At 48.9% G+C, this 71,855-nt stretch overlaps 1 protein-coding gene across 9 annotated transcripts; it reads left to right on the top strand.

Moving 5' to 3' along the window:
• The first annotated feature begins 35,284 nt into the window (after nucleotides 1–35,284).
• Nucleotides 35,285–61,949, top strand: PNPLA4 (patatin like phospholipase domain containing 4). 9 transcript variants are annotated; one of them, XM_045089273.1, is made up of 9 exons: nucleotides 36,545–37,635; nucleotides 38,003–38,513; nucleotides 38,752–38,932; nucleotides 39,746–39,917; nucleotides 40,283–40,377; nucleotides 40,545–40,680; nucleotides 51,524–51,589; nucleotides 60,808–60,960; nucleotides 61,678–61,949. In XM_045089273.1, the coding sequence occupies exons 2-9, from the start codon at nucleotides 38,510–38,512 to the stop codon at nucleotides 61,807–61,809; spliced, it is 939 nt and encodes a 312-aa protein (XP_044945208.1). In that variant the 5' UTR covers nucleotides 36,545–37,635; nucleotides 38,003–38,509; the 3' UTR covers nucleotides 61,810–61,949. The 9 variants fall into 9 exon arrangements, with proteins under 9 accessions (XP_004768337.1, XP_004768339.1, XP_044945208.1 ...); XM_004768278.3 differs by having other exon boundaries at nucleotides 36,545–37,646; XM_004768277.3 differs by having other exon boundaries at nucleotides 36,549–36,687; nucleotides 37,479–38,513.
• The last annotated feature ends 9,906 nt before the right edge of the window (nucleotides 61,950–71,855 follow it).

Below are 71,855 nucleotides of genomic sequence, written 5' to 3'. Positions count from 1 at the left end.
AGGGAGCAGAGGCGCAGCCCAGAGACAGGAAGGGACGTGAGGAAGGAGAGATCGAGAGATCCAGAGATCGGTGACTGAGGGGCGGGAGGGAGACCTTCGGGGCTGAGCAGGACGCGGGGGAGCAGAGATGGGAGCGCAGGGGACAGGAAACACGGGGAGCAAAAGCCTCGAAACGGGGGTGCCCAGGCAGGTACTCTCCGAGCCCGCTGTGAGGAGACGGCAGGACATGGAAGTGCGGGAGACACAGGGACCCGCTAAAGGTAAATGATCCCAGTCAGGCAGGCTCTGGAGCAGCCGAACCCGCGCTGCCAAGAATCAAAGTCGTTTCTGTCGACGTGTGGCTAACGGCCCTCGGGCTGGCGGACCAGCCGCCCCCGTGCTCCAGCCTCATTTCCGACAGGCGCCACGCGAGGGGCAGCAACCACAGAGCAAAGCCACCTTAATTACACTCTGTCTCGTGAAAGCAAAGCAGCAAGTAAGAAGGGGAATGACCACAGACTCAGGAAAGGAGAAATCTGGGCATCTTACACCGTGTCTTGTTCTTTCACTTTCCCCACAGTTTATGTGTCACGGTCCCCCCCACCGGGTGCTGTGTGACGCGTCGTGTCTGTAACGGTCTGGTTTGTCTTGGTAAACCTCCACGAGAACTCAGTCTGAAATGTGCATTGCCTAATCAGAAATGTCACCAGAATTAATAACTCCTTAAAGTAGCCACCACCGTCATGTGACCAAATAAGACAGGAAACCTTCGTGAGTCGAGTTTACCTTAATGGATACAACTCTTGAGCCACAATAACGCATTAACGGATACAATGTGCCTCCGCAGAATTCCCTGATAGAAACGCAAAATCCTGGGGCACCTGGTGGCTCAGCCAGTTAAGCGGCCGACTCTTGACTTTGGCTCAGGCCGTGATCTCAGGGTCCTGGCCTGGAGCCTCGTGGTAAGCTCTGTGCTTGGCAGGGATCTCTCTCCCCAGCTCTCCCGCTGCCCCTCCCTAAGCTCTAATAAATAAATAAATCTAAAAACCAACCAACCAAACAACAGACAATGCACACTCCTGGGAAACATTCAGAGTGTCATAACAGAAAAAGAGGATTTAAAGAAATATTTTTTCTTATTAAATATTTAACTAGAAGATTTGATTTTTTTTTTTTTTTTAAGTTTTTGTTTGGGGTCCCTGGGTGGCTCATTTGGTTAAGCAACTGCCTTCAGCTCAGATCACAGTCCCAGGGTCTTGGGATCAAGTCCCGCATTGGGCTCCTAGCTCCATGGGAAGTCTGTTTCTCCCTCTGACTTTCTCTCTCTCTCTCTCTCTCAAATTAAATAAATAAAATCTTTTAAAAAAAGAGAGAGATTTTATTTGTTTGTCAGAGAAAGAGAACCCGCATGCAGAGTGAGCAGAAGCAGGGGATGCAGCAGACAGAGGGAGAGGGAGAAGCAGGCTCCTCGACCAGCGGAGAGCCTGATTGTGGCTCCATCCCAGGACCCTGGGATCATGACCTGAGCTGAAGGCAGACGCTCACAGAGCCACCCCGGTTCCAGGCAAATACCCAAGATCTGATATTTCTAACCAAACACGGATTACAATCCGAATAAGTCACAGAAAGTAAGTAGTGTCTGGCAGAGGAACGGGTATCGCACTGGGTCAAGGGAACGGCATTGTATGGAGGGGAAGAACGGGGAGTCTAGGCCTGTTCCTGACCTGACCAGATGGAAACCTGACCTGCTTAGGTTTCGCCGGATGGGGGTCAGGACGTGCACCTCCATTGACTGAACATTTCCAGCAGCAGGAATTCCAGAAGTACAGACAGGCTTCTCTGAGCGTCCCCTGCTCTCCTGGGAGAGGTGCCCTCCCCATCCTCAGAGAAAGGAGGGTCCCCACCTCTGAACAGAAGGCGGCACAAGAGCATCTGAACACCCCGGGTCTTGCAGAAGATCCCCCGGGAGACCTCAATGGTCCACAGCCTCGCACTCTGCATCAACTCTAGCACAGACGCGCTCACGCACAATCTGTCTTCTGGTCTCCTCACCACGGCCTCCACGCCACGCCAACTTCTACTCGACTTGCGTACTTTCCCCCGCTAATGTGTCTTCTGTTACCTGGTCCTAGTCCTCAACTTAAAAGGGCAGAGGAACAAGAGACGTTTCCTCCCCTCCGTGGTACATTGTGGAGTAAGGAGTGTGAACAGGACGACACCTCAAATCTTCGCCTTTCAGAGCCGGTGACCTGATTCCAGAGGATTCTTTTTTTTTTTTTTTAATGTCTGGAGCTCCCAGTGTGGAGCTCGAACTCACCACCCTGAGATCAAGACCTGAGGTGAGATCAAGAGTTAGACGCTTCACTGACTGGGCCAGCGAGGCGCCCCGGCCTCTGATTCTTAAATACCTAATCCAACTTCTTGAGTGGTGACCGCGGGTGAAGCACGCTTGCGAGGTCAGCTGGCTGCCGGGAGGTCACGGTAGGAGGATCGGAAAGGGCCGTCCCAGCCCGGCAGAGCCTGCGTACTTGTCACCGGGCAACAGTCCCTGGGATGGCAAAATGCTGACACTTCTCTAAGCAACGTCCTGCGCTCCTGGTCTCACGGAAGTGAACTGTGCCCTCTAAAGGCTTCCTTCAGCTTTCCTCTCCGTGAGTCCGTCCTGGCTAACTCACCACATCCCCAGGAACTTGTGTTTTAAGGAAGAGAGTCACACAAAGCCATGCAGAAAGCACCGCGGAGACATTTATGTCTCCTATTTTTCTGCCCATGAACCGTCTCTGCTTAAGCAACCACGAGATCCGCCCCCGGTGATGTCCATCGAAACCGACGGGCAGCCACGCGCCCCGCCTACGGGTGTCCGTCCCGCCACCTGTGTCACAAAGCTCTGGAATCAGACTCGGCGGGAGGCTTCCCAGGGCCGTCGTGACATTGTTTTACTAATTTGCACACGATTTCATTCTACTCCATCGGACCTGGCATCTTTCTTGGTGATCACCAGGCAAAATCTCCAAATCACATGTTGCCAGGACTAGCCTGACAAGTAATTCCGGTCACGGGCAGATAACCCACTTTGCTCCGAGGAAGCCTTGTATACAGATCTAGCCATGTGTTCCGTCCGGCCAGCGCGTTAAGGATGATGGCATCATTCAATTTATACTTTCTGCCCTTTTCGGAAATGAAGAGCAGCCCGTTGAACTCTGCCTCGCTTCTTTTAGCTTGTATCATGCACCCAGTAATGACAGTTCTAATTTGCTGTGAATTCCAAAATCAAAGGATTATATGGATCCAGAAATAGCACAGGGCAGAGGAAGCACAGAAGACGCAGCTTCTGAACCCGAGTGTGTCCTTCTTAAAGACCTCTTCGTGCCATTTACGAATTACCAAGTAGAAACGGCTCAAGTAAATACACGTAGGGTTGAGATCCCGTAAGCACTTCTCTCTCATCACCGTGCCCTCACGGCATGCGCTGGGCGTCGCTCCATTACTTACTCCCCTGTTTCTGCCCCCAAACTAACAACAGGTGCCACCTGTAGGCTGCGAGCAAGACCAGGAGACGACGTGCAGTGAGAGGGAGCGTAAAGCAGCTCGAGAGCTGGCGGAGGTCAGGGCTAGGCCTGCCGATGGCTGGCCGTGGAGACATGGAAATGTTCAGTGCGTCTCCCCAGCTGCCATGTGAGCCCGACACGTATCAGTGTGTCTCCCCAGCTGCCGCGTGAGCCCGACACGTACCAGAGCTGTTCCTAAGGCAGTTGATGCTTGCCTTCTTTTAATTTTTAAAACTTTATTTTCTGTTTATTTTTATAGTAAGCTCTACACCAACATGGGGCTGAAATTCTTGACCTGGGGATCTAGAGTTGCACGTTCTACCCATGAAGCCAGCCAGGCACCCCCATAATGGTATTTCTGAAACTGTCTGGGGCACACGTTGGCCACCAGATCGCCACGCAGCGAGCTACCCTTCACCTAACGAAGCACGTGCGGTTCTTAGAGTGGACGACCGTCCTCTGCGGCTTCAGTCCGGCTGCTAGGAGGCAAGCCACCGCGTGTTCTAAGCTTACTGCCCTCTTGTATCTTCACACACACACATGCATGCACGCACACACACACGTGCACCGTTTTGCACTCGTCCCCTTGGCCAAAGCTTGGACCGGTGACCTCTACCATGTGACTCTCTTCCTGGCGAAGGACAGGGAGAGGCGCCCACGAGTAGGGAGAAGGACCCCGTATGACACGTCTGCTGTCCGCCTGACCCCATAAGGCATTTGATTCATGTTCTCTCTCGTCAGTTCAACCCTCAGGAGAAACAAAAACAAAACACATAAATTCTGCATAATTAGATGGGATTCCTGAGTGACCCCGTCTTTCTCTTCTGAAACTGGCAGGTCAACCTTCTTCCAGCAAATGGACTACAGCTGTGATGTGCAGGAGGCACAGTTTCTGGCCGATGGACACGCCTGGCTACCAGCCATGTAACAGATGTGAACACAAACCAAGAACGGGTGTTTGCCAGTGACTTCCTGGAGGGCAAACGTGACGGCCCTGAGTTTAATCCCGGCACCCGAGGCTTCAGGAAAGTTGTGCCAAAACCCGACTCAAGCGGGGAATCGCGGAGTCGGACAGAAACTCGAAGGAGTCCCTCCCAGGAAGAGCCAGTTCAGAGGTGGCGCGGGATGTCCCGCAAGGCTTCGGACAGCGCCGGAGACAAAGTCTGCGTTTGCAGCGTGAGGCTACAGTAGACCCAGCCTTCCCTCGGGGCTTCAGATTCTCCCACCACGACCCTGAGCATCCCATGGCCACGCCACGCGCTCTTCTTATCCATGCTTTCCTGAAAACCCTTTGAGAATCCCGACTGGTTCAGGAACAACATTCTCATCCAGACGGTCCTGCTAATTCATTCTTCCTTTAAGTGTTTTGGTCAAAGATGCCACGTCGGTTTACGGTTGCCCAGCAACCTGGCGCTTCGCACGGCAGCTAACGTCCGCGGACGTATTTGTCAGTACAAACCATCATCAAGTGACTGACACTTTTTATGCAAGAACGGGGACGTGCCGCAGAATGGCGGAGCCGGGCTGCCAAGGACACAAGCAGTCACGGCAGGACTCCTGTCTCCTCCCCAGAGCCTCTCGTAAAATACAGACGGCGGTGGTCAGACGAGGAGCAACACACGTTCATACTCTCTTGGGTCTTCCAAGAACCCACAAAGAAAAAAAATAAAAAAGACACATCACTCAGGACAATTTCATGGAGAAGTCAAAAGCCTTAACTGGGGGTGCCTGGGTGGCTCAGTGGGTTAAGCCGCTGCCTTCGGCTCAGGTCATGATCTCAGGGTCCTGGGATCGAGTCCCGCATCGGGCTCTCTGCTCAGCAGGGAGTCTGCTTCCTCCTCTCTCTCTGCCTGCCTCTCTGCCTACTTGTGATCTCTCTCTGTCAAATAAATAAATAAAATCTTTAAAAAAAAAAAAAAAGCCTTAACTGCAAAGGGCTTTTATGCGGAGGGAAATTATTACCTGGCATGGCAGGCAATGCATCCTCAGAGACACCCCCTGTGCTGTGGGGCAGAAGAAAACCTACTGCGTTCCGCCCATCACCTGCAGACTGACTTGCTCATCTCCAGAAGAGGGGCTCCCCGGCTCGCCCTACAAACAGCTGTTTTATCTTGTACAGAATGTTAACTCCAAAAGCCATCCCGTGTCCACCAGGGTGGTGGGCTCAGCTGCAACACGTCTGCATATCCGACATTCCTGCCAGGTTGTTGAACGTTTCCTCCCTCCACTAGGAGAATGACATCGGGGGCTCCATCATCCCCCCCAGGACTGGGTCTAAAAGGTCTCAGTCCTTGCCTTGCAGACAACCCCACCGCGCCCCCTCCTGCGGGGCCGTCCACCAGAAATGCATCTCCTTGTTGCAACTGTCCGCGGTCTGAGACTCTCTGTCCTGTCCGTGCTATCCCCAGGCAGGTGTCCAAATCAATCAGCCCGTACGAGAGAAATCACGGTGGGTGAAGAGCGCAACGGTCTATTTTAGCAAGCGTCACCAGAAACCAGGTTGTCATTCTGAGCCCCACCAAAACCCCTATTACATATTTTCTACATATCTGCACAGCGTTAAGTACCCCTGCGATGCTGCGTAGCTTTTATCTTTCCAAAATGGAACGCTTCCCTAAATATCTTTTTCTGAATTTTAAAAGAGGTGGCAAATAGGCAAGGATTTTTGAGGAAATCGCTCACAAAGTTGGGATAGAACAAGCCAACTGAATACTAATTTGACTACAATGCCTTTTTATTCAAGGACAAATTCGATCATTAAAAAAAAAAAAAAAGTTCTAATCTCCGTTATCCATTAAACCTATGAAAGCCTTAAACATTATTGTCTTGCTATCAAATGGCATATATAGCAGGAAAAAGAAATTGTCGTTCGTTTTACTACTCGAGGAGTTAGAATTACTATTCCAGGAGTACTTAATTCCTTATGAATAAAGTTCTAAAAGAAAAAACGTATATATATTGCTACTTAAAGCAAGGACTATATACTTTAATGACATCTCTAAATTTGCGCTGAACTCGGACGCTCACGACATTCCTCCCCACACATTAGCTGTCTGCGAGGCTCTTGGAGACACCAATGGAGAACCTGCTCTTGGCACGAATGCTTCACAGACGGTCGACTGGGCGGAAGGTCCTGGCGGGGGGACCGTGCAGACAACGGAGTTAACTGGTCCACTCAGAACCCAAAGTCTTCTAAGAACAATCGTGGGCCCTTTCATACAGCATTTGCTTAAAAAAAATTTTTTTTTATTTATTTATTTGACCGAGAGAGAGAGGAAGCATAACCCAGGGGGAGAAGCAGCAGCAGACTACTGGCCGAGCAGGGAGCCCGATGCGGGACTCAATCCTGGGACCCCAGGATCATGACCTGAGCCAAAGGCAGAGGCTTAACGACTGAGCCCTGCCCCAGGACACCCCATTCAGCACTTTCAATGATAGAATTTCTCTTGTGGAAAATACACGAGACCCAATTATCTCTGTCGTTGTAAAAACGGTCTCGTAATTTTCAGGCTCATAAAAGGTTTATCTGAATTCACTATGACACAGGATGGCTGGTTCACTATATTCTAAGGCGGGAAGTACAAAGTTTTGATGTACCGATTTTGTACCTGATTATTTCTGTCATCCGTCTCCCGTTTTCCTATCCTTGTGATCTACTGGGTCTTCAGAAACCTGGGCTGGTTTCATGTTCGGCTAAAATAAAAAGACACACGGTGCAAGAGGGAGAAAGTTGGGGGGCTGTCAGGAGACCGTTGTGTGCTGCATGAAGAGGTTACCTTGGAGCCCTGTGTCAATTCTACGGCCTGGGTCTACACACAAAGGATTCAATTGGAGGCGCTTCTTTTCAGTTCCATTCTAGTGCTGTGCTTGGTGCCGGGAGACTCTACGTGTCCTAATGGAAGGGAACCTGCTGCCCCTGGTCAGATGCCCCTGCACACCCGTGCCGAACAGGACCCAGGGACTTCCCTTGTACTACCCCTCCTGCCAGCCGCCTGTTACTTGCCAGTGTGCGTTCTGGAGCGTCAGGCGGAACGCACCTGCATTAATCTACACACACGGGTCTGCTCCTCTGGTCATCCTCTGGCTCGCTCCCATAAAAGCTTCCGGCGGGGACACCCGGGTGGCACCGCTGCTCAACTGTCTCCCTTCAGCTTAGGTAACGAGTCTGGGGTCAGGTCCCTGCTCAGAGGGGAGTCGGCTTCTCCCTCTTCCACGGCTTGCCCCCACCCCCCGCCTGTGGTCTTTCTAGCTTTCTCTCCCTCTCTCTCAAATAAAATCGATCAATCAATCACTGCAAGCTTTCCAGGAGCCTGACTTTCCTGGACTGGAGCAGAACAGCAACCTCCACTGGAGAACTGCAGTCCCCATGACAGACTTCTGAACCCTGCACTAAGAACCTCAAACCCAAGAAAGATGACCCAAGATTCACAAAAACAGAGATTTCACGCATGCATCAGGTCATTACCTTGACAGGTGTCCTGCCCTTCTTCGACCACAGAGAAGATGCAGAAACGCCCAGGGGTCCCCATAGGAACAGAAGTGGAGCCACTGCATCCAAATGAGCTCGGTTCCCCAGCCTGGCCCGGTAGGTTCCCATGTCTCCCCCTTCCACCTGGACTCCAAACCCCGAGATCCATAACCGCCTCTCGCCAAATCCACGAAAATCACGTCAGGTTCTAGGAGTTTTGGTCACTGGCACGCCGAGTCACCGCTCCCAGAACCTGGCCCTCTTCACCCACCAGCTCTCGTCGAACGCCACGTCACGTCCACTCTGCGCCCCGAGAGCCCTCAAACCTTTCTACTGCGGGTGCTTGACGCAACACCCAGCCTGAGAGCACGCGCCTGCTGCTGAGCCATGGGTCCGTGTACAGTCAGTGACATGTTCGCAGTCCCGCTCTCTTGTCCCCGCCCTCCTCACACCTGCTCGCTGGAGTCCCAGGGCCCACAGGCACAGTCCCAGCCCTTCCGCCTGCTGTGCCGGTAGAACCACGGGTCTCGTTTCACCACACATCCTGCGGACCCAGGAGCAACCCTGCGGCTGTAACAGAGCACCCGTGCAGCGCTGTGCACCAGAAACGCCAGCTCACCTCAATTAACAGCAAAACAAAACTTCGGTGTGAATCTTGCCACTTATGTGTATGCTACTTATTTTATTCCTTATAATCTGCAGCTTGAAATGGGTTTTTTTCAGTGAATACACATTTTTTGGACGACAAGATAGTTTAGACATGGCTGAGCTCCTGGCCCATTGACCACTGAGCTTTCCCATTGATTTCTGCTTTCACTTCTGCTTTCCAGCTCAGTTCCTTATCGTACAAAGGGCACGAGCCCAAAGGCCAGGTTGGCTGGTTTTGACAATCACCCCCGGAGACTCCATGAGCACTTCTCTCCATCTCTCAGATGGACTCAATTTCTACTTTCTCTTGCCTGAACCTTTACGGATTTCCCTCATCCTCCACGGCCATCTTCTATCACCGACGGTGCCAGGAACCCCTTATTACCCACGGTCCCACCTCCCAGTATTTCCTCTGCCCTCGCCTACAACTAACGGGAAATCTGTGTGAGGACAGGACTTCTCTGGCCTTCCGCCCTTCAGGTCCTCCTCAGCTCTAGCACACTTACTGTCAACTTCATTAGTTAAGCTGCAGGGTAAGGATGCATTACTATTACACTCAAATTTCCTATGCATGCATGTGTATATATACGTGTATATATATGTAGAGTACATGCACGTAGCATTAATATGACACACACCGTACGGATACATACTATACATGACATACATGCACACACACTATCACAGATACACTCACACATAGGTAGAACAGATCCATGTTCTATGTCTACACAGGCATGTATATATAGTTCATACATGTAGTGTGTATATACTTACCGATATGCATGTGTAGTACATGTCTGTTAAACCTGTGTGTATATGATAGTGTATGTATATGTCATATATAGAGTCTACATTTATTAGTAGCATATGCACATGTATATATACTGTCACACAGAGACACAGAGGTAAAACAGACATGTAATACCTATGTGCAGAGGTATATGTATGTATATATAGAACATACAAGTACTATACATATGAGATACACATGCTAATAATATAGATTATATATGACATATATATACACACAATCACATACATACACAGGTATAACAGACGTATTACATGTGTATAGAGGTCTGTGTATGTGTATATATAGAACATACACATAATATACATATGAGATACACATGCTTTTAATAATATAGACTATATATGATATATATACACACACACTATCACATACACACACACAGGTATAACAGACATGTATTACATGTGTATAGAGGTCTGTGTGTGTACATATAGAATATACACATGGTATATATATGATACACATGATACTAATAATATAGACTATATATGACATATATACACACACATTATCACACACACATAGGCAAAAGAGACGTGTATTACATTTGGATAGAGGTATGTGTATGTATACACAGAACATACACAGTGTATATATGAGATATACATGCTAATATAGACTATATAGGACATATACACACTCGCTATTACATATATACAGGTATAACACACATGTATTACATGTGTACGGAGATATGTATATGTTTATAGAGCATATGCATAGTATACATATATGGTTCACATGCTACTAATATAGACTATATATGACATATATATACGTACACTATCATATACACACACAGGTATAACAGATACGTATTGCCTGCATATGGAAGTATGTATATGTATATATAGAACATATATGTAGTATATATGTATGTGATGCATATGCTACTAATAAGACTATATATACATATATACACACACACTGTCACATATACACACGGGTATAATAGACATGTAGTACAGAGGTAGATATATGTATATTTAGAACACACACATAGTATATATGTAAAACATGCTAATAATAAATATATACTATCTATATGGCATATATACACACACAGATGTAAAAATACGTTATATGTGTGTATACACGCATGCCTGTGTAAATATAATGCATACTACTTCTATGTAGTTTGTACATGATGCATATACTACCAACAAATATATACTTTACATATGACTGATATACTATCCCGTACAGCGTATATTATGTGTGTGTATATATACACATAAAGTGTGTGTGCCGTATGTGTGTGTGATGTGTATATATGTACACACATAAACCCATGTGGGTATGTCCCACCTCCTTGTTAAGGAGCAATAATTTTTCAAAGGGACGGACTTACCTAGCACTGTAAGAAAAGGATTAGACAGCCACTGGAAACTAGAGGGAAAGAAAAGGTCATCGGTGAACCAATAAAGTTTACAACCCGGACCCTTTGCAGGCACCTATCAGTATGTCCCACGCTCCTGTTTTGCACTATCTCCGCTAAACGAAGGGCTTTATTCTCCAAACATCTACAAAAGGTCATCAATTTTATTTTTGAAACAAATGTTAAGAAAGACCTAAAGACAGGAAACGAAATCTTGAGGACACGTGCGCTATGAAATGAACAAGAAAATCTTAAGAACAAAAATGAAAACTAGATGATTGTTTTTCCGAGGTCTATGGAAACAGTTGGGGAAAATCCTGGACAGCAGTGCTGAGGGGTCAAGTACTGTTTGCCGTGTGGGACACTGCACAGAATCCCCATACGGATGCCCGCGCGCTGAGAACGAGCCCCTAAGGACTGTGCTCAGGGCAAGTGCACCGTGGCTGCTGACGTGTCCCCGTGAGAACGGGACGCACGTGGAAATGCACGCAGCATACCTGCCGCCCAGAAATTACGCAAAGAGGGGAAGCAAAGTGCAGGGAAAAGAAAGTGAGCCATGTGGCCGAGCAACGTCCTCACAGAACAGAACGGAGCATTAGTGACAAAGCCACAGCGAGGTCAAAAAGAAACAAGACTCCCCAGAAAACAGCTTCTTCTTGTACAGAAGTCATGATCCTGAAGGAAATTAAGTAGACGTACTTTATTTAGATGGAAGAATGTTTCATGGGAACACGTCAGTGACAAACATATTAGAAAGGCGACCACGCGCATTCGTGCGCCGCTGTCGACACGCGACACTGCCCCCGTGAAGAATGTTTAATGATCCGCGTTAAGTACTAAGTTTTCCAAGCACAACGGGACGAGGCAGCAGGACACGTGACGCGGACCCAGTAATCCAGATCAGGGCCTGCGGTGCCGCTGGGTCACATACAGGTACCCACGCCATGTACAGGTCTCGGGGGCAGACGTCCATCCAAGAAAACTGTTCTGGGGTTCCCATTTTGACCAGCAGCCCAGATCTGCTCTCCGAGTCCCGCCTTATCGGTGTATCCAGGGCACACATGAGTCTCGCACAGGCTTCACTGCAACAGGTGCAGGGTGGTCCCCCGAGTACAGGTTTCCCTGTGGGTGAAACGCATCACGTCTGCCCAAGGGCCGTCAACAGGGTGAGGTGAGCCGTACTGCGAAGGCAGCAGCGACGCTTGCTGAGCGGCAGAGCATCCCACAAGGGTTCTCTTTGGTTTCTCCTTTCTAGAGAGAAAAGAATTCAAACAAACATCCCTAGCGTTCCCTACTGTAAGGAACATCTTCATGAGCCGTCGGGCCGGCACCTGCTATGCAGGTGAGCACAGCTCGCCAGAAGGCAGCCCTCGGAAAAGAAAGGGAGGGGCAGGAGACAGAGCGGAAGAAGAGGAAAGACACAGAAAACAAGAGAGTAGGAATGAACAGCTTACGTTTGTATGCTGGAAGATTCTTGGGCTTCTATACCACCTCCCCTTTATAAAATCTTCAGATTCTCTCTTGTAATATCATGACATAAAACACCGTACTTTACAAATAAGGGATACTCGCTGGTCACCACACGGTGGAAGGCAAAACGGAGACGGCACGGTCAGGCCCAGGACGGCGAGCGTCCGCAGCCGGGGCTCTCAGGAACTCCGGAGACCAGACAGACCCCTTCGCAGCATTCCGAAATACCTGCTTTTTCCAAAAACCACATAACCCCGCTGGAACAAAACTCCACGGACGCACACTGAAAGGAAATCACCAGCTCTCCCTTTATACTTTGGGTGAAAGTCACGAACTCACTTTCGCCATTTCTGCAAGCTCGTAAAAATGGGGAGTTTTTTTTACAATAAGTAATGCAGCTTTTGAGATAAAAAATTATCGCCATGGATGTATGTGCTTATGGTTCATGAAAGAAAGTCACGTCTTCTCCATCCGAAGGTAGCTCCAGGCTGAAAGAGTGAGCATCCCAGAAGTCAGTGTGCAGCGGGAAGGCCCGTTGGCAAAGCATTTCCCGGTAGGGAGGTACGAGACGCAGTGCGCGGTATTAGGGTACAAAGAGGAACAGGAGAGAAGTCCAAAATCTGTCCATAAATAAACACTGATATAAATACGTTCGTGCACCTAAACAGAGATGACCCAGTGGACTGAGGCTGTCACGGAAGATCTAGAGGGCAAGAAGGAGAGGCGCCTGGCTGGCTCCGTTACAGAGCACACGCCTCTCAGCCTCAGAGTCATGAGTTCCAGCCCCACGCTGGGCATGGAGCCTACTTTAAAAAAAAAAAAAAAAGAAAGAAAGTGAGAAGAAAGCATCATTTCTTCCTTAACGGGGGAGGGCACACGTGAAGGTGCTCGCCCAAAGAACGGAGACTTTGGTAGATGCAAAACAGCCGTCTGCAGATTCCGGACGAAGGCGACCACGGAGGGAGGAAGGCACGCTCAGTGAGCAGAGCGTGTGCAAGGGCAGAGAAGCACAAGAACACAAGCGATTCTTGAAAAGGGAGACTCTCAGTTCAGGGACCCTTGGCACGGGTGGGTGCCCGGAGGAAAAGCACGGTCATGGGAAGTCCAGAAACGAAGCTGTTCCTGTAAGGGCCCACCAAGAGCTACCCCATTCTCATGATCATTATGATCTTGCGTTTCTTTTACTGAATTTTAAATTTGTCTTTATTTTTACCTTGTCATTTGAAGATCGGAAGTCAACATGTATTTTCAGTGTTTAAAATTTTTTTAAATGTTTATTTATTCAGGTCACGTCTACATCCCCTGTGGGGCCTGAACGCCTGAGGCTGACATGGAGAAGAGCAAGGCTATCCGGTGTAAGCCAGCCACGTGCCCCAGGTCAGCACTGAAAGAGAGAGAGAGAGGAAGAGGAGAGATGGAGAAAGAGCAATTTGAGAGGTAGGAGGAGAGAGAAAGAGAATGGGGGTGGGGGGGAGGAAAAGGGAGCCGGAAGGAGCTTGCGAGGAGGGGAAGGAGACACGGACGGACGTAGTCAGGCTCCAGAAGCCGAGTCCGGACGGCCGCAGCTCGGAGGACACGCTGCGCACAAGACGCCCACAGGCTCCTGCAGGGGGATGTGCCGTTTGGCTGGTAGAGCTGAGGGGGCGGAGAAGAGCAAGAGAGGGCCGCTCCCCTGCACCACGGCCTGGCGATGTCAGTCACAGCCAGCCAGGGCTGCGGAGCTGTGCACGCGCAGGGAACGGAACTGGGGTAACTGGAGCACATACTCCGGCCTCACGGTCAAGTCTCAGCACTGCAGATCGGGGAGACAGAAACGTACAGAGACCGGCATCCAGAGAATCCTGCCGGGTGCTGACGGAGCTCACGGTGAAACAGAGAGACTCCCCGCAGAAAGCGACCTCGACTCCAAGGCTGGGGCGACCTAACAGAGCTTGTCTGGGACATTACAGGAAGGTTACACGGCAAGTGCCTCTCAAGCGACACTTGATAAACTCTTCCTAAAATTATGAAAATGCCAAACGTTCAGACAGAAATGTGGTTTGCAAGGCTTTCCGGAGTGCAAGTTCACGCGACAGACGCCCGGCCGGGCCCGCCACCCGAGCCGGTAACAGACCCTTGCCAGCACGCACAAGCAGCGGCTCATATTAAAGCGACACAAGGAGAAGGCAACAGATGCCACCAGCATGCAGGAAGCACACTGCAGGGTTTAGTATACAGACACGGATGCATAAAATAACCCAAGCAAGGGCCTAAGCAGAAGTTCTGCAAAGACACCAGGTCCTGGACCCAGAGAGAGAACACAGGTTTTTTAAATTCTACACCAACCAGCAAGCTAAACTGCATTCGAACTGAATAAACTGAGGTTCCAATCTCTTAACTGATCGGATTACACCAAAATTGGATCACTCGTTTTTAATGTTTTAAACAAGATGTATTTCAGAGACAGAGCGCACAAGCAAGTGGAGAAGCAGGAGACAGAAAAGGAAAGACGTAGATCCCGACTCAGCACAGAGCCGACGATGCGGGGCTCCATCTCACGGCCCTGAGACCACGACCTGAGCTGAAATCAAGAGTCGGAAGCACCGACGACGGAGCCCCACAGGTGCTGGACGAGTTGCTGTTCTTGTTAAGTCTTTATTTCTTGGAGCAGTTTTAGCCTCAGGCTCACCATGGAACTGAGAGGAAAATCCAGGGACATCCCGGACAGCTGTTCCCCCACAAAGGCACGGCCTCTCCTACTAGCAACGTGAGCATGGCACTAACTGATGACCCTATAGTGACACACCATACTCGTCCAAAGTCCACCGTTTTCTTATCATTCACTATTGGTGCTGCAGGTCTGTGGGTTTTACACAAACATCTACTGCCATGTACCCACCACTACAGTATCATACGGTATCATACAGTATCATATGCCCTGAACATACAGCCTCTGTCCCTCCGTGAGCCCCAGCGCCAGGCAGCCACAGATCTGTTCACTGTCTCTGGGGTTTTGCCTTTCCCAAACAGGTCACAGAACTGGAACCCTACAGTAGGGAGCATCTTGACGTCCACTTTTCTCCCTTAGTAATCACGGACTGCAAGTTCCCTGTCTTCCCACGGCCCGAGAGCTCACTCCTTTCTGAGTAAGATCCGTGTGTGGACGGGCCACGGCTCGTTTACTCAGCACCTCCTGAAGGGCGTCCGGGCGGCCTCCGGGCTTCGGCGGCTATCAGTGAAGCTCCCACGCACGTCTGCGCGCAGGTTTCCATGCGGACGCACGTTCCCAGCTCCTCTGGGGAAACACACACCAAGGAGCACACAGCTGGGTCGCGTGGGCAGACGGTGCTCAGCTCCGTGAGAAGCCCGCGCGCCGTCTCCCAGCGCGGCCCACACCCTCTCGCTCCCCCAGCCTCCGTGCGTGCGTGCGAGGGTCCCAGCTGCTCCTTCTCCACCCCTGGGTTTGCTGTTGTCGCGGTTTCGGACGTCCCCGCTTCTCACCGTTGCGTGGGGCCACCTCGTCGTGGTTCTAATCCGCGTTTCCTGGAGGACGGAGGTGCAGCGCGTCCTTCCGTGGGCTCGCTGCCGTCTGTTCTCGGCCAGTTTCAACGGACGGAGAGTCCTCGCGGCGTCACGGGAGAGTCTGGGCAGACGTGCAACATCAGCCGCTGCGCCTGCGGTCCCAGAATTCGGGCCTCCCTGGAGCTCCGAGTCGGACGGGGCTTCAGGGCAGGGGCCCTTCTGCCCGGAGAAAGGCATCAAGAAAGTCAGACAGCAGCTCGGCGGAGGAGACGTCCACCTGCGGGGAGCGCGGGGAGCACGCCCTGAAGAGGCTGCGACGGGACACTGTCTTGACGGTCCGGACCAGGACAGACCAAGAGCCCGGCCGAGTCAGCGCCCGCTCACCCGAATGTGATCCAGCTGTCTCCGGAATTCTGGCCTGAGCAGAGCGCCCGCGTCTATGAAATCCAAGAGAACATTCACGATTATTTGAGAAAACAGTTATCTAGGAGCGAGAAACCCCATCTCCCCTAGAACCTTATCAAAAGGCTGAAGAAACCAATCCTCAGGTCTTCCTTCACGACAGACCCTACTGAACCATTCAAGAAAGGGATTCCAGTAAGTCCTCCATCGCAGGAAGCTGGGCGCGCCGGTAGTACCACGAGAGCAGCTCTAAAGGCGACAGTTCTCAACATCAGCTTCATCTACTGGTTTCCTCATCGCTGTGAAACGCAGACCACGTCGTGTCGTGGCGATTACACTGCAGATCCTGCTGAGAAAAGCTTTCCTCCTGGGAAGTCTAACTCCACCACGAAAATGGGACTTTTTTCAAAACCACCTCACAAATGTTTCATTGGGGGCACCTGAGTGGCTCAGGCAGTTGGGTGTCGGACTCTTGAGTCCGGCTGGAGTCAGGATCTCTGGGTCACGGTGGGACGGAGCCCTCTGTCTGGCTCCGCCAGTATCTGCTACACCCTCCACACCCCTCCCCTCCCCGCCCTGCCCCCATTCATGCCTAGGCGAGGTCTTTCTCTCTCTTAAAATACAAAAAGAAACTGAGGGTTGCCAGGGGAGGCGGGTAGGGAGAGGGTGGCTGGGTGATGGGACACTGGGGAGAGTATGTGCTGTGAATTGTGTAAGCCTGACAATTTACGGACCTGTGCCCCTGGGACTAATAATACATTATACGCTAATAACAGAAGTGAAAAAAAAAATTAAATGTTTGTTTTCTAAACTAGAAGTAGACAATGGCAGAGCCGTCCACTTCTAAAACACATCATTTTCTGTAGATTAAATACTATGAAATATAGAAAAGGAACAAAAAAAAAGAAACAGTGGAACAGTATACAGAGAAAATACATTAGACAATTAGACTTAACTATTTCACTAATGCAGCTCATGGGTGATATATTCTTGTTAAAAAATCACACTACTGGGGCACCTGGGTGGTTCAATGGGTTAAAGCCTCTGCCTTCAGCTCAGGACATGATCCCAGAGTTCTGAGATCGAGCCCCACATCAGGCTCTCTGCTCAGCGGGGAGCCTGCTTCACCACCCCCCCCCCCCCCCGCCTGCCTCTCTGTCAAATAAATTAAAAAAAAAAAAAAAAAGCACACTGCTCTAAGGGGCCCCTGCTGGCTCAGTTGGTGGGGCACAGCACTCTTAATCTTGGAGTCATGAAGTCAAGCCTCACGTCTGGCATAGAGCTTACTTAAAAAAACATTAGAAAAAAATAGTACTGGTGTATATTATATTTAATTTTATTTTAAAGATTTCTATTTATCTAACAAAGAGAGAGAGAGATCACAAGTAGGCAGAGAGAGAGGGAAGCAGACTCCCTGCCGAGCAGAGAGCCCGATGCGGGGCTCGATTCCAGAACCCCAGGATCATGACCTGAGCCAAAGGCAGAGGTGAGCCACCCAGGCGCCCCGTGGTGTACATTCCATTTCAAAATCATGGCCATTTTTCAAAAAGCAGAGAAATTATTCCCGTCACATGAAACAGTTCCCTGCCACTGGCAAACTGAGAGGTGGATTTTCTGCAAGATTTCCTTCAAAGGATGGCGGACAGCCGTAGATATCAGCTCCCCTTCTGTAAGCCGAAAGGCAAAGGAAAGATCTTGGAAGAAACACCAGGTGGCTCAGTCACGTGTCTAACGTCGGAGAAACTTTTCTCGACAATCTGCTCCCGGACAGCAGCGCAGCCCCCACCCCCGAGTGGTTACACACACTGCTGACGGCCCCGGGCCCAGAGCGCATGGCGCGGGTGGGGTTCCCACGTGGCCAGCTGCTTCCCGCATCACATGCTGGTTTGAGATCCAAAAGGAAGACCCCCATTCAACTTGCCCACAGGTAAAAACGCAGAGCAAAAGACCCCAGTGACGTACAGACGATATCAAGACGAAAGGGATAGGGGTGCCTGGGTGGCTCAGTGGGTTAAGCCGCTGCCTTCGGCTCGGGTCATGATCTCGGGGTCCTGGGATCGAGTCCCGCATCGGGCTCTCTGCTCAGCAGGGAGCCTGCTTCCCTCTCTCTCTCTCTCTGCCTGCCTCTCCATCTACTTGTGATTTCTCTCTGTCAAATAAATAAATAAAATCTTTAAAAAAAAAAAAAATTAAAAAAAAAAAAAAAAGACGAAAGGGATAGATTCATCCTCGGAAAACATCCCCAAAGCAGCCAGTAAGCATCACAGACGGTGACGCGCAGAGGCGGGGGTTCTAGAACGTCCCCAGTCCCAGGATGACTGCGTACCTTCACCAGCCTGCGCTTTACGCCAACAGACACACGGCCCTGGCTTGTGATTAGTAAGCAAGGCCGCCGTCTGGGGGCCGCCTGGCGCTTTATGGATGGACACAACTGAACTCGGCCAGGGGGTTTACACTCCTCTGAACACACACGGGGAGATCGGGAAGGCCCTGGTATTACAGACAGCACCTTCCTGCTCAGGGGCCAAGTCCATCTCTCACTCCCCTTCCTCTTCATCACGTAGGTCATGCGGTGCTTCAGGAACGGATACCTCCGTGGGTCGAGGGCTGGAGGAACGTCTCACGGGCTCGGGAAGGGGCAGAGTTCTTAGGCTCTGCAGCTGACCATGGAACTGCCTCTTTGGAAAGGGCTATGACAGTGGAGCTCTTCTTAGCAGGTGACAGTAGCATTAGCCACTCACTGTCACTGTGTATACAGCTGTCACTTTCATGCAGATCTACGACTACTTAAACTCTCTGCATTGGGTCATCCTTGGTTGAGCTCACCCATCGCTCCAGAAAGCCTATCCATGAAGCTCTGGCCGTTTCCACACTGACAGAGACTCCCCACGGATCGGATTAAGTTGAAATGCACTTGGATGAGCGCAACTGTTTCTGCGTTCACGGGAGGGTCATTAAAACGTATTGATCAATTTAAGCAAAACTGGCTGTTGATAAGCTCTTCCAACCTCCCTCATTCCCTCAAGCTCCAAGACTAAGGTGCTCAGTTCTCTCGGAATCCTGAATGAGCTTAAGTGCTCTCTTCGTAGGAAATGCCTGGTCTCCAGGATGCATCACTGTATACTTTCATGTCAGCCCAAATATCATAGCTCCCTGACTACATGTTCTCTCCAAGAAAGCACTTTTTAAAAAAAAAAAAAAAAAAAAAAAAAAAAAAAGATTTTGGTTATTTGAGAGAGAGAGAGCATGAGAGGGAAGGTCAGTGGGAGAAGCAGACTCCCCGTGGAGCTGGGAGCCCAATGCAGGACTCGATCCCAGGACTCCAGGATCACGACCTAAGCCCAAGGCAGTGGCTTAACCCACTGAGCCACCCAGGCGCCCCAGGATGCACTTCTTGATTGGATACTCAAGCTCCTCTGCATTTCATGGTAAGTTATTAATTCACTCAAAGTTTTTTAAATATCCAGTCTGGGTTGATGTCTTTGCTAAGTGCTGGGAATGCAAAGCTAAGTAGGACATGGTTTCTGCTCTAGACCAGAGAAGGGCTTGCAAAATAGTAATTATAGTACACTGCGGCTCGAATCCTGAGAAAGGATGTGTGCACCGTGCCCTAAGCATGCAGAGGACGGACACCCAGCATGTCTTGGAAGAATCAGAAAGACACTTGGATTAAACAACTCTTTTCATCATCCTCTTTCCTGAGAAAATGCGGAAACTTGCTGACCTTTCTTTCTTAAACTAGGTAGTTATGAGAACAAAATCTCGCCATTTGCAACAGTGTGAATGGAGCTGGAGAGATTATTCTAAGCCAACTAAGTCAGTTAGAGACAAATGCCATATGACTTCACTCACAGGTGGAATTTAAGAAAGAAGGGAACACGGGGGAAAAGAGGCTCACCAAGGGACAGACTCGAGTGTGGAGAGGAGGGGAGATGGGGGGTGGGGAACCAGTGATGGGGTGAAGAGGACACTGATCCTGACGAGCACGGAGTCATGCAGAGAACAGCTGAATCACTGTATTCTACACCTGAATCTAACATGACACCTACGTTCCCTACACTGGAATTAAAAAAATTAAACCCACCTCTGACTCTCCTCCATGATCATTCGCCGACGAAGCTGTGAACACTGCCGTCTCGCAGGCTGCACTGCACGGAATCTTCACGTCCTACAGGCCCCGGATTCCACAGGCAGATCGAGTCATTAATGCCGGGTGACAGGAACTTCTACTATTTGGTTTCACTCTGATGGACTTCAACCGAGATGTGTTATTTCCCGAGACTTGGGCCTCCGACTGGGCCTCCCTGCAACAATGTGTCCGAGGATGAGACGGTACTATTACTGTTGCTATCACAAGATGCCCACAGGCCCGGACTGGTTTGTGTACTGAATGCAGACATCCGTGTGCCCTTGAAAAGCCAGGCTATCGGCTGGAAAGTATTATAGCTATTCTGACCTTGATGTCCAAACCAAGTCTGACATTGGCTGACAAAGACACAGCTAAGAAGACCGCATCATAGCCCGCGGAGAAACGACAGGTCAGATCTTTTGGTCAGAGTCAAATTTTCTTTGGTTCCAGGTTTCATAAACATGGTCATTAGGCATGTCATATCTAGCAGGGCCGTGTGAGATGTTCAGAAAACTGGTACTGGGACAGTTAATAAAACCACTGATTTGTTTTCTCACTTCAATTTTTGAAATAACAAAGGGCAGTATTCACAAGAAAGTGCTTTCAGAAATCATAAAGGATGATCAGTTGTTTTCTACATAAATGAATCTGGTGGGACAGGAGACCTCAGTACTGCAAAATTTTGTTGGCTTACATGGAAACAGAGCCTATTTCTACTTTAAACAGTTCTTATCATAGAGAAAAATCAAGAAATGCTCTCAGCTTGAGAATCTGAAGAAACGTAACTCTAAAGCAATCCCATATTCAATTCCTTTGAGGAGGAAAACAGCCTCCTCACGCCTCGGTTCCTCATCAGTAGGGGACATGATTTATATAATATTTATAATTTACCATCTCAAAGACACTGGAGAGCGAAAGGGGTGGCTACCAGGTGGGACAGTGGGCAACGGCACCAAGGGGGCTGTCCCTTGTAAACATACGGCTGCCCCACACATCAGAAGGAAGCTTGTTGCTCAAGCCAGCCATGTCCAGTACAAATACGGACGCAAGCACGTATACTTAGATGCCTACGCCCTACAGCAGGTGAATTAAATCCAGTTTCCGAAAGTGAACAGAATCTTGGGCAACAGTCATTTTAAAACCTCCCCCCAAGGACAGAAATATGCAGCAGGGCTGAGGGCCTGTGAACCGGAGGACCTCCAGCTCCTAAGATCTGGGATCATTCCTGAGAATGAATCTACGGCGCTCGCTGCTGTCAACGCTTTAGAACCACGTGCTACTCTCATTTCTAGAATGCGGAACGGTTAAAACCAGCAAGGTAAGAACCAGCCTTTACTGATGAAGGGTTTGCAGTTTACAAAACATGCTTTTGACATCATCTTCTCCTTCTCCCCCCCATGACCCCGCGACCAAGTCAGATGGTGATGAGGATTATAGACTTTCTGTGCATGGGGAAATCCAGGCATAAAGATCCACTGTGATCAGATTACACAACCAACACTTGGGATAACGGAGCCCGCGACCCGATTCGAAGGGTAGACCGCGGGAGCCGGTGGCAGGGATCGGTCTGACAGGTCTGAACTCCACTTCCGTCACTTACGCGCTTGACGAGCTGCGACAAGTTACTGCACTGCTCTGTACGCTGCCTCCAACATGCGAATCGTACTGATCCGTTCCTTGCCGTGTCGCTGGAAGCAGCTCACGAGCATTTACACAGCAGTCCCTAGTCCTGGGGCCAGTCTACACGAACGTTACTAGTCCTGCTACCCTATTCCTCCTCTCACTCCCTCCGCTCCTTTCACTACTGCAATTACTCTCACTGCCAGCACCAACCACCAGCCCCGCTACGGGCAGAGTAAACGGCCCTTCCGAGAGACGAGATTCCTGACCATCTCTACCCTCTTCCCACAGACTCTGCCAAAACACCAGCGTGACACATGAATGACCTTCAAAGATGACACTATGAAATCAAACACCCCAGAAGCATACCAACACGGAACGCAGTCATCGTTGAGGAACACGGGACGATCAGACCACGGGCAGGCGCTAAACTGGGTTTAGACACGTCGGTGACCAGCAGCCTTGGAGCTGTGCTGCTCCAATCCAGCCGGCCTTGCAGGAGCAGCTCAGAGACCACCCGTGCAAGGAAGGTGCTGGGCCGGCCGTCTGCAAACGCAGCCCCTCCAGACGTGCTGCCGTGTGGGAAGGGAGGGCCCACTCTTCTCGGGCAAGCTGCAGCCGAGGCTCGCGCTCGGTCATCGGAATGAGCTCGGCCATGGCTGCCCCAGGACTGCCGCTCTGTGGCAAGCTTCTGGTCAGCCTGTCCTCTCCACTCAGTCCTCCCCCAACTCCCCCATCTCGCGATGCGTACCCAGGTACACCGAGCCCAGAGCACCCCCAAACATTCCAAACAAACACCCCTGCCAAGCGCCGCAGGGTCGTGCCCCACACAACTGAGAAACCCCGTAAAAGGTAAATTCTGAGGAATTGCTTTGTTCCAAAATTCTACTCCTTGATGATCTTCTAAGAGCTTATTTATTGGGAAAGTTCTATGAAGTTATAAAATACGCTTGACTTGTCTATCTCCCTAACAGAGTGCCTACAGTGAGAAGCTGAAGGGAAAAAAAGTGATTATGGATCGTGTTCTAGTCATGTCATCTTTGTTTTGCAAATTAAATTTGTTATGCCACATTAGCTCAAAGATACGAACATTTTAATAATTCCAGATCCATAAATTGCAAGAAAAATGAATTCGATTTTAAAATGTATTCAGTTCCAAGGAACTGAGTTCCTTGAGGATATATTTTTCATCTGAAGACAGAAAAGGTATTCTAATGACCCATTTCCATTTTCTCCACTTAATTTCATTCCTCGTTTTCGTAGTTCATGCCTTTCTACAGATTTAAAACATTGAAAATAACCAAAACCTTTATGACAGATGGTAAACTAAAGTATTAGTTTGATCTAGTAATCTTAATGTTTCTAATATTATCACGGATAAAAACGGTTAACAATAGACTATTACCACAACACAGTATTCTCTTTTCTTTGCTATATCGACGAATTTGGATTCAAAAACATTTAAAAAAATTTTTAAAGTGTATTTATTTAAGCCATCTCTGCACCCAATGTGGGTCTCAAACTCATGACCCCAAGGTCAAGAGCTGCATGTTCTTCCAACTGAGACCACCAGGTGCCCCCCAAAACATTCAAAATTTCAAGTATAAACTTTATCATGTATATCCTGACAACTATTGTACAGACTAGGTATATACTGAGAACTATCGCACAGACACCTGGATGTGGTGAGTTACATGTTCTTAACGTTAATATTTTCGAGTTGAGGATAACGACAGTACAACAGTTACACAGTTCTGGGTCACAAACAGTATCTACGCTCCTTACATGTATTACTTCTCAGAGCATCATATGCGTTCTGCAACTGAGATGTAATCATCACCCATAACGTCAAGATCAGGAACTGGGGAACAGAGAGGTCAAGTAACCTTCCCAAGGTCACACAGTCACAAGGGGCGGAGCCTGGCTTGGAACCAGTCAGCACAAAGCAGGAAAAACACAGGCTGACTTACCTCAAGCCGTGTCAATTAGACTTTTAGTCTGTGAGTGTGTGTACGTAGGTCAACGTATCCATGCATGTGCCAACTGGGTGATTTTAAGTCAAACGAATCTGATGTAAACCAACGTATCCCAAGTTTAGAATCCAAGTAGTATTCACCCCAAGAGGCGGAGGCCGGTTCCGCATGCCTTGGCCGCCTGGACTCTCTCGTTCGGATGACTCGGGCACTCTTGGAAGTGAAATAATGAATTAGGGAGCCGTCCGAGGCTTGGACCTATCTGGGGTTAGACCTCAACAAGGATTTCGCAGCTGCACAACCATCATTATGTCAGTCAATCATCAGGAAGCATTCGCAGGGTACCTACTGCACGCCATTCCCTCTTCCAAATCCTGGGGCTTTTCCAAGGTCAATGTGACGCTAACGGTCTCCTGAAGTAGCAGGCATTCTTGGCTTTAACTATAGCCATCATGAATCATGCACTTTCTTTTTACATACACATCTACAGATTTCATATATTTTTATGAAAAATTTATTTTCCCCAACAAAAAATGTGATGAGAAGTGTGCCGTCGTTTTGCGAATCTCTTTAACGCCTGGGGTAAGGGGAAGACAACTGGAGCCCATGCCTGCTTCTGCGTTCATCTCTTTGGGACACTGTTTTCTCTGTCAGCACCCCACCCACACACTGGGATTCCACCACCGGTGTTCAGTGTAGAACTCCAGTGGCTCTTACAAGCCGCCGGACTCCACGGACTGCGTGGGACAGGAGCCTTCCCTTCACGGCTTGAACTCCTGTCTCACAAGGGCTGGCTGTCACCGCTCTCCCTCACGACATGGCAGCCTACGTGTCTCATCCATTATTCCATCCACAGGGCCTGTGAAAATGCCAACACACAGCACCCGGCGTTGCTGAATCAATACATTCACGACCGACAGTCCCAGACTGCGGAGACGACGCGTAACCTCTTAGGCAGCCGTGTTCACCAAAACACGTCCTGCAAAGGACGAGCTCTAACAGATGGGCTTTTAAAAACCTGCTCCATTAACACCGTACACATCCCTGTCTTCAGCATTTCAATTCTAGCCGAAGGCCCATGGTGTATCAGAATTTATAAATTCATAAAGACCCAAATTTGAAACAGCTTGGTTATTAAAATCGGTGGGGAGAGGTCACCGAGGTGGAAACAAAGCCTAGTAGGTAACCAAACACGAATACCGAATCTAATCTTTGTTGTGGTCTCACTCACACGCGGGCATTACCATGTGGGAAAACAATACTCACCGGTCCACATTACAGATAAGATGTCTGCAAGCCAACAAGCGAAAAGGAATCTTACATATACTTAATAGTATCAGCCCATTTACTAGATAATCAAGTTATTGTCAGTTATCTGGTTATCACATATTTATGGCCTTTGGTATAATGCTTTGTATTAAAATTTGAGATAGAAAATTTGAGAAAGAAAGTAAATTATACACTACACTTACCTAGACAGGTGTGTGATACATAACCACATATGGAAATATTACCGGCCTAGTCAATATTTCTCTAAATCTATACTGGTATTCTCCAGATCTTTTACGAGGAATGTGTGCTTCCTTGGAAACAAGAATAAGATTTTATTTCTTTAAAAAGGTAAACTCTTAACAGAAATAAAAACAAGACACTTGTTTTGTGAAATAATTATCCCCATTTGAGTGCATTCCTGTGTCCACACACAAAGCGCGATGGCTTATTTTCACGGCCTAGATGTTATTTTCGCATTAGCTGTAATTACGAAAGCTAATGAATAACTATACGAGCTAATACAGAAATCACCTTGTGCCTGGCTTTTTATTTCTTTAAAGACTTACTTGAGAGAGAGTGCGCACATGTGTGCAGAGAAGCTGGGGGGGTTGGGGGGGCAAGAGAAAGGGACAGAGAGACACCTGAAGCAGACTCCCTACCGAACACCCAGACCGATGCAGCTCTCGATCCCACAACCCTGAGATCACGACCTGAGCTGAAATGCAGAACTGGACTGCATGACGGACCGAGCCATCCAGGAGCTCCACCTGATGCTTCTTTTTAAAATTTAACCTTCTTCAGTTAAAAAAAAAAAAAAAATGAATTCATAATGTGGACTTAATATTAACTTGTGCCTTAACTGGCACCGCAATGAGCATTAAATACAATGGAGCATTAAAAAGAGTCTAAACAAGTATCTCTAACCATCCGACGTAATTCCTTATGAGGAGAGAATCTAGTTCGTGTACGATTGAAATCAGTAAGCGCCGTGCAGAGTACAGGCGAGGAAAGCCAGGGAGGGCGAGGACCCAGGCACCGCCATTCACCTAACTTATCTGCTTTCCAGTGTTCACGCATCTACTCTTACATGGACCTTTCACTCCTGATGACCCCAAGCCACAAGCCCTTCGGAAGCAGCAAGTAGATGACAGCAGGAAATGCTGTGCACCCTTTCTGACTGCTGCGGAGGTGACGTGGGGCAGGGCGCCATACAGGAAGGTCCATTTCCGACAGGACGGAGGCCACATGCAATGGAGACCTCCCTGGAGCTTCTTCCCGGCATTGGGCGTTGACATACTTCTGTCATGAGTGAAGGGTCCCACTCTATGGGACCTCCCAGGAGGGGGCAGCCGGGAAAGAGTCACAGAACACAACACGCAGTCTGCAGCCTATTTTCCCACACGGGTTGGCTCCACGTGGAATCCGTTTCTGTGGGACGATGTGCGTCATCTTGGAGAATACACAGCCTCTTTTGTGGAAGTCACTCATTAACGAAGGGCAAACATCTCTGAGAATCTGCTGTGCGTAACTGCGACTATCATTTTAACTGAGTTCCTTGAACAAAATCAAGGACCAGAAGTGTCCTCAACTCTTTGAGGGCAGACAATGGATAACCATGGGGAAATGGAAAGTCTAAGAGAGCAGTAACAGCCTTTCGACAGACTATATACGAGGCCCGGCCTTCGCGGGGGTGCTGGGCAGAGTCGGGCCAGCGTGCCACTCTTGGTTTTGGGTTTGTGAGAATGAGTCCCACACTGGCGGCAGAGATCACTTTAAAGAAAACCCAGCCTTGGGGCGCCTGGGTGGCTCAGTGGGTTAAAGCCTTTGCTTTCAGCTCAGGGCACGATCCCAGGGTCCTGGGATCGAGCCCCGCATCGGGCTCTCTGTTCAGCGGGGAGTCTGCTTCCCCCACTCTCTCTGCCTTCCTCTCTGCCTACTTGTGATCTCTGTCAAATAAATAAAATTTAAAATAAACAAAACAAAACAAAAAACCCAGCCTTTATTTATTAGGTTCCGGCGACACGAAGAGTACAGTTCTGAGCTTTGATGAACCTGGGTTTCTTTCCTTTGCGCCCCATTGCCCAGATCATCTGGGAACACTGTCTTAGCATGTCGGTGAGGACACTTTCTTAACGTCATCCTGAGCATCTATTGTCAAGACTGAGGTGACACATGTATGACTAACAAAGACCCTGATACACGCTACACGCTCAGTAACTGTAAACTGTTTATTAGTAGCTATTACTATTTTTTTTTAAGATTTTGTTTATTTATTTGAGAGAAAGACCTTGAGAGGAAGAAGGGGCAGACAGAGAAGCAGACTTTCCGCTGAGCAGGGAGCCTGATGTGGGACTCGATCCCAGGATCCTGGGATCATGACCCAAGCCAAAGGCAGATGCTTAACCGACTGAGCCCCGCAGGTGCCTCTACATGGCTTTTTAAGTGAAATGTGAAGGTATGGCTAGTCCAAGGCCTATACAATGTACGAAAAGCCAACTTTCTCAATATGGCACTGCAGAACTATGTTAACAGTGGGATCGCGCACCCCAAGGCGAAGAGAGAGAGCGAGCATAACATACTGGAAAGAAAGCCTGGTGCTTATAACGACAGCCTCAGGGGAGCTAGCAGCCGTCCACGAGAAATCCACAAACACAAAGGTACATTAGGCGGGCCCACACCTGGAGGCAGGCTTCCCGAGGCAAGGGATGTGGTTGGAATGACTTTGAACTTGCCAGCTTCTCTCTCCAGAGAACGAATTCTATGTTTTCATTATTTTAAATATATGCGCCTAGAGGGATCTAGGACGGTTCATTAGAACTCGGGAACGGTTTCCCCTCGGGCAAAACCACACCAGGCCATCTAATTCAACAAACGCTACCACGCTGTAGGGTCACATGTCATTAGTTCCTACTCCGCAGCCTGCGTCCTGGAAGTTCAAGCCATCACAGATCTTGAAATTACGGCAGTCTGTTACACGTCAGGCTGCGTCCTTTCGAAACGCAGACTTCTGATCCATCGTCACTGTTCATTCTGTAGTGTTCCACATACGGAGCACATCTGTGTAGCTGGGGATGTCATTTTTACCTTAGAAATTCAGTGAGGAGACTGTAACGAAAGCTCTTGAGGGGCGCCGAGGTGGTTCAGCCAGTGAAGTGTCTGCCTACAGCCCAGGTCATGCTCCCAGGGTCCTGGGATCGAGCCCCACTTCAGGGTCCCTGCTCAGCGCGAAGCCTGCTTCTTCCTCTCCCCCTGCCTCTCCCCCCACCGCTCATGTGTGTGCGTGCACTCTAATAAAAGAATCTTAAGGGAAAAAAGAGATTGTTTTCAAGAGTTTGCATCAATTATATACTTCTTTACAGTTCTAAAAGAAAATAAGAGATATTGTAGTGGACACTTACTAAATGGTGACCACAATTTTTTTCAAAACGGTTTAATATTAGAGATGAAAAGATATTTGGGAACACGTTCTATTCTGTGAAATATTTTTGGTAGAACGGCATTGCCATTACGGTCACTGTGTCAAAAACAAACGTTTGCCAGCATCCGTTTTTTGACCCTAGGTCTAAGATAAGATGCTTACCACAGCTTCAAGTGTACCACACCTTCGTATAGGAAATGTATCACAGTGAAACATTTCCATCCATTTACACGAACTTGATGAGCAACATACCAAGTGTCGCAGGTAATTCAAAAACAAAGGCCAAACAACACTTTTGCTAATAGAATGCTAAACAACATTTATGCCAACTAATACTTCCTATACATACTGTAATGAACAGAACTGACATTGCAACCAACTTTTTTTTTTTTAAAGATTTTATTTATTTATTTGACATACAGAGATCACAAGTAGGCAGAGAAGCAGGCAGAGAGAGAGGAGGAAGCAGGCTCCCTGCTGAGCAGAGAGCCCGATGCGGGGCTCGATCCCAGGACCCTGGGATCATGACCTGAGCTGAAGGCAGAGGTTCTAACCCACTGAGCCACCCAGGCGCACCGCCACTAACTTCTCAAGGCATCAAACACCACAACAGTGTTCTTTCTTTAGGGGAATACTCATCAGATGATTATGTATTGTACAGTTTTATAGAGCTAAGGAGTAAATACATTTTTTCTATTTCATAGAGAGATTATACCTGCATTTTTCCTTGGGTTTAATTCAACAAATACTTACTATACATACTATATACATACAATACATACTATACAATACATACTATAGCAGATACATTGTTTTATTTATTAAAAGATTTTATTTATTTACTTGACAGAAAGAGAGAGAGCGCACACGCATGCACAGAGGGAAAGGGAGAAGCAGATTCCCTGCTGAGCAGGAAGCCTGACATGGGACTCAATCCCAGGACTCCAGGATCACGATCTGAGCCAAAGGCAGACGATTCACTGACTGAGCCACCCAGGCATCCCAATAAATGACTCATTCAGGGATAGTCCAATGATAAAAACAGAACCAGTAGGAGTCTTGGTTCCTAAGTCTGGGAGGTAGACAGTGATAGGCAAAGAGGACATGGAGCCAGTGACCTCTTGGAGATGCCCTACCTGCAGGACGAAACTAAATGAAACCCAAGTGCTTGATCCAGCCATACCTGCAGTTCGCCCGTCGTCTAACTTTCAGATTATTTCAACTAGCAGTTCACTTCCTGCTTAATCCAGTTAGATATCTGAAAAATGCCAACTAAAGATGCCCCCACACTTAACGAATATTTACAAGTCTTGAGTTCTCTACCAGAACCTGGCAAAAACCAAGAAGTACAAGACAGTCCCTGCTCCAAATGAACCGAGCACAGAGTGTGGAGGCAACACAAGTCTGCCAAAATAGAAAGTCGTAGATGCTATGGCAATGCCTCATGCACCAACAGAGAGGAAGGGAAGGCAAACACCGACAGATGGTGGCTGAACACCACCCAAAAGGAGACAATGAGGCAGCAGAGCCGGCTCTCAGCCTTGAAGAGTAAGTAGGACCGAACCGAAAAGAAAAATGTGCAAGGACATTCCAGTAAGAAAACCCAGTGAACAGAAGGCAAGAAGTTTATCTTTAGAAATTTTTTTTCCCTAATGCCTAGTCCAAGTCCTTGTCATGTATTAGACACCAAACACAGTTTACAGCATGAGCAAAGGCATAAAGATAAGTGATTGGATAAACAGTTTCTTTGGACTTAAGACCTTGGTCAGTGACATGATGGCCTTTTACGACATTGCTCCTACAGGAAATTAGCCTCTTTTTACAATAACCTACTCTACGCTGCAGCTTCCAGGAAAAGTCATCATCAAAATGAGTTATTGCTGAGATGGATAAGCGCAGAAAGGCGAGCTTTCATTAATTTCTGGGTTGCTTGTATTTTTTTCTTTCCCAGCTATGAACGAGTTCTCTAAATGCTTTAAGTAAATAAACAAATTCATAGCTCATAAGGACTAAGGACTTGTACCATTTTTCAGTAAAATCATATATATCTAAATAGGAATGAACAGTGATGACAAATTCTGACCAGAGAAAGAACCGGTCCAAGGTTCCGAAGCCTGTGGTGGCATAAGTCAGCACAGAAGGAGAGCTCAAGTCTGTATTAATTCACGGCCGAAACCGCGTAGGAGAGCCGAGTCTCTGCACAGAGCGTGCTTGGGGCTGAGAGGGACCTGGGCGGACCGTCTGTGCATCTGTGTGCATGTGGGAAAATTGTTCTAACTCCACATTTTCACCTATTGCGTGTATTTTTTCCTTTCGTCCTCGTTGCAAAAGTGACACAAGACAATGCGAGTGAAGGACTGGCAGGTCGAGGAAGGTCAACGGTGAAGTCGTTGTTAATAACGAGATCCCAGTAAACAGAAACAGGTGCTCAGGAAACGAAAGCGTTTTGCAAATAGGAAACAGACTAAAATCTTTATTTTGTCTCCTTGAAATGAGGTGATTAGGTAATTGGATGTTTTAGCAATTACGGTGTTTCTCTGGATAAAAGCAGCAGCGATGCTTAAATACAGTCCTCCACATTAAAAGAGAGTATTTTGGTAAATTTAATAAAGCTGAAGGCACCAAAACTGACATTCTGTTTGCCACTCAACAATTTAGCTTCCCTGACATCTACATTATCTCCCTAATGATCTCTTCCGCTGTAAGAACATCACGTAAGGATAGAAAGAGAGACAATTTCCATCTACCAGTACAAACCGTGGACCACGAGTATGGTCAGGTCACGGAGTACAGCCGTTGGGCAACACAGCATATGGAGCAGAGGACACGGATTTTCCTCTATTGTGCTGAGATATTTAGGATGCTCTAATGCACTCGGTAGCCCAACCCCACCACGTGCGTATCAAAGACCTACACCCCTTTCCCATAAAATATATGAAGAACGCCCATTTTAAAAGATGCTCTATCTTATGCTTGTGTACAACATCACCCACAAGTGCCGTAACTCTTTCCTATAGGACAGCGGAAACGCTCGGAACACCTTCACCGTCTCCGCTGTCCAGTGCAAACGCGTAGCACGTTGGGAATGTGTTAAAACAGAATGAAGCTTAAACAGTTAGAAATAAAACGAGCTTATAAATCAACGTCAAATTTTAAAGATGTCTGTTGCATAGAAACGACTTGGTATTCGATTTCTCTGTCATGTAAAGACCTACAGATGACTCTATACTCCTAGATGCGTCCAACCAGAAATAAACCACACTTTAGAATGTCTACTTGGAAATGTTTTCAGATCTCAAGGACGTCCTTTGTTATGCGTGCATATACACGTATGTAACGGAAAAAAATACATAAAACACATACTTCATGCATCTCTTGAAAAAATATTTTCCCATTTAGGAAGGATTCACTTAAGGGGCGCTTGGGTGGCTCAGTTGGTTAAGCATCTGCCTTCTGCTCAGGTCAAGATCCTGACATCCCAGGATCTGGCCCCAAGACAGGCTCCTGCTCTGTAGGAAGTCGGCTTCTCCCCCATCTTCTGCCCCTCCCGTGTGTGTGTGTGTGTGTGTGTGTGTGAGAGAGAGAGACTCTTAGTGTTCCTTTGAATAACCGGTTCTTCTAGCAAACTGGTAGAGAAAATGGTCAGATGCAGTGGGAGAAGTGCATCCCTCAGTGAGAACTGTCTTGCAAGATTTCTTACCTTCAGAAAGCAAACAGAAAGGGGTGGCAACCACTGGGGAGTAACTCTGGGACAATCATAGCTGTAGCCTCAGGTTCAAGAAATGCGCTCACACCTTACCCCTGCTTCTCTGTTTCCAGCCCTAACTCCCCCTCGGCTGCTTTCACTTGGGGGCTGGCCACCTCTTCTGGGTGGCCACATTCACTGGTGACTGTGTGTCCCTCTTTAGAGACAGCCACACCTACGAAGGGACACAGCCTGTCTCCCTCTGTTTAGCGGGGAAGTTCTCCTCCATGCCTGCAAACTCACCTCTCCCTGAATTCCACGGTGCTTTTAACCAACTGAGCCACCCAGGTATCCCCTCCACGGTGCTTTTAAAACAAGGGAATGCTTCAAGTAGGCACAAAGTGCAGGCCAACACGAACTGTTACTGCCCCTGCTCCCCCGAAAAGGGCACTGCTGTGCGCTCCAACAGTGTGGCCGCATCCTCCTGAAATCAGGATCAGCATCCAAGATTCGAGGAGGCGGTGACAGGGTGAGGACTCCCGGAAAAGGAGGGAGGACACGGGTGTTGCAGGGGCAATGAATGCCCCCCACCCCGAGGTACTAGTTGGTGTTAAGGGGGTAACATGGGAAAAAAAACACTAGGAGCAGAGCAGATTGTTAGAAGAGATTAGACTCAGAAACGCCGAGACGACAGTCCTGTCCTGGGGGCCAGAGTGTGGCAAATACCCCTTCTTCTGTCCCCTTGTCCCTCTCTGTGGAACACACGATAAAATCTTGTGCGACGCCGCCGGGCACAGGGAAAGGAGAGTCAGGTTCCAACAGTCTGTTTTGTCTCCAGGTGTCTCTCCGAGTTAAGAGTTTCCTACTCCCCCAGCTCAGCGCTCCCATCCAGAGCACCTGCGTGCCCAGGCCCCGCACAGGATCCGGTCTCTGTAACGATCCATCAACCGACTCCCTGCCCGCTAGCGTCTGCATCTCTGATGAGGAACCACTGAATTCCCCCCAACTTTCTAAGCCCCGGACCAGCAGCCTAAGAAACGTGAGATAAATGGTTAAATCAATAAACCAGTTCGAAACTAAACTACTAAAGAACACCGAGAAGCAAAAACCGGCAAATTTAAAAAAAAAAAAAAAAAAAAAAAAGAGGTCTTAAAGGGCAATTACTCTATGTTCAGAACAGGAATTTAGTTAAATCTAACACACAAAATATATTTATTGACGACACCCTTAATGTTATGGCTGGCCCTTAAACTGCAAAAATGAAATGTGATGCATTGGAAATCCTTCCTTACCTTAGGGAACTGAGCGTGGGGAGCTGAGCGTGTTAACGAGCTGCACCTGAATATGATCAGGGGCAGAGACGTGGTGGGTGGGGGTCGGAGGCTAATTTTTAAGAGAAAGTTTAAGACGGTAAGAATGAACTTTTGGAACTTTGGGAACCCTTGTCCCGGGACACTCAGAGGTAGTGGAATGTGACTCACCGGCAGGTGTGCTCCCAGCGGGAGATGTGCCCTCCCCTTTCCGCCAAGGCTCTCGCAGTCCCGTGTTCATCCCAGCTGCCCGGTGACAGCTGTTTCATCTCGGGAATCCGCCTGGTGGCAGCGTCCAGCTGCAAGGGCTATGTCCCCGCCAGCGTCTGGCCGGGCGGGCTCTGTCTCTCCCTAAACTTCTGATGTCCCCGCATCTCCGTGAGCCCCAGCAGGCCACCCGCGAGACAGGGGCCTTCCCAGACTTGACAAGCATGGCCAGCCCCGGGGGTGGGGGGCTCTGCTGACACGCAGATTCTGCACCAGGAGCTCGGCTAGGAGACCTCCGATTGGTCCTTTCTGGGAAGTGTCCTGGAGGGTGGTCTCAGGCGAGGACCACCTTGTGGCCCGGAGTGCCAGAACCAAGCGCTTGTCCTTCTGCATTTCCCCCAAGGACAGCTTGCCCTGCCTGGGCCTCGATTCTCGGGGCGGTCAAGAAGTCGCCCCGGAGCTGGCCGTGCTGAGGCATGACGGGGTCGCCAGCACCAAGGGGGTCAGCGCAGGACACAAGGTCTCCCTGAGTCCTCGCGTGCAGGTGCGCCCGGGCATCCCGAACAGGGGACAGAAAAAGCCCCTGGTGCAGGCTGGGCGGGGGCCTGCCCTCCTCTGGCTCTCGGCAGGCAGGCCCCGGGGGCACGGCTGTTTCTGCTCCGCGGCCGCAGAGGAAGCCCGTCCTGCAGCCAGGGGCCCCGGGCATCCTCCAAGCAGGACTCTGCGGCTCCCCCGGGCGCGCCGATTCGGACCGGACAGGGCAGCCGGCCGACGGGGCAGGTCGGCGGGCCGGGCCACCGCGCCCAGCTGTCCTGAGTCTACCCCGAGCTCGAGCACCGACCAGCAGCAGCGATGCCCGCCTCCCACGGGGCACACACGTCCCCCGGGAAACTCCGAGAGGTCAGGCAGGCTGCCCGGGGTCACCCAGCCTCAGCGGTCCAGGGCGGACGCCGCCCGAAGCCCACGTGCGAGCTTTCCCGACACGCTCAGGTAAACACCAGCCCGAGGCGCCGAACACGCCCGGACGCCGACTGCCCGCGCCCTGGCACGTGGACGCCGCCCTCGCGGCCGCCTGGACCGCCCCCAGAGTGAGGCAAACAAGGGGAGAACCACTTCCGGGGCAGCGACGCCAGCAGGGACAAGCGCTTCCGGGGCGCCGCCAACGAGGGCCGTTCGGGGCGAGCAACCTCGCAAGTGACGGGCCCGCCCGCAGGTGCCGCTAAGACGCGCGGGCGCACGAAAGCGCATCGCCGCGTATCCCACACAGCAGGGCGCGAGATGACACCGGTGCCCATTACCCGCGCCCCGGACACCGGGGTCAAGCGTCCGAATGTGCGGCGCCATCTTGAACCCGGTGGCTTAAATGCGGTGGGCGTCGGCTTGATGACGTCGCAGTCCCGCGCCGCTAGGCCCGCCCCCGACTCTGTTCCGCGAGACCTTCCTGGGCAGGCCCTCCGCGAGCGTAGGGCCGCTCTGATTGGCGGAGCCTTGTTGAGTGACGGCGCGGCTCCGCCTTCCGGGTTGGGGGGTGCTTTCAACATGGAGGTGCCTCAGAGATGCATTGGTAGGGCGGAGCGCTGGGCGGGCACGGGGCGGGCTCTGGTCCGCACAGGTCTCTCCCGGAGGTGGGCGGGCCGCAGCCGTTCTGCGGCCCCCGGGTTGGTGCGGCGGCGACCCCCGCCCCCCCCACCAGGTCCCCAGGCCCCCAGAGGGATGCGGGGCCTGCGCGTGCTGCCGCCTGGACGCTGAGCGCCCCCACTCCAGTCCACTCTGCCCAAACGAAACCCAAACCGGGGCTCGGCTACTCCCGAGCCCAACGAACGTCTTAAGGCCCCCGGACTCGAGGCCCGGGCTGAGCGCCCCGGCGTGGGGGAGGGGTGGGGGCGAGGGGGCAGGTGAGCCGCTCTGCGGCTGCGCGATGGCGTGCACCTGGGCCCCTCGGGCCCACGGAGCCTCCGGGAAAACACTTGCATCGTTTGACTGATCACGAGTGGGCGCCTGCCGCGAATAACCTGCCTCGGGGCCTTCCAGTGCCCTTGCCGGCCGTGACCTCTGTCTGTCTCGAGAACCGGGGCATCATTGTTGTGTGTTCCTTTGAGTTTGGGGGTCCTTCACTATCCACACGGGTGCCTGCAACGCGAGCGTGGGGCCAGGGAGGCAGGGGCTTCTGAGATGCGGTGATGCACTCGCCGCGAGCTCGCGTGTTTGCAACTTGCTACTTTGTTTGCAACTCGCTACTGTGTGGCAATCCACCTTCCCAACAGTAGCCGTCCCCCAAGAAGTTCAAAAAACCTCATCAACAACAAAAACACCAGAGGCCTGCCACATGTAACCTAGTGATCGGTTTCTCGCCAGGTGCATCAAATAGCTGATTTGCACAGTCTATGTGATGAGGACATAGGGCACTGCCCTTTTTTAATATTAATACAGCTGTATTGGGCCAAGATGAGAGGGTTTAAAAAAAAAGTTTCCTTGAACATGTTGATATTGAATGAGATTTTCACGGACGGTACTGTGTGGAGCACAGAACATTTGTATTAAAACAAAATCTTGGAAGGATGAGGCATGAGACAACACAGCATGTGCAATAAACTGTACGGGCTGACAGCCTTTTCTGTTTGTTTGTTTTTGTTTGGGGGATTTTTAATTTTTAATTTTAATTTTAATTTTTTTGCAGCTAGAATGAAGCACATCAACTTGTCCTTTGCAGCATGCGGATTCCTGGGCATTTACCACTTGGGGGCAGCATCTGCACTTTGTAGACACGGCCAGAAGCTCCTGAAGGCTGTCAAGGCCTTTGCAGGGGCTTCTGCGGGATCCTTGGTGGCTTCCGTGCTGCTGACCGCACCAGAAAAAATCGAGGTAATGAACTTGTAACCGGGCTGCATTCCTCACCAGCAAACTAACACCCGGACACCGACATGAAGGCTACCCCCACCAAGTGAGCTGCAGAGAAATAATCCTTTGCCTGGCTAACACAAAAGGTTAAGAGTTTTCTTTCAAAAATTAATCATTATGCACCTGTCTCTTGGATTTGGGAAAGATTATTTCTGAAATGAGACAAGGAAATAAAATGCCTCCCCCTCACCCCCCCCCCCCCCCCGCCCACCTTGGGTGTCTATTTAGTCTTAAGGTCCCAGCTCTCTGTTTCGTTCAAGCAAAGGATATGTCTTCTTTATCTCATCATGAGAACAACCAGCCCTGTTTTCAAGACCCGGAACACAGGGCCGATAATGCTTTGTTCCCTCCCGTTTACAAACAGGTGTCTAAAGGAAAATGTAGACCAAGAATTTCTATTCATCAGAATGATGGAGAGATTTTATTTTTCATTCTCCCGGTTAAAAATCTGTGAATTCTAAGCAGTCTCTCCAGAAGTAATGAAGATTAACCTTCATTAGGTATTCCACTGAATGCCATCTATGTTGTAAAAATGCTTTCTGCTTCTAGACAGCAATCCTGCATTTGCTGACTGGGAGAACTGTCTTCTTCTAGAGGTGCCGAAAATCCTATTCACTCGTGACTTACACACTCTAGTGGCTTTGAACAACAACTCAATAATGAACACGTGTGTGCCCGAGCATAAATTTAAGTCCCATTTAAAATGTCAAAACTACAAAACTTGAAACCTTCAGACTCTTGTTCTCATCACCTAGGATGAGCTGCTTACGTAGGAAACACTGGATTTGAAGCCAGTCCTACAAGAACCCACTTGGGTTTTCTTCCTGTCTCTGCACGTTGCGTTCTGGGAAACCAGAGAACGGATGCGGTGCCGTACAGATCGCACAGAACGAGAACCTGAAAGCAGTGAAGGTAGACGTAAGGTGTGAACACAACCCCCCCACCCCCAAGCTAGCAGGACCATAGGAGCTGGATTTGCAAGCTAGTTCCTTTCCAGAACTCTTGAGGCCAGGGACACCGAAGGGGTTGTGTTCTCCTCAGTGCCATCTTTCCTTGACGTGGGGCAAATCCTCAGCTTTGCACTTGAACAGATTTGGTTTTCAATCTTCAGATTTAGAACTGTATTAAGTGTGATTAACAAGTAACGTGACTCAGAAATACTGCCACGATATAGCCACTTAACTGACAATCTGTGGTGTTCAGACACAGATGGTTCCTTTGGATCTGAGACTTGATATCATATTCAAGCCAGATTACCTGTTCTTGTATCTTTTTTCAGTGAATCCAAGACCCTGCTGTACTGTCTAGCTGTGTGGGTGAGATTGGGTGGGCTCTTGGGTGCGTAAAGGAGCAGGACGTACGGGGTGCTCACACTGGAAGGTATGAAATGATTCTGCGTCTTTACCTGCACGATCCTCATTTCTCCTTTGTCAAAATAAATTTTCAGCCCATTGACTTAAGTTTATTTTATTTCTTTTGTTGTTAGCATCTGAAATACACCATTGCTTTGAGTTTTTTTAGCAAACTGTTTTCTACTTACTCACATCCGTGTTAGCTCAGCTCTTGCGGATGGTTCCTCGAGCTTTGCGGTGTTGTGACAAATACGTGAGTAATTAATCTAGTTCTGAGTTTATGCATGTATAATTAAGAGGAGCACCTGATGCCGGATGTATTTTGGGAGGCAGGCAAATTTAGACGTCCGTATGGAACAGCTCAGTGCTGCCGGCCTTTTGTCAGCCCGTAATCTGCAAGGCGCGGTGTGAGACATACAGCAGAGAGCACAAAGATGAGTAAGTCCGTTGCTTAATCAGGTTCCAGTGCGGTCAGGGGATTGTGTGTGTGTGTGTGTGTGTGAGTAAAATGAATACAAGAAAGCACATTAAGTGGGCAGTGTGGCCTGGTAGAAGGAGCACACATCTTGGGGGCAGCGTCCCGACAGCAGCCCTGTGTCCACTCACGACCAGAAACCACCACCTCACAAACACAAATCCGGCTCTTACTCCCCCTCCCCTCCCCTGCCACCCACAGGGCTCTGTTTGGACTTAGGACAGGATCCAGACTTCTTGGGCTGCCTCCGGGGAGCCCCTGCGACTTGGTTCTCCAGTGGCTTGCGGACTTTCAGGCCAGTGGCCCTTGCCGGCTCGTGCTCCCAGCTGCCCCTGCCAGTCTTCCTCTTCTGCCCCATCTCCAATCCCGCTCCTCCTCAATGGTAGGTCTTAGCCTAGCTGTCTCCCTGGAGGGAAGCCTTGGCTGACGCCCACTGTGTAGTATCTCTCTTGCTCTTTACACTGAATGACCACAAACTCCGTGGCTTAAAACAACACACAATTATCGTCTTAGATTTCTGGAGGTCATATTCTGGAAGGGTCTCCCTGGGCTAAAACCAAATTCTCAGCCAGGCAGTGCTCACCCCTGGGGGCTCCGGAGGAGAATCTGTTTCCTTGCCCTTTACGGTTTCTGCGGGCAGCCTGCATGCCTGCGCGCGTGGCCCTTCTTCCGTCTTTAAGCCTGAAGCGCAGCGTCTTCCCGTCTCCGTCTCTGGCTGTGACACTCGAGCCTCTCTCTTTCACTTACAGGGGTCCTTGCGATGACCCCGGACTCGCCTGGATAAGCCAGAATAACCTCCCGTCTCAAAATCTTTCACTCACTTCTGCAACATCCCTTTGGTCCTGTAAGGAAACCGTCACAGGATCCAGAGACTAGAATGTAGCCATCGTTGGGGGAGGGGAGCTTGATTCGGTTTATTGCACTTTCAAGGCCCCCTCGTCGTGTTCTTGGATCTACACACGAGGCAGTCCTCGGTCTCATGGGGGCAGGACCTCTTGGTACTTCATTGTACCCGAGCCCCAGTGCCGAGGGCGCAATACAGGTTGTGTTGTGCGGGAGTTAATAAAGGAAAGAGAGGCCTGGATTCAGACCCCTAACTCTGGATGAGTTTTGATGAGCTGTTGGGAAAGATGTTTAATCTTCCCAGGCCTTGGTCTTCTGACTCGTCAAGTGGGGTATTATATCCACCTCCCAGGGTTACAAGAGCTTCCAGAATCTGCATCAGGGAGTCCCAGCACAGTACGTGTCCACCCTCCTCACCACTCGGAGGCTCCCAATACCCAAGACCGATCATCGTCACGACTCCTCTCTGGGTCACCGCTATCGTCCTTAGTAATCAGAACCGCTGCCATCAGACTGTGTCAGAGGTCACAGAATTGCCATGGGAGAGGGGGTCAGTTGTGCTAAAGACACGTGCTAAATGAGAATCAGAACTGAGCCGTCAAGTATTTCCCAGATGTGGGCAAAGCCCTTCGAGATGGTTTAAAAAGAAAGGGGGGGGGACTGGATTTGGGAGTCGCATAGCTTGCCGGGGGACTAAGCATAGTGGGGTGAGGACGGGTCGGGTGTGGACTCACGCAGCTGTGAAGGAAAGGGACGCCGAGGGCTGAGTGTTGGGTTTAGAAGATGTGGGCTCCAGGCGCCTTGTGGGATGGCCAGAGAATTCTGGAAAAAGAAGGAATTTTCTCTTTCTCTACAAATCAGAGGTTCATGTATTTGTTTTCTTTCTCAGGAATGTAATGAATTTACCTACGAGTTTGCCGAAGAAACCCGAAGGCAGTCTTTTGGGGCAGTGACACCCGGCTACGATTTCATGGCCCGACTAAGGTACATACATGAATAGAGACCATTTCCCTCAAAGCGCGTGCGGACAGACGGCTGAGGACACTCTGTGTAAACTGCGGCTCGCTCGGGGCAGCGTTCTCCCTTCTAAAATATTTACAAGGCGTTCAATAATTCAAGGTGAGTAACGCAGGCCACTTTTTCTCCTTTAGAAGCGGAATGGAGCGGATTCTCCCTTCCAACGCTCATGAGCTGGCCCACAGCCGCCTGCACGTATCCATCACCAACACCAAAACCAGAGAAAATTACCTGGTGTCCAGCTTTCGCTCCAGGGAGGACCTCATTAAGGTAACACAGCCGCATCTCACGGCTGAGGGATTCAGCAAGGACTTAATTCCTTCCCCCAGGCCATGGGCATCACCGTGTTCTTTAGAAGGAAGGTTTCCTATCACGCCTGCGACACGATGAGGGCTCGATCAATGATGGGGGTGGTGAGTGGCTTAACTGGCGTCCCTCAGAGGCCACCTCGGAGGCCCCGGAGACGTCCCGTACTGGGTCCCTGCTTTCCCCGTGATTGCTGTTCACCCACGAGCCCCTGGGAGGCGGGTCGCCTGTGCGGCCGGGGAGCACAGTGGTACTCAGTGCCTTGCATGACGTCGCTGGGATCTCCCCGTTCCTGGAAGACTTCGTTCCTGTGCGGTCTTACTCAGTCCTGCGCAGGCCGTCTGTACATCAGGGAGGGCAGCTGTGATTCCTGCCCTTTGACTGCTGTCTTCTTTTAAAGAGAGGATACGGGTGGAGAGATTTTACGTGACGGTATGACCAGGGTCATACCGACCGGCTGTGGGAGGCATTCTGGACCCTGGGTCTCTTGATGTCCCCATCTGACGTTCCGTTTCACCTTCCCATTCCGTTTTCATGCTTTTTCTACCCGGACACATTGGAAAGTTGCTCGGTTGCGAATTTATCATCTCTGGGAAATACTTTGGCTACAGGTGCAAATAACACTGTGCTTGCTAAGGTAATACATCAAATATTTGTAAATTGGAAAGAGTGCACTTTTCTTACAAAAGCCGGGCCGTTTTTTCTCTGTTTTCCCTTTGGTGGGAGTCACGGCCGGCTTCACACCATGTGAAGAATGCGTGTTTGGACACAGCGGTGGGCGATGGATTGAGGCTAAGTGGGGAAACTTCTGCCCGAATTACGTGATAAACGCATTGATTTTTACTGTCGAGTCTAACGGTTGGAGTTCCACCGTGTGAATGATGTAATCTGAAATGCTGAACTGACAAGTCAAATCACTTTGTGACTTCATAGATTAGAATACTTTTACTCGGTGTGCTGACTAAGCCACTCTTGCACTTACAAATGAACAGTCTCTCCATCGCAGAAAATAGGCACTTTGCGAATCCGGTATAGACGTGCAAGCTGTAACCCTCCTGACTTACTGTCACCGTTCATGTGCTGTGTCGTTTACTGCCTTACATACTCGGTGTTTATCGCCAGTCTTTCCTCCCATGAGTGTAAGCTCCCAGCGGGCAGCGGTTGCTCTGTTTTGTCCATTGTGACAGCCCCCGTGCCTGACAATGGGAATGGGTAGGTAGATGAATGAGCTGGCATCTGTGACAGTGGCCTCCCTGGGAACAAACGAAGGGGTGCCTGGGTAGCTTGGCGGATAAAGCATCCAACTATTTTTTTTTTAAGATTTATTTTTTTAATCTGAGAGAGACAGCAGAGAGCATGAGCAGAGACAAGGAGAAGCAGGCTCCCCACTGAGCAGGGAGCCCGATGCGGGGCTTGATCCCAGGACCCCGAGACCATGACCTGAGCCAAAGGCAGTCCCTTAACCAACTCAGCCATCCAGGAGCCTGTAGCATCCAACTCTTGATCATGGCTGTGAGTTCAGGCCCCACACTGAGATCCACAATGGAGGTGCAACCTACTTAAAAAAAGAGAAGAAAGAAAAAGAAGGAAGCATCCGGATCCTACATGTTGAGGGATCTTTACAAAATGACTGAGCTGGTCAGTGGCCCGGCTGCGACCACCGACCAGCTGTCCAGCGTTCTGCTCGGTGACATCCCGTGCGGGATCTACTAGCCCACTCTCACTTCCTTTCATATGACAATGTGCTTGGCTGAATCGTGGCCTCCAGAGATGTCCACTCCGTAATCTCTGGCACCTGTGGACATGCCACCTCCCACGGCAAAAAGCATTTTGTAGACATGATCGAGGTAAAGATCCTGAAATGGTGAGATGACCCTGGATTATCTGGGTGGGTCCAAATAAATCCGTAAGTCCTTGGAAATGGAGATCGTTCCTGGATGCCAGGCACGTTTGCAGTTCCCAGCTCTCAGGCTGGTAGAGCACAGAGGAAGTGGGCGCTGTGGGCCGTCCCCTCTGACGGCCAGCAAAACAAAGGGGACTTAAGTGCCCCAGCAGGAAGCACTGTCCCCTACAGCCTCTCGGAGTGAATGCAGGCCTGCAGATACCTAGGTTGTAGCTGCACGAGACAGCTGATCTCGAGACTATGTAGTTAGAGACTTGTGTTTGTTATTTTGAGCCTCTAAGTTTGTAGTAATTTGTTACAGCAGCAATAGCAAACTACTGCAGTAAGTAAACATGATTTTTTTTTTCCAATTTCCTTTGTTTTGGATAATAACTATTCAGAGAATTGGTGTAATTACTTGAGTTCACTGAACGGAAGAGAAACGGTTGACACAAATGTGTAATATCTTGTAAGGAGAATAATTGAATAATTAACAGTTATCCTAGGTTATACAAGAAGCATTTTAAACATTGAGCAGAATGCGCTAACCTTTTTCAGAACTAGAAATTGGAAGGATGGACGGATCCTTGACGGCAGGCAGTGGCTAGGACATGTCGGAGACCCGTCCCAGGAATACGAGCAGTTAGTTCCACAGTAAGACCGGGTGGGGACTGAGAGGAGAAGGCATAGAGAGGAAAGAGAGCAGACTCCCTCGTGGCGGGGACATCGTGAGCTTCTGTGCTCTGAGCAGCGAGGAGGCCAGGGGCGGATGGCCAGTGAGGAGCCACGCGGCAGGCTGGCCGTGCTGACCGCCTCGGGCAGTGGGGAGGGTCCGGAGCAAGCCGCCTGCCGGCCCTTCCGCTCCCTCCCTCCGGGGGAGACGGGAGGCCCCGGAGCCAAGCGGGGAAGCAGCACCACGGTGCGCACTTGGGTCTCTTGGCAGCTTTGCACACCTGGCCCTCCGCACACAGCCTTGGGTGTCCTTCCCAGTGTTCGGAGATTCTGGAGGTGAGAGAGACAAACGCTGACAGAGGCCGAGAGACGGAGACGAAAACCAGAGGGTAGAGGACGTCAGGTGTCCGTTGGCCGCTGGTGAAGGAGCCGGGAGTACTGAGTACTACGGATTCCAACCAGCAAGTTGCATTTTATTCCCGTTTTATCATTAACTTGTTTATTCCTTTTCTAACTAGTGTTTTTATTTTTTTCTTAACGCTGGGCTCTTCATTACCCACCAGGTGACGGCCACCTTTAATTCCAAACGGGCTGTCTCTATATGTTAAAGCGTGTGTGCACATGTATATATGTGTACGTGTGTCCAGTCCTTTGTGTGTGCACGTCTGCGCGTGGGTGGTCTTCTGCACTACTGCGTGTTTTATGTGCGTCTCTCAGTACCGCATCTAGGTCTGTCACTTCCTGACGGTGCCCTCCAGCGCGAATGATGTTCAAGCCGCAGTTTTCCCAGCTGTGAGATGGACGCAATAACCCAACCTGTGTTACCAGGGAGAACAATGAATAAAGCAAGCAGAAGCGCGTTTCTGGCTGTTGGTCACAGCCCGTATTCAGCAAGTAGTAAACAGGTCAGGTGCTAAGCCACACGCGTGACTGGTCGGCATGCCGGTATGAGCCGGTCATGAGATGTCAAGTGTGCCAGCCGGCTCTCTGCGGAGCGGGAGTCAGTCTTTCCTGCCCAAGTGGTCCTCCTGCCCCTACCTTATCCTCTGTGCTCATGACTAGTGGGCTGACCTACCTGTACAGTATCTCGGGAAATGGATCATTACCTGGTTTTACCACCTTTTGGCATAGGATTTTGCATCCCTTGACCACTGGCTTCCTTTTATAAATGTGCTCTTGTGTGAGGACTCCCACTGAAATTGTATCAACTTCGCTTATTTTTGCATAAAAGGTCAGTCTTTCCTCTGATATCTGCAATGATCGCTGAATATTCTCTTAGAACTTGTGTTGACCAATTATGTGGTCCAAAGATCTTTCTGCCTTGGGAGGACATGGTGAGAAGCAGGCTGTCTGCAGGCATGGAATATGCTGGCACCGTGACCTTGGACGTCCTAGCGTCTAGCAACATGAAGAATCAGTCCCTGTTGTTTGGAAGCCACGCGTCTGTGTTTTGCAGCAGCATCCCAGAGGGACTAAGAAAAGCGGCACTGAGACGTGGGGGCGCTGTGAAGCGGGTAGCGGACAGAGGCTGGGAGAGGCGCGTGCTGGAAAGAGCCCACGACACCGTGAGGGGACCTTGAGAGGCACGTGTGCAGAGGACTTGCACAAGAGAGACGTGAGCTGCAGAGACAGCCTCGTCTTCTCAGGGACTCCCGAAGGGCCCATGAGCGGAATGGCGGTAGGACTGGGGGTCATGAGGTCTCCGACAGAAACACGGACGTGGTCCTGGACACTGGACTAAAGGCCCTCCCTCCTGTGGGGGATCCGTGAAGGCTTCCAGTGTTTTCTGGAAGATGGAATCTGCGAGAGATAAGAATGGGTATTTGACGAGGCTGCAGTCTAAGCAGAGTGTTGAAGATGCTGCCTGGCGTCTCTTGCCTGCTTGTGTGAAATGCAAGAAGCGAGAAAGGCCTTCGAGGTGGAATCTCTTATCAAAAGCAAGGTCGAGCTGAAAGACTTGGCCCGTTCTCAGCCTGTCCTTCCCGAACAGGGACTACGTCTTCAGAACGGAGCTGGAAGGGGCGGCCCACGGCCACGTGATGAGGAGGCGGCCGGCCACCCAGCGAGAAGCCACAGCGACTGTCCACGACGATGGAAGTATGACCCATGAGCCACTGCAGACGTCCTCAGGGCTGCCCCTCTCCGGAGAAGCCCAGAGTACAAGGACGACTAGAGACACACGCTCTCCACTCACCGGACAACCCTCCTCCGCTCGGAGCCATGGGCGTGGAGACCCCAGACACGAGGAAAGCTCTGGGGAGCTTCTGGCAGGACACTCAGAGGTGGGGCACCTCCCCCGCCCAGCAGAGCATCCGGGGCAGGACCCGCCGCCATGGGCCTGGAGGCCGCACGGCACACCAAGGACGATTATCGTCCAGACTGAAGGTCGAAGGGCGTTTAACCCCTTGCACTTCGGACCTGCTCTGAACGTGTCCCCTCCTTCCGCTTCCCTAGTTCTCCCTTTTGGAAGGGGAATGTCTATCCTGTGCCTCCTCACCGCTGAGTTTAGAAGCACAGAACACCGGGATCTCACAGGCTCACAGCGGGAGAGCAGATTGCCTCCGCATGGAGGGTACCTCGGGGCTCGCCGGGGTTGACTGAGATGACATTTCAGGGAGACTTGGAACTTTAAACTTTGAGTTGCTGCTAGAACAAATGAAGACCTTTTGGGGGCTGTTGGGAGGGATCGAATGGATTTTGCACAAAAGGAGGACATGAATTCGGGGGAGCCAGGAGTGGAATGCTATGTTTTGAATGTTTCTATCACCAAAGTGTGGGTTGAACCTAACCCCCACGAGATGGTATTAGCAGGTCGGGCCTTTGGGAGATGACGAGATTACGAGGACAGAACGCTCATGAACGGGAAGAGCATCCTTACCTTATAAAGAGATCCCAGAGAGCATTCTTGCCCCTTCGGTCACAAGAGGACACAGTGAAGAAGATGGGAAGTGGGCTCTCACCAGACACCAGACCTGCTGAGGCTGGGTTCTTGGGCTCTACCGTCCCCAGAACTGTGGTGTTGTTTGTAAGTCCCGCAGTTTATAGTATTTTGTTAGAGCAGCCTGGATAAGACTGAGACCGTCAGGGCTGGTAGCGGTGGTGTTTCCGCCCCATTCTCTCCCACTGCAAGGCAGGCATGTGGTCTTCACATATTATTTTGTCCAGAATTTACTTCTGTCAAGTCCGCCCCTGCTCCCCTGTTGTGACTGAGCCAAGAAAGGGAGAATCATGTGATCTGGCTACCACACAAGGAGGAGATGAACCCCCCACCCCGGAGAATCCCTTTATACAGTTAGACCAGAGCCCCAAGAGGCCCCCCTCCTGCAAAGGCCTCACTTTTTGTTCTCCTCAACCAGAGAGACTCATTTTGGTTGCTGCACTTTTTTCGGGGGAGGGGAGTGAGTTGAGGGGCGGATGAAAATAGTGTTCCCTTGGAGGATGAAGTCCGCTGATCATTTATGGCTGTGGGTCGGTTGTTTTCGACAGATGAGTACCAAATCGAGGCCCCATTTTGCAGAGGCAATGGTGCTTTGGTGATGGAAGAGCTTAGCCCTTGTGTTGCGTGGAGTGTGATTGGATCATTGGTACAACATCTTCGTTCCTTGGTCTCTTGGGGATCGTTGCCAGAACTTCTCTATCCCTTGGTCTCTTGGGGATCATTGGCAGAACTTCTCTATCCCTTGGTCTCTTGGGGATCATTGCCAGAACTTCTCCATCCCTTGGTCTCTTGGGGATCATTGGCAGAACTTCTCTATCCCTTGGTCTCTTGGGGATCATTGCCAGAACTTCTCCATCCCTTGGTCTCTTGGGGATCATTGGCAGAACTTCTCCATCCCTTGGTCTCTTGGGGATCATTGCCAGAACTTCTCCATCCCTTGGTCTCTTGGGGATCATTGCCAGAACTTCTCCATCCCTTGGTCTCTTGGGGATCATTGGCAGAACTTCTCTATCCCTTGGTCTCTTGGGGATCATTGCCAGAACTTCTCCATCCCTTGGTCTCTTGGGGATCATTGCCAGAACTTCTCCATCCCTTGGTCTCTTGGGGATCATTGCCAGAACTTCTCCATCCCTTGGTCTCTTGGGGATCATTGCCAGAACTTCTCCATCCCTTGGTCTCTTGGGGATCATTGCCAGAACTTCTCTATCCCTTGGTCTCTTGGGGATCATTGCCAGAACTTCTCCATCCCTTGGTCTCTTGGGGATCATTGCCAGAACTTCTCTATCCCTTGGTCTCTTGGGGATCGTTGGCACAACTTCTCCGTCCCTTGGTTTCTTTGTAAGTTGGAATCCACGCTGTGCCATCTATCCCACAGTCTGAGGCGGAGATCACGTCCATGGAAGTGCTTCCTCAGGTCCTTTGAGTACCTACCAACTCAGGGACCCTGGCTCTTCTGACTCTTTTCCTGTGTGCCATGGGTCTGTGTCAAGTCCTTTCCTTGCGAGCCCCTTTACACATTATCGCCTGATGTCTGCGCTATTTGTCTTCGCAAGGAAAGATGCGATCAGGAAATCCAAGCACATTTTAATATTAGCCTTCAGCCAAGTGTGATTAGGGAGGTAAATCCTTTGTTTATAAGAAACTCGTAAGTCACTTGCACAGCTAGCAGAAATTATGTTGAAATTATCCGTGCCGTGGAGCGCTGGTGCCGGCCACTTGTCTGAATTAGGATCAGTCACTGAGTTCTTCAGGTTTCAAGCTGATGGACATGAGTGGTCTGAGCTGGTCTTTTCACCCAAGTGAAAGCTCCCTGATCTGTATTCCCAGAAAGGCTTTTCCCCCGTGTCCCCCTTAAGAAGAACAACTCTGTCTCCGTTGCTAGGATGTTCTAGATTTCTGCGCACATAGCGAGAATGCTCTGATAGCAAGATCTTCTCCCATGGAGCCTTCTGAAGGTGAAGTAAGGCCTGAATTTAAGATGGTCCTTTTCTTGAGAAGACCGGGGAAGATAAATTTGAATCCGTCTTTGCATTTCAACTACGCCAGCAGGTTCTGAATAAACAGCCAGATCCTCATTAAACTCCGCCGCAAACTTCAGGCATAAACGGAACTTGTGGGGAATTTATTCTCCGAGGAAGCCAGGCCACATAATTTTCTAAACACCCCTTTTCTATAAAATGTGAAATGAAAAGAGCTCGTCAGAACGTGGATTGCATATGCACTTGGCAACGTTGACACAGTTGCCTCAGGAAGTGACTGACTTATCTTCATCATTGTGTATTTAGTAAGAAGGAGACAAAGCAAATCCACGCATCGCTTAAGGCGCGGGGCCCTGGGACGGGCCGTGAATGGCCAGACTCCAGTTTCTGCCTCAGGGTTGTTAGCTACGGCACCCCTGATATTGGGGTCCTCTGCTTCTCTGTGGTGGGTGTCCTGTGCACAACAGCATGTGTAGAAGGATCTGTGGGCTCTCCCCACTGGACGCCAGTAGTACCTACCACCCTCCCAACACACACACACACACACACACACACACACACACGTGACATACAGTACTGTCTCCAGACATCGCTAAATGAAGACACTCCCTCCCTTTGCTAAGAACCTCTGCTCTCCAGGGCCTGAGACTGAGAAAACTCTCCCTGGAAAAACGACGCGGTAAGACACAGCAGAAGGACGCGTGTGCGCCTCCCGCCTAAGAATATGAGCGCTTGTCTCTTTCCTTAGCAAATCCTCTTTGCTTGCCATAAAATGGCCAGAAGCGGACCGCACAGGAATAAGAAAAGCCACTTTGTTCTTAACTGTGGAAGCTAATTTTCCCACCAAACATAGTTTGACCCACGAACCAGCAGCGTATGTCAAGGCAAGTGATGGATGGCAGAGTAAATACATTGATTTAGAGGAGCGGCAGGCATCTTCCCATTGGGTGAGCTCTCCCTATCAGCGAGGACGGGAACTGTTCTTATCTGTAGGAAAGTAATTGAATAGTATTTTTCAACCAAATGCCGCAAAAGTGTTCCAAGCATTAACTTCTGAACTTCACATTATACTCTGACACGGGGTGGGGGAGGAAATACACATAATTCTGATTCTAATGGTAGTGATTGTTTTTTGTTTTTTGGTTTTTTGCAGGGCAGATATAATTATGCAGCATAATGAAATAAATCACTATGCTTACAGAGCGCCTTCGGTTCTTTAAAGAGCGTTAAGTAGTGCCATTTCCCAGTACGCGCGCGATCCACAAACTGTGTCCGTTATTGCCACAGTGCGATGGGGCGTTTTGCCAAATAACGTCATTAAGTGGCCACAGTGTGCCCACAAAACATACCGAGGGTCTGTAATTGTTTTTTGAAAGGAGTAGCCGATGGCTGGCAGAGCCAGATTTAGTCAGGGCGAACGCAGGGCCCGCACGCTGAATGGCCTTTCTCTGAAAAGCACCCAACTGCTGATGCTTTGGAACTCAGGAGGTTGGCCTCTGTCCTGTCGTCCCCCGCGGGCTTGGGAGGCACTGTCCCACCAAGGCAGAGCGCGCGCCCCCTCCTGCTTTGCTGCTTTGCACGCTGGGCCACTCGTGCCGAGAGGAATGCGTCACGACGGGCCTGTCGACACTCACTCTTCTCTGCAGACCGGGCACCCATCTCACGCGAGGTTGCCCTGGTGCTTTGGTTTGATGCCCTGCATTCCACATCCCGCAGTCCTTGATACCTGGCTTTTCTTTCTGCACTAACTAGGTAGCTCTTCCGGCACCCAGCAGCAGCCTGGGACCACGGAGGTGTGTGACCCGTGTCATTCCCTCCCCCCATTCCCGCTGGAGTCCTTCCGTTGTGCTAGGGTACCAGTGAATTTGCGACCACACAAATCTGACGCCCTACATGCTTCTGGGCCCCCTGGCAGGAGCCCGGTGCTGTGAGGCCCTCTCTGTCTGTCCTCGACGTGCCCCCAACCACACGGGAGAAGCCTCATTTCTCCTGTGGGTCAGACTGGCGGGGAAGCACCAGAGGGGGAGGGGAGATGACAACGGCCATCTGTCGAGGATCAACCCTGGGAAGGGCTGACTGACGGTGCAGGAGACACACAGCCTTTCCCTTCGGCAGCTTTGGGCGGCGAGGAGCCAGCAGGAGCCGTTGCATAGCTAGGGAATCCTGGGCCAGCTTGCAGGACAGGATGGAGGCCCGAGTGGGCTTCAGCTGTGGCAGATCTTTTGTTTACTCACAGTTCAGAATAAATTGACCTTTGGGAGTTAACCTCAGAAAACATACCTACAATACCGTTTCTTTGGAGGAAATGGCCTCTGAGTTCTCAACAATTCTACATACTTGATTTACACATCAGTTTTGGGGCCATAACCCATTTCTGAATACTATATGCCCCGCCCCCAAATCTCAGGAAATCCTTCACAGTGAACAGCCATACCATCGTCGCTTACTAACTGGAAGATTATAGCTTAAATGTTCAGTGTCTTCTGTCTACCAAACAGAACAGTAGAGATCTGGAAACTATACTGGAAAATAAAACACGTACATGTCAAAGGTTCCCAATGCCCAGCTTCTTCCGTTGGAAGAAATGGTAATATTTTCAAGGGCAACCTTTTTTGACTTTCCCAAAGGAAGATAAAAGATAATTGGGTCCGTACCTGCCACTGCCTCATTACGTCTCCGGACCGTGTTGTTAGCCCACGAAATGTCTCGCTCCCCTTAACAACATCCTGTGACAAATTAGAACACCCCCACGCCGCAGGCTGGTCTCTGCTGTGAAAACCAGAGCGGTCCGCTCCTCGGAAAAATACAAGAACACAAGGGCCCCTGACTTTCTTGGGTTTTTTTTGTTTTTTTTTTTTTAAGTAAACTCTGCTACTAGTGTGGGCCCCAAACTCATGAGCCCAAGACAAAGACTCAGGCTGTACGGACTGAGCCAGCCGGGACCACACGGGTGCAATGTTAGAATGATTTTTAGTCTGAGCTCACGCGCTGTGACTAGCTCATGAGGACTTACTCAAGAACGGAGCCTTACCCGGAGTTTACTGTGGGAGGGACTCCATTGTCTGTAATTCAAATCCCGATCTTCCTCGCGTGAAGCCCGCGGAGCCGCAGAACATTGAACTGTCCGTGTCCCTCCAAGGTCGTCTCCGATACGGAACGTGCCATCTTCCAGTTCAGTGTCCTGTGTGCCCTGGAGATACACGGAACTCACGTCATGTCTTCCCGGATGATGTTCTGTTTTTTTAAAATTCCACATTTTAGAGTCAATCTATCAAATCTGTTGGATGCATGCGAATGCCAACATTTATGAGGTGTTTCTTTATTTTGTTCACGTAGGTGCTGTTGGCCAGTAGCTTCGTGCCCATTTACGCGGGACTGAAACCGGTGGAGTACAGAGGACAGGTGACGGTCGCTCGTAACCGGTGAATTACCCGTGACTCCTGCAGTCCCAGGTTTCCTTCAGGGGATCCGATGTTATCATGATTCTGGTAGTTCCAGATCAGCTTATATGATTTTTTTTCATAATACTTTTGTTTGCAACAGGAAAAAAAAAATCAAGTACAGGGGCCTTGGGACCTTACAGTCGGGATGTCGAGATTCAGAATGATCAGGGAGCTTCTCTTTTCATTTGATTAAAAGCTTCATTCCTTGTTCTAAAAAAAGACTGAAAGACTTTAAAAAAAAAAAATTAAGTCCCATTCAGCGCTCCTTCTGTTAGCAGAACTGCGCTGTCAGGAAGAAGCATCAGGGCCCCCCATATCCTACCCACCTGACCAAAGCTGGAGCCCTGTCCCCTCGGTCCGCCACACAGGAGCCCCACACTGGGGAGCAACCCCCTCCCCTGCCAGGCCTGTCACTTACCCAGGCCCTTGTCAGACGGTCTGCGCTGCATAGGGCTGCCCTTGACGGCTGTAGCGGGTCTGGGGAGGGGAGGCGACGAGAGGTGAGCACCCACGGGCTCACCCCCTGCAATCTGCTCCTGGTCAGCACTATGGGGAGGGGGTTTCTTTTCATTGTTTAGAAAGATTTCAGTTATTTATTTGAGAGAGAAGGACAGAAGGAGAGAGAGAGAGAGAGCGCATGAACAGGAGTCGGGGGGACGGGCAGAGGGAGAAGCAAAGTCCCTGCAGAGCAGGGGCTAGATGTGATGCGGGGCTCCTCCCCAGGTCCCTGGGATCATGACCCAAGCCCAAGGCAGCCACACGCCCGACTGAGCCCCCAGGCACCTCAAGGGAAGGTATTTTAGCAGCTCCTTTACGGTCCTACCTGCCCCGCTCCTGCACAGGGACCCACTCCTATAATCAGACATGCTATCATGGAACACGGCCAGAGATACAATTTTTTTTTAATATTTATTTATTTATTTGACAGAGAGAGAGAGAGAGAGAGATCACAAGTAGCCAGAGAGGCAGGCAGAGAGAGAGGAAGGGAAGCAGGCTCCCCTTGAGCAGAGAGCCCGATGTGGGACTCGATCCCAGGACCCCGAGATCATGTTCTGAGCCGAAGGCAGCGGCTTAACCCACTGAGCCACCCAGGTGCCCCCAGAGATACAATTTTCTAATGAAATACACTAGCTCCTTACAATGAAATACACTAACTACAGGTGCCAGAGATACATGTTTGTAATCAAACACAGTATCATTTTAACACTTATAAGGGTTAAGTGTTTATGGTCACATACACCATCTCTTTGACACATACCAGAAATAATTTATAATTATATTATAATTGATAATTATTTTATAATTATTTTATAATCAAATGCACTATCAACTTAGCACATAACAGAGATCTGTATTTCTAATCAAATACAGCATCCATTTAACACATACCAAAGATACATATTGTAGAGTTAAATACAGTATCTTTCCTAAGATTTTATTTATTTTTGAGAAAGAGAGAGCCTGCATGAGCAAGGGAAGAAAGAGGAGGAAGCCGACTCCACACTGAGCAGAGAGCCCAATGCGGGGCTCCATCCCAGGACCCTGAGATCATGACCTGAGCCGAAGGCAGACGCTTAACCCACTGAGACCCCAGGGTGCCCTCAAATACAGTTACCGATTTAACACCCAAGATCAGGCACATACTTGTGGGAGAATAAAGGCCACGCGTTTTATTGGTTCATGATGTATGTAATATGTACTTAGTCTCTAGTGGGTACGTGAAAAACGCTTGCTATCCGTCATTCATTCATTCGTCCGTTCACGCACTCACTCTGAGGGCCCAGCACGGTCGCCGCACAGAAGGAAGCATGTGTACGGATCTCTCACCTGGCGTGACTGGGAACCTGTGTGGGTTCTGATCTCGCGAGTCCTCGTGGTTTTCTTTCTTGGCGCTCTCCTGGGCTTTCCAGTCCTTTGCTCCCTGCTCAATGGTGGGCCCCAGTTGCTCTGCCCCAGGACGGCTGTCTAAAGGGACGGGGAAGGAGAGCGAGGGACAGAGACATTAAGTAACTGGGAAGGCCATGGAGGTACTAAGAGGCAGAGGCTAAGTGTGACCGTTACTGTGACTCGAACTCTGTTGATTAGCAGTATGCATACGGTACGTACAGAAGGCTCAAGCCCTCTCTGTGACTGGTTAGAAACAAAAGATACATTTTTTTAAGAGCAACATAAAATGATTTAAACTTCAGCGCATGAAAGCAGGGAGATCCAGTTCCCAAGGAGCGTGGGCTACGTTGTCATCTAAAATTTTGTTAGGAAGGTATTGGACGTTACATAATTAGTTGACTTAAAGTAAGTTAGCCTTTTCTTTCTTGCTATAAGAGTAAAAATTCATATTTACTTTTAGCTGTAAATTTTGAACACAGATACCATCAAAATCAACTCTATCTTAGGAACGTTAATTTTATAATGATCTGAAATGTCATCGTTTTACTTCAGAGCTTCAATTTATAATAACCATGGTAAGGTGTTTTCCAGATTATGCATTATGAAAGGGGGGTGCGGGAGTCCAATCAGGAGAGCTGTCAGTGTGATCAAGGACTCAGAGGTGGTGACTGGGCAGGGCGGATGTCCATACAGCACGTGACGATAACCAGGTGGGAACTTCAGAAAGGGCGGATGGACTCGAGCGGACCGCACAGCCGAGTCCCAGACATTGTCCCTGAGACCATGCTCAACACTTGCCCGTTGAAGTATTGGTAAGAGTATCACGAAGCAGGGGCAGGTGGGAGAGGCTTCTATTTTTCTGCACCATCAACTTTTCTTTCCTTCCTTACAACGGAGTCACAGCTCTTGGCTGGACCTGGAGGACTGTGCTTAAAAGGCCACATTTCCTGGCTTCCCTTATCACCAGCTGTGGCTATACATCTAAGTGCAGGCCAGACAGATAAGCTGAATTACAGAGGGACCTAACTCGGTTTACTTCCTGCTGCCTGGAACCTTGATGCAATGACTGGAACCACTGCAGCTGTTGTGGATCATGAGGTCGGAGAAATCACCGCCTGGAGATGGCCACAGAGTGAGCTAGAAAGGCCCTAAATGATTTGGGGAGGCCACCTGTAGCACACCACCGTGCATTTTCTCTTTCCCAGAAAAGGAAGTAAAACTTGTGCTGTGACTGGTTGTTGTCAGCGGCAACAGAAAGGATTACTCCCTGGTATCTAAAGATGAGGATATGCAGATGCAGAGATGTTTGGTTACTTCCCCGAGGCCACCTAGCTACTAAGGGGGCAGCCTTCCCAGGAGGATCCCCAACCACTGTGTCTCTGCCGTCCGTGCCTCTTGCCCCAGTTGGCGTAGTGTGCCCCTCCATCTCCCTCGGCTTATCTCCCTCCATCTTCCTGCGTCTTCGGTTTGTGAGCTGACGACGAGCAGTGGTTAAAAGGGTCAGCTGTTCTCAGCTGCGTTTCCCCTTACGTGACTGAGCGCTTGGACATGGCTGTGGAAGCCCAGCCGCAGCTCTGCAGCAGGGGATGCGGCCTCCAGGCCGGGAAAAGGATGGAGACCAGTGCTGAGGCCCTTGACCTTGGGCAGGAGGACAAGGTCTTCCTGATGACCTGCATCTGTGCATAGTAGACACATGATAACTACTTAATTTTGATGCCTTCTGACAGCGTTCGGTTTTCCTTGGTGGTTTACTGATGTCCACCAAGAGGAAAGGGCATGTAGCCAAGGACAGACAGTGCCCTCAGAGATCTCGTCCATTGACGCAGACCCCAAACAACAGGGCAGCCTCGCTCTGTGCTCATCTTGGACTCTCCATCAGCCTGACAGCCTCCCACAGTGTTAGAGGGTTTCTAGGCCAAGTTATTTTCCAGAACTGTTCCATTTTCAAGGAAATGGGATGTGTGCTTTAAACACAGTGTCCTGCTGTGGGTGTGAGCTCTTCCTAGGATTTAAATTACAGAAAAATTTCCATCAGGCTGATCTCTCGAGTTCCAGGTTTTAAAGTTTTTGTGGAACTCGGGTCTTGAATGGGGTGTTTGCTGAGGTGGTTTCTCGGAAGCAAGGGAGGTTGTGCCCACAGTGAGGGCAGAGGGAACGGACGACTTCACTGGGGCCGTCGTCGAGGCTTGGGACACAGAGCAGTGCCCGTGTGGCAGAGACCAAGAAGGCCACATGCAGACTCTGCTCCTGCCGGCCCCAAGCAACGCACAGACCTCCTTGTTCTACATCTGGGAGAAATGACGTATTGAACATCGTGGATTTCATTAATATATATTTGTGGACTGAATGTTGATATTTTAAAAATCAATTATTAATCACTTAAAAGTGTCATACTTTTGTTAACACTGAGGATTCGCTTGACTAACAGTCTATTTCCTTCCGAACCTGTCCACCAGCTGTTTGAAGTGGAATGACCTCTATTTCCTTTAACCTAATTTTTTAAAAAAATAACTCCTCATAGGAACGCCTGGGTGGCTCAGTCGGTTAAGCATCTGTCTTTGGCTCAGGCCATGATCCCAGCATCCTGGGATGGAGCCCCAGTTCAGGGTCCCTACTCCGCAGGGAGTCTGATTCTCGCTCTGCTTGCCCCTCTCCCAGTTTGAGAGCGCTCTCGCTCTCTCTCTAAAATAAATAAACAAAATCGTAAAAAACAACAACAAAAAAGTTCTTGTAGCTTTTCCTGGCTTCATCTTTCAAGAGCATTTTCAAAACCTTATTTATGGTAGGGAGTCATTTACAGCTGAATACACGGAGAATGCACACACACTGAAGGTCAGACTTGTGTTTTTTACTAATGACGTTTCTATCGTTACGTATGGCCTCCGGACATGCATGCTGTCAGGCCACGTCTTCACAGGTTCTTGCCATCAGTTTGGAACACAAATGAGCATTTTCAAGAGGAGCTCTGGACTAGCAAGTTGTTTTGTTTCTAAGAGATGGCACTGTGACTGGCAAGTGACTAAAATGTCAGAATAACAGAATAAGAGCATCCCTAGAGCTGACAGATGCACATCTCAAGAAAAGCTTCAGAATTCTGGGGGGTCTTGTTGTTTATTCGTTGTCTGAAATAGAATTCAGGGAATATTTTGACTTATATGAAGAAAATTTAACATTGACTTCTTCTGGTCTATTGAGCATTTTTCATGGGCTACGGATTATTAACTCTTTCATTATTGACATTTGTGGGAAGGAGAGCTGTGGCATAGTCTACGTCACTGTGTATTTGTATAAAATCGTTACTACAGACCTTAGGCTTCTATTTCTTTATGATTAGACATTTCCCACGGGTAGGTGGCTCAGTCCCCTCAAAGGCTTGGTCACCAGCCACCAGGCAGGATGGAAATCTGCGCATCGATTCTCACTTCATCGGAAAGAGAAGACCTTATTTTTTCAGCAACATTCTGAAATTTTTTGCATGGTCCTTTTGAAAAAACACATTATTAGTCTTCCAGGGAATATTTTTGATGTAACACTCCGTGTTTTCTCAAAATTGAATGTCCCCATCTTTTAACTAAAAAATGAAAAGCTCCAAAATTAACACAATGTACCAGTAATCTTTAGTAAAATAGTAGCAGGGTTGTTCCACCTCTTCCGAAATTTCTTATTTATTTTCAGCCGTCTCCCTTTTCTTGAGGAAAGTTCGTCGGTCTCTCCTTCCCACTTGTGTTTCTTCACTTCAGATGGGAGATTCTGACCCATGTCGCGGAGACCAGGCCTCTCCTCGTCTCTCTGTCTCTCCTCACAGCCTCCATTCTGAGACGCAAGGACCGAGCATGTTCTCTTGGACATAACGATTCTTCCTCTGTATCACACAAGATCAGACAGGCCTGCAAATGCAGAGTGATTCGTCAGGACTTAGTTGATGCCCCTTCCGGAAACGGATCTGATCTCCGGGGCTGTTTGATCGTGTGCGAGAAGGAAGCGTGCAAGTGAGGGGACCCGCCGCCCACCTCCCGCGTGCCTACTCCGCAGGACGGCGGTGCACAGAATTTCCAGAAGGCGCCCGCGAGGAGATACTCGCGGCACGGTGGGGCAGGCAGGCTCTGCTGACCCGGGCGCTCAGCTTTGCTGTTGCCGTGGGAAAGCAGCAACAGCAAAACGTAAACTACAGGGCGCGCCTGTATGCCAATAAAACTTTATTTACAAAAGCACGCTAGCAGCAACCTAGCGTGACGAACCCTGCAAGCCTCCGTCTCCTCTCCTGTAAGACGGGAAAACTGAGGATACGAGCATGACCTACCCATCTGCCGGCATTCTCGAAGATAAACCAAGTCATACAGGGGGTTGGTTTCCTAAACCGTGAGGCCCTGTGCCATGGCACTTCCAGTAATTCTAGCTTTCAACTTCGCGTTCATTCTCCTGACAAAGAATTCTGAACTCACTTGCTTTCTGAACAAAACCCCTGAAGACAGTTCAGCCCTGCATCCCGTGTTGCTCACGAACATCTGTATCTCATCCGTGTCCACATCAGATGTGCTGAGGTCCCTGCAGAATGAATTCACAGGCCCTTAGAAGAGAGATGCCTTCCTTAGCTTTTCGCCCTTTAGGTATGGACCAAGAATTGTCTGAGTTTATGAATCTCGGGGCATGTTCCTCATCTGTTCCCGAGCACATCCGTGTGTCAGGCAAACTTGGACACGTCCTGCCACGTCATAACCTGCCCTGTGTGGATGGGACAGTTACCCCTGTGCCTTTAGAAGTGGTACCAAGCCATCACGGGAAGCACCAGCACAGTTTGCTTCTCTCCCCAAAGAAGATTCCGGAATCACAGAAGCTCATGGCGGTAGTTACCGCCTTGCGGAATGCTTCCCACAAGGGGTTAAGGATGAAGGGACTTGCAGAAACCTGTGGCAAACTGCCCACGAATTCACGGACAGCGGCATGTAAGTGCAGGCTTGTAAACCAGAGCACGCTAGATATAGAAGATCTCCACTTTTAATTTGGGGGTGAGGAACGTTTCCTGCTGTAACCGTTGTTTCTAGAGATGCTGCTAGAATCCGCATGCCTGCAGGAATGCGTGGTTTTGGGAACAATACAGCTCCTGAGAGTGTAAATCAGGAACCCAGTCCAGAGCTCTTGGAGAACCTGAGCTGGTACCGAGGACGGTTCTAGCGGAGCTGGTGATACTGCAAATCTAATCAAGACATTGGATAAGCTATACGTTTTCCACCATCATTTATCCAATCAGAATAAGCTAACGAGAGTGAGGAAAATTCGGAGAACTAATTTTCAGTTCCCGGAGACGGCAGTCATTAGCCCTGTGGTAAATGAGAGCATTCTGCGCCCTGATGAGCCTCCCTTCCGTTAAGTGGAGCGCGTCAGATGAGCCCATATGACACACCGTACATATTTCTAATTTCGCTTGATGAAAACTACCCAGACTTTTCGATCACTGGTGATATAGTCTATTGAGAATATGAACGATGATTTTGGAAGGTTTTTTTTTCTTCCTCTCCCCCTCTCTAGCTATGAACATATGCCAGAAATCCGTATCCATGCCCAAAGCAATCAGAAAAACAAATGGAGGCTTTGGGACCAGGAGGCACGGAAGCAGAATTTGGGGGGCTCCTCACTGCAAATCTCCCTTATTTTGAACTGTGTTTTTAAGCATATGTAGACACAAACACATGGGAACACGGGTGTGTTGAACACACACACACACACGAATGTGTCTATATGAGACATAGAACGTAATTACATGGTGATGTCTGTTATGTTCTGTTAGAAAGAGCAACAATATGCAAGTTACACAGGTTGGTGTATTATCATCCACTCTACTTCTGTTTTCTCCGACACCAAAATGCACAAATTTTCAACATGCTTTCCCTTTTCATGGATCTACTTTTATTCCCTCTGGCGGGGCGGCGGGGGGAGTTAGTGGCTGGGCGAAGCCATTGTGAACTGTACAGGGACTGATCATTCACTAGCTTTACCGATAAAAAGGAGTAAAACAGACACACACACACACACACACACACACACACAGAGATACCTTAGAACAAAACGAATGTATGTTTTAACCAAGTTCAGGGCATTTTGTATTAACTCGTTTCTCTCTCCTAGCACTGCCTTTGTGCTGAACAGAACAGCTTGGGTTTTCCTACGTCGCATTCCAAATGTTCAGGGGAAACAGCGTAGCAGAATTCTCCACTCAAGGTTCTGTTCAAAGGGGTTTTCAGCCGTGATCAGACTGTGTTTTTTCCCTGTCAACTGAAGGTTATTTCCATCACAGATACAACCTGGAGAATTTGTACTTCTGTTGTGTGTGTCTGCGTGTCTGTTGTTAGACCCGAAGATGTCAATGCTGTCCGTTCACTTGCTTTGAAATGGGTAGCATAAGGATTTCTGTTTCTGTGTCCTTTTTCCTAACATAGTTATCCAGGAGCTTCTGGAAGCTTTTCTTACCTGCTCTGCCTATCTGTCCCGTTTGGATTGGGGTCTGAAAACACAGAACCTCTTCGGAGTTCAATAGCGTTTGTTGTGTCGTTTTGTTTTGTTATAAATGTCATACTTCCCATTATTTCTGGCTTTGAAACCTCCTGTCTTGAAGAACGGGTGCCACTTTAGAAATAGAAGGATTTCTGGTTGCTCAGCTTGCCTTTAAGTTTGCGACAGGAAATGCCAGTTTCTACTGCCTGTAATAGACCCAGAATGTCCTGTGATGGTGGATGGTCTACGCAGTACCAGCTGTGAAGGTGGCTTTCCACTTTGACTTAATGATGCATCCCAAGCTTATTCCATGGCTTCTTGTGTTATGCACTATTATAAACATTTAGGTACTCCTTATGGACAATAATCCAGCTAAAGCTTTTAAACAACTAGAGAAGGGGTGCCTAGGGGGCTCAGTCTGCCTTCGGCTCAGGTCCTGATCCCTGAGTCCTGGGATCAAGTCCCACATCGGGCTCCCTGGCCACGGGGGAGTCGGCCTCACCCACTGCCCCTGCTTCCATCTTTCTGTCTCTCATGAATAAATAAAATGTTTTACAAAATTAATAAGCAGCTGGAGAGGCTTCCCGATTCTGTGAGGTTCTCATTATATAGGTAAATGGTATGTGTGCACGGACTTGTACAGAAATCAGCCATCTGATGGGTGATGATTGGTGGTAATTTAAGAGCATTTCCAGGGCACGGATTCGAGGAGAAGGAAATTTCCCTGTTGGAAAGTCTGTGCTCCTCTTCGTAGGCGCCGTGACGTTGGCGTGCGCTGACGAGGGGTCTTTGTTTCCACAGACGTGGGTGGATGGAGGCCTCACGAACAGCCTGCCCATCCTTCCCGTCGGCCGGACAGTGACCATCTCACCCTTCAGCGGACGCCTGGACATCTCCCCACAGGACAAAGGACAGCTGGACCTCTACGTGAATCTCGCCAATCAGGACGTCACGGTGAGCCCGAGACACCATTACATTTGCAGATAATCGCCTAAAAACTGCCACGCGCTTCCGAAACGTTGGAAACTCATTGATAATTTTATATGCCAATGGCATCTTCTCGGCCATAGTTTCTTACTAGTCGACAACACAGGTCATGTCACCCATGCCCATGGGCCCGGGGAACCTACGCACTGTGAGTGCACAAGCCTTTCACTCTGTATTATCTGTTTGGGGAAAGCTCTGTTTTTCTTCTCTTCCTCAGGACAGAGAACATACGGCAGGTTTTCAGTGCAATTTTAAATCAGCTCATTTGTTTAAAAATGATTGTTAAGTGTGGCAAAATATGGGACAAAAGCTTTGGAGCTCAACTGAATAACTTAGGTAAAATATGGGCTCCCTCCCCTCCACTCCCAGTGGTTGTGGACAGGAGGCGATGTTACGGGTAGGGGACATGGGTGGTTGTCTCCTCTGGGGGTGCTGCTGGCATCCGGTACATAGGGGTGAGCGCTACGAATCAGCACGCAGCCCCCACAACAGCCAAGTGTCTGGCCCCAAACATCCTCACTGCCGGGGCTGAGAAACCTGCAGCTCATCTAGGGCTAAAGTTAGACCTTTTAAAGTTCCATTTTCTCCAACTGATTTTCTAAAGCCCAAATTTATATCTACGGTAAGAAATCGTCAGTGCCGTTAACCTGTGCTGTCTTCTACCTTCAATCTGTTCTCTTCTAGCTGTCCGTGGCAAACCTGGTGAGGCTTAACCAAGCCCTCTTCCCACCATGCAAGAGGAAAATGGAATCCCTGTATCAACTTGGCTTTGATGACGCCATTAGGTTTCTCCTCAAAGAAAATTGGTTTGAATAGAATGCATATAATGCAGAGAAGACTGCATACTCGTCTGTTTGTTTTTTTTTAAATTTTTGTCCACATCGTTGTTGATGGAGGTTTCTAATGAAATCATTAAAAAAACAAAACAAAACAAAAAACAAAAAAACACAAACCTATTGGGATTCTGTTACTAGTTTTTGTAATATTTCTGATTATTTCTTCTGTGCAAGGAAATGAGAGGTATTTTATTAGGCAGGACGTACGCGGGTCCTGAGGAGTCCTTTCCAGGGAGAGGCAGGTCCTTTGGAAAATTTAGAGGGTAAGCCATTTGGGTGAACCATGCATGGGATGTTGAAACTGGAGGTCGCCGTTCTTCCTACAGACAATGTGACGTGGCAGCCCGGAAGCCCAGCAGATTCGGACACTGGGGGGGTTTGCCTTACTTTTCAGCAGACATGCATTCCTGCCCACCGTAGTCTTTTTATACCGCAGCCCACCCCCGGCATCCCCGCTAAGATGATTATCAGGCTGCTTTCAGGGTTCCCTCTTGTAAACCCTCAGCTCTCCGTAATACCTCTGTCTCTTTACCCATATCTCTATCTCTGTCTCTTGCAGCTGAAGTCTTGCTTCCTCTCTGTCTCCAGCCAGGCCACATACCATCAGATGTTGACCCATCACTCTCGGTAGTGGGTAAATCTACTCTAGGAACTGAGAAGATACACTTCTACATATGAAGAACCAGGTCCACCCGGTCGTCCAGTAAAGAAGAATTCAATCGAAAATAACCACTCATCCATTATTTTAAGTCATGTTACACTGATTTAGCTTTTCCACTTCCTAAGTAGCAATCCTATCACTTTTGAGGACTTGGATGTGGGTTTATACTAATTCCTGGACACTGTCTCAAGTCTTAAATCTGTGTTGGTGGGGCTTTGCCAAGCATAAACTCTTAATTACTAAGAGGCAGTTAGAAACAAACCGGTTTCATTGCCTGCATTTAATTGTTATGCATTTCTCTTTTAACATTTGAAACCATCCTTTAAATCAGTTTTATGGCTCCTAAAAGCTCTAAATACACAATTTTTAGCACATAACCACCACCGATCGCCTCTTTCCTTACGAGTTATGCAGAGACTCGGGCCTCGGTAGTGACCGTCCTTGGGGTGTCTATTTCCTGCTCCTCTAGAAAACAGGTAGCTGAATCTTAACACGTCCCTTCAGACGGGACATGAACATCTTCAGTTTAGTTCCACATCTGTCTGTCCGCTACATTTCCCCCCTTTTTATCATTTTATGTGACTCTCCTATTTCGAGGATATTTCAACCCATTTTTATGGGCGCCCCCGTGAGCACAAACAAATGTTAGCCTGTTAGACATCAAAGTGAAATCACGCACTGCTTATGTCTCTGACCGTCCTGGTGGACACTACTCCCCCAGAAAACCGTGGTTAGCTCGCGGACAGGTACGTGCAGGGCAGCCGTGTTCTGCCGTGAGGGAATCGTAGCAGCGTCCTGCAATGCTGCTTTCTGCGAGCCAGGGGTCCTGGACCGAGTTCTCCGGTGGGGCAGGTCCCGACGCGGGCTCTGTGCCGCTCACAGCACGTCCTCACGCGTCTGGACTGACAGAAACCAGGCACTCCGAACAGACCCAGATCCTGATAGGTTTGCTGGGTAATTCCTGTGATTGTCAGCCTGATACGTCCCTGGTCCCCGGTCGGGGCAGTTTCCTAATGCTTTCATATCTGTCATTTAAAATTTCATTAGTTTTTCTATTCTTCTCTTCAGGAACCCTCTTTACTGTGTAACTATGGTCACCCCCTGTTTCCATGGGCAATTAGGGAAACTGGATTTGGTTTTGAAGTTAAATAATGCTCTAAAGGAACAAGCAGTGTATTAAAACAAACAAACAAAAATACAACCTCCGTTCCGTTCTGCTTTCGCAATATCGGGGGTATTGTGTGCACCACCAGCAGCTCGCAGAGAACAGCCGTTCCGCTCTGGGCATCGAACGAGGAGTCTGCACAGACCAGGGCCCTTCTCTGCGGCCGGTTTCAGCTTTTCTGCTCTTCACTTTTTCCCCGATAGTTAACACACACACACAGACTCCCTTTCCCTTTTGATATTTGTAAATATGAGTCCCAGAAAGTTTTTGGATCCAGTTTATTAATTTTACAGCAGAGGAACCAATCATTAAGGACGTTCACGGTTTGGAGGTTTTTCTTGCCTAAGCCGTGTCTGCACTCTGGCAAAGTAAAACTGAAAGTTGCCGTCAATTATCCACATAACCCAAAGCAGGACTGGAAAAGCGGTCTGTGCGGGCCACCAGAAGTGGACCCGTTTTTAAACAACAACAGTAATAATTACGAAGGATCAGTAGCAATTACGGATAATCACTAGTCATTATTATTAATCACGATTATTATTATTATTTGCAGATCGACCGTTCAGTTGGGCTGAATTCACCATGTAATCACTGAGCTCTGCCCTCAGTTTTGCCTCTGGCGACACAACCGAAACCTTGGCTTGCTCCGCGCTAATACGCGTCACGACGCACTCCTGACACCTGTCCCTTCAGTGTAAATCCTCAGGCACGTGCCTGAGTTACGGAGAGGCAAACAGAGGGCTCAGTGTTTTCGGCACCGTAGACAGGATTTCCGAAGGGACATTCCTGCCCTCCTTACATAACTGCGCATCCAGCGTCATCCACAGCTAAAGCCACCACGAATGTGGACGAGCGTCCTTACACGCCTCTGTACGCGGGCACGCAGGGACCGGAAGCGCGGGGCGTGTGCCTCTCAACAGGGCGGACAGGAAGCATGCACTCACTGAGTTCTTTCGCTTGCTTCCTGTGAAGTTTCCATTTCTCCGCCATGTTTACAAGTGTCCTTCGAGCTGTACACCGTCCAGTTCACTTCTGTGGTTAGAAGAAAGAAAGAGGGAATCGGTGTACTAGCCACATGTAGAAAGCCACAAATGTGCAGCCAGTGCAGGAACGTAGCCCTCCCCTGATGGGTCCCTCAGCTTTGCCGTACGATTCTGCAGCTGTGCCCCCTTCCCTGCCACCAACCTCCCCACCCCCAGCTCAAGGGCTGTGGTCTGTAGGCTGAGAAGCCTCATGCATTTAGACATGCACGTGACCCCATCCTGAAGAGTGGAGGTCAGATGACAAGTTCTATGTCCGAAGACCGGGACTGAGCCATACAAGGGTTCTGTAGGATGTACGTGTGGGCTCCTGCCTTTGTGCCGCTCCTGTGATCAACGAGGAACTCGAGATGCAAGAAATGGAGGGGGGGCAGGGTTGCTGCCTTTCCTTTGGTCACAAAGTAAGTAGAGACCACAGAGACATACTGGTGTCCACTGCTAGCCAAGATCAGAGCTCTGCCTTCTCCCCCAACCTGTCACTCACCTGGGCGGGGGACCACAATGCTAGTAGAGAGGCAGAGGGATAACACCTGTTCCAATGCAGAAGTGGCTTGACGAAGGGGCATATTTGCGCAGAGAGAGAATGCTACCCGGGTTTACTCACATGGGGGAGACAATCGCAATGGGCCCCCTTCCCAGGGCCTCCCAAACCGTAGCTCCTAGCAAGGCTGTGCAGCTGGGAGACGAAGGCGCGCGGACCAGCCTGAAGCAGACGTAGCCGGTGGCGGTTTCAAATCTAAGGCAGTTAGCAGAGCTGATCCCTCCTGAAGAGGGAGCGGAAGCAAGCGCTTGCCTTGGCCGTTCCTGATCAGTGTTGTCGTCCGTGTCGAGCTGTGCTAGTCCTTTGGGCGGCGAGAACAAAACCACACACTGAGTAGCATACAGATGACAGGAATGTACTCCTCACGCTTCTAGAGGCTGAAGTCGGAGATGAAAGCACTGAGCCACCAGCGTCCAGCTTCGTAGACGAAGTCCAGCCAAGTTCTCCCTGTGTCATTCATTACAAGGCATAAGGGATGAGGGAGCACCTTGGGGTCTCCTTGATCTGGACCATGTCTCTTCTGTTTCCTTCCATTAGGGCCCCGTTATGCAGTTTTTCTTTGACTTCACAGCACTGGGAGTATCAGTGGGAGGTTGGAAGGTGATGGGTGCTTTTCTCCATTCGTACCCTGGGATGGCCATCACTAGGACCACAAACTGGTTGGCTTAAAACAACAGACACTTATTCTTTCACAGACTCAGGAGGCCAGAATCCAAAAACCAAGGGGTGGGCCAGGTTGGTTGCTCCTGGAGGCTTGAAGAAAACTCTGCGCCATGACTCTCTCCCAACCTCTGGGGGCTGCTGGCCGTCATGGGCATTTCCTAGCTATGGCAGCATCGTTCCAACATCTGCTTCCCTTCCCCTGGGTCTCTTCCCTGAGCACGTGTCTGTGTCTGTTTACGATCTCATAAGCATGCCCGTCTGTGCATCCAGAGACCACCCTACCTCCAGGATGACCTCATCTTGACCTTCTTAATGAATTGTATCTGCAAAGACCTATTTCCAAGTGAGGTCACATTCTGGGGTTCTGGATGGACAGGACTTTGGGGAGTCACTGTTCGTCCCGTGAATGATTTTAAAGGATTTCCTTCAGTTTAGGTTTATCTCGCGTATCCTCATGATTGGCAAGGAAATCACAGATGCAATGCTGCCGCTTTCTCATGGTATCTTCACAGTTGGGATGTGACTTGACCTTGGTGAAAGGGATGTTCACCAGGCTTTTCCCCCATAAACTTATTCTATCCCCCTTTATAATCAACACATATCTGTGTGTGGAGAAGCGTTTTCAAAAGCATATACATATCTCCTGCTTCGTCAATCTGTCAGTTTATCTCCGTGTGGACTCGTGGTTTCCTGTTTTATTCAACGCATTATAATCAGCTACTGTCATGATTTATTCTGATGCCCAGAGTGACCTGTTTGCTCAGTGGGAACCTAGTTTGGCCGACTCCCCTGTCACCATCCCTTGTCAGATCCTCCTCATCCGTTGAGTAATTCCTTGCTTTCTGGAACAAGATTCTCTAGGCTTGTCTTCTACTTCCTCTCCCTCTGCTCTGGAATCTGTCATTTCTGCAACTGTTTGAATTCCTTATGCCAGAAAATGACATTTCTATTTATGGTGGAAAAACAGAGCAAAGACATTTTCCTTTGGAGATGGGTCCAGGACACCAAAATCCTCCACAGTTAAGGTATGAAGGACTCCATGCCTCGAACAACAAGACGATCAACTAAAAAGTACTGCAGGAAGTATTCATTAAAAAGTCGACAGAAATATATGAAAATGGTGCTTTTATTCTACCAGAACTTAAGAGATGGAACAGTGCATTGACAATAACAAAACAATGCCCATCACCTCAAAAAATGTGCAAGGGTGGCTCAGTCGGTGAAGCCTGATTTTGGTCTCAGGTCATGATCTCTTGGAGACATGGAGCCCAGCTGCGAGGCTCCATGTTCAGCGGGGAGTCTGCTTGTCCCTCTCCCTCTGCCCCTCCCCCTCTCCCCTATGGCTCTTTCTCTCAAATAAATAAATTTTTAAACAAATTTTTTAAATGGGAAAGAAACACAATCACTACAGATTTACCTACTTATGGGATCATACAATATAATGTTTTGCAATAGGAACCTCAAATTCCGGATGGTATTTAGTCTCTTCCTACTAAGGGACAAATGTTGCACATTTCTTTCACACCCACAATGTTTATGTTTTCAAAATGTGACAAATGCATGTGAAAGTTCAGCTGGCAGAAGAAACACTCCATGACAGCCAAGAAAGGTTAAGTAATTTTGTGACCTTAAGCTTCTTCATTTTTTTCTTTAATATCTTTTGTCCACTTTTCCAAGGAGGCATTAAGAGATGTTTTTTTTTTTATTTAAGGAAAGCCAAATAAAGGTCATTTTCAGGGCAGTTAATTGTTGAAAGCTATTGTTGCATGTGAAGGAAACCCAATTCAAAAGACCTTAATTCAAAGAGAAATATAAGAAAGAGGCGCGCCTGGGTGGCGCAATGGGTTAAAGCCTCTGCCTTCGGCTCAGTTCATGATCCCAGGGTCCTGGAATCAAGCCCTGCATTGAGCTCTCTGCCCAACGGGGAGCCTGATTCCCCTTCTCTCTCTCTGCCTGCCTCTCTACTTGTGATCTCTGTCTTTCAAGTAAAGAAATAAATTCTTTAAAAAAGAAAGAAAGAAAGAGAGAGAGAGAAAGAAATATAAGAACAACAGTTGCTATGTTAATAGGGCACGGACTGGTACCTTTGGCTGTACAATCCAGGGTATATCAGGCACATCTGTGTGTAATTGCTCAAATCACTTCTCCAGGTATGATCTAGCTTTAGAACAGGTTTTCTCCAGGTGGCTGCTCTCTGAGAAAAACCCATTATTTTACCATGTAAGTGGTCATAGGACATAGGCAGGGATTCCTTTTTCGATAGGTCTAAGATAAAGTCCAAGAGAACATTCTCACTGGGCTCCAGTGGGTCATGCATCATCGCTGTCCTCCTGTGGACTTTGAGTTGGATATTCTGAAAGTTCAGTCCTGGAGCCCAAAGGGAAGGGAGAAATATGGAAATATTTTAATCACTGGCTTTCAATAAAATGGATGTTTGCACAGTAATATTATTAAAAGAAGCTCTTCTTCCAAGGGAGCCAGAGTTGTATAGTTTAATTGCCTGAGTGGTACCCTGTGTTGAGTTCAGCAGAGAAGACCTGTAAGATATGGATGGAAAAGTCATTGAACGTGACACCACAGGACTGTCGATCCAGTGAGAACCAGTGTTGTGGACGGATGGCCTCAAGAAACCAATATTGACTTGGACAGTTAAAGTAGTTGAAACAATGTAGATGAGAGTCTAGTCTTTAGTTCTCAAGGGACAGCTTCCAAAGACATGAATAAATCTTGGAGTGATGTTCCTTCAGGTTCCTGGATTTCAAACTGTGGTTCTTCAACCAAGACTGGGGCATCATTTGGGAACTTGTTAGAAATGCAGAAGCTCAGGCTTCAGGCTCAACCTCATAAATAGAATCTGCATTTTAAACTATATGACTAAGTGATTCATTGAATTTTGAGAAACACTGGTCAGATGGTGGTTTCCATAGTAATGGGAAGAAGAGACTGTTCTGGGGTGGGGGGGGCAGTAATGGCAGACAGCATAGACAATATTGCTATATTTTATAGACAGATTTTTCCCCAGGATGTTTGATATTAAAGGGATGGAGAGAAGACCGTTAACATGGAAGTTAGATGTGTGGATAGATACTACTTTTGGTTGGGGACACTTGGGAGACAGGGAAGGAAGAGGAAGACACATTTGTCACCAGGTGAGGGAATCCAGTGCCCAGGGAAAAGGCAGAGAGCAGAGAGGGGACCCAGCAGAAGGTGGTAGAAACCAGCTCAAAAGCACTATGGAAAACAGAGGAGGAACTCTCAGAAAAGCAGAACCTTCAGGAGACTCGCTGGCTATGCAAAACATTTCTGAGCGATCCAGAAAAACAAACGGGGTGTTGGCTTTCATCTCAGAACAAAAGGCAGACCATTCAAGTTTAGAACAGCTATGAAGGAAACGTGGGTCTGCCCAGCCAGCTTGGATCATTTATTCTACAATTCAGGAAACCACTCTGTGGCTTCCATGGCTTTCTAGCACGATTAAATAGCAGACACTTGGAAACAGAGACTAAGGATCCCGATGGTGGGAAAGTGGCAAAAAGTAGAATTTTATGGAGTGAAGGCTCCTAGGGTGGCAACAGAGAAAACCTCTACTGGCAGAGCTAATGTTGATTTTAGTGAGTAGGATAACGGGTTAGAAGAAGTAAGGTACTCCTGTCTGGGAGAGAAACAGGAGAATACTACAATTACAAGTTATTTTCCTTTGGATGCCAAATTCCATAAAACCTTCTGTACCTCGGACCGTAGTGTCGGCGAGCAAGGCTTTAAGTTCATTAGAGAAAATCATTTTACCTTTGACATTCACAGAAAACAAACATCCAAATCCCGTTACCATTTGAGGAGTCTGTTAATAAAGGCTGGGAGGTTCTGTAGTAACTTATTTTAATGGCGGGTAATGCTATTGGTCTCTCTCCCTCCAATGGTAGAACGACCTTAGCAGTTCACTCAATAATTTCGAGCTTAAGAGTTGGCATAAGTTTATGTGTTATCATTTTTCTATACCCAAACTTTGCAAAAATCTGTTTTCGAGTTCTATTACATGACTTCTAAGATTTGAAAGGTGTCAATGCCAAATGTTCGCAAGTGAATTCACTCTTTGGCTACCCTACTGTGATCAAAGTTTTGTTCCTTGTCTCTTGTGCTCAACTATCACCCCTCCCCTGTTCTTCTCAGAATCAGCCAGGAACTTCATCTTCCATGCCATGAAAATCAAGTGCCTCCAGTGGGAATCCCACTAGCTTCTCAAAACCAATCCAGCACATCTGGCACTCACTCCCACCTTCCCTTCCTTCCTCCGTGCTCAAATGAAGAGAAAGTCTCTCCTCTCTTATGAGAGGATTTGTGCATTCACCTCTTTTCAAAGAGCCCTGTGCCAGCATCTTCTTCTGCACACATCTTGGGGGTGGGGGGGAGCACATCACAAAACCTTGCAAGCTCCCACTTTTCCCACTCCTTCCCAATGGTCAGTGTGAGCCTTGACATGTAGTCCATCAGACATGGTGCCCAAGACCTAGCGATGGCCCAGATGCCCATCACCTGACCTCCAGATCCATCCATCCAAGTGCCTACTGAATGCCTCCACTGGGTGGTCTCAGAAATGCCTTCAAACTTGACAAGGCTTTCACGGAACTCCCAGTTTCACCCCTCCTGTCCTGCAGTCATGAGTGGCCCTCTGTTATGCTCTTCATTCTCAAGTGGTTTCCACAGGATTAACTATAGATAGTCTTCCATTTTACCTGTTATCCTTTGACTTTGAGTTCTTTCCTCTTATGCTTTGAACTGCTGAGTTCTATCACATCCTTCCTCTTCAATGGTGGACACCTCTATTAAGAATTAATTCCACGGGCACCCGACTGCCTCGGTCACTACAGCATGAAACTCTTGATCTTGGAGTCAGGATTATGAGCCCTATGTGGGGCACAGGGATTATTTGGAAAAAAAAAAAAAGAGAGAGAGAGAGAGAGAGAGAGAAAGAATTAATTCTATGAATATCCAACAAATATTTCCATGGAGTGGTCTTCTCTGCTTCCCATTACTTGATTTAAATATTCTAAAATCACATATATTCAAATAGTGATCATAATTCATATTTTTAGGAGCTTCTTTACCATATTCCAGATGGAAGTCTTTCCTTAGTTTTACCTCTCCTTTCCAGCAGTTATTTCTAGAACTTAAATTCAATCTCCATTTCTACTAGCTACGAACAAGGTAGGATACCGATGCATCTGCCCTTTTAACTGTTGCTAAATTCCTCATATCTATGTGCGTGAAGAATACCACTATTTTTACTTCGATACCCAATTTATTTCTGTGGCATTCTTCGAAAGACCCATATTTTATTTATGGAACCAATAAAGCAAAAAGTTATTATACAAAAAGATTAGGTTTCTATAGACATTTCAACATTGACGACACAACTAATGACATTTTCTAATCATTTAATTCAAATCACAGTCTGATGTGTCTTTCTTAAATGCTTTAAGAGCAGACACAGTAAGTGCATGTAATATTGAATATGTTGAAAATCGGACTGATTCACTCAGGATAATAAGATCAAAAGTACTAATAAGTTAAATATAATGTGCATTTCTTTATTATCTATATGTTTATTCACTTACTCATTATTAGAATTGTGTTTCTTGCATTTCATCGATTTTAGCAACTGTATATACATTGACTATTTCCATATTTCTAACCCTAAAGATAAAGAGTATTCAGATGGTTGCACATGGCTGCTCATGGTTCAACGATCTGGTGTATCCGCTGGACTAGGTCATGGAAATTTCTGTGCGTTCCCAGTCGATTTTCCTTCTGTCGATTCCTCAACCGGAGGGGTCCTACTTTTAATCTTATCTTTAGTCCTTTACAGAAGGAATTACCCAAGTCATTGCTTCCAACAGTTGGTTGATTTTACCGGGGATTTTGGCCCTGACGGCACTTGATCTGAACATCTCATGTTCTT

The sequence above is a fragment of the Mustela putorius genome, unplaced genomic scaffold (assembly GCF_011764305.1).
Source record: "Mustela putorius furo isolate JIRA1106 unplaced genomic scaffold, ASM1176430v1.1 tig00003836_pilon_pilon_pilon, whole genome shotgun sequence".
Lineage (NCBI taxonomy): Eukaryota > Metazoa > Chordata > Mammalia > Carnivora > Mustelidae > Mustela > Mustela putorius.
This window is presented reverse-complemented; position numbering and strand designations above follow the sequence as displayed.

What these genes read in the sequence shown, in the direction of transcription:
- PNPLA4 (XM_045089273.1), top strand. An exon ending in GATTTCATGGCCCGACTAAG is followed by an intron (nt 40,378 to 40,544) that starts GTACATACATGA and finishes TTTCTCCTTTAG; the next exon opens with AAGCGGAATGGAGCGGATTC. An exon ending in TCGCCAATCAGGACGTCACG is followed by an intron (nt 60,961 to 61,677) that starts GTGAGCCCGAGA and finishes GTTCTCTTCTAG; the next exon opens with CTGTCCGTGGCAAACCTGGT.